The sequence below is a fragment of the Theobroma cacao genome, chromosome 2 (assembly GCF_053813885.1).
Source record: "Theobroma cacao isolate CCN51 chromosome 2, ASM5381388v1, whole genome shotgun sequence".
NCBI classification, from domain to species: domain Eukaryota; kingdom Viridiplantae; phylum Streptophyta; class Magnoliopsida; order Malvales; family Malvaceae; genus Theobroma; species Theobroma cacao.
Genome location: NC_142640.1, coordinates 41532268 through 41584499, shown reverse-complemented (window position 1 = coordinate 41584499; position 52232 = coordinate 41532268). Strand labels below are relative to the sequence as shown.

The 52232-nt window shown below is 34.6% G+C and overlaps 2 protein-coding genes across 4 annotated transcripts; one reads left to right on the top strand and one right to left on the bottom strand.

Annotated features, from left to right (window-relative positions):
* Positions 1–16576: 16576 nt before the first annotated feature.
* Positions 16577–22483, bottom strand: LOC148764290 (uncharacterized). 3 transcript variants are annotated; one of them, XM_088803833.1, is made up of 3 exons: positions 22337–22483; positions 17556–17921; positions 16577–17463 (listed from the first exon to the last, which is right to left on the bottom strand). In XM_088803833.1, the coding sequence occupies exons 2-3, from the start codon at positions 17913–17915 to the stop codon at positions 16891–16893; spliced, it is 933 nt and encodes a 310-aa protein (XP_088659959.1). In that variant the 5' UTR covers positions 17916–17921; positions 22337–22483; the 3' UTR covers positions 16577–16890. The 3 variants fall into 3 exon arrangements, 2 of the variants coding, with proteins under 2 accessions (XP_088659959.1, XP_088659958.1); XM_088803832.1 differs by lacking the exon at positions 22337–22483 and adding an exon at positions 18745–18802; XR_016024687.1 differs by lacking the exons at positions 16577–17463; positions 17556–17921 and adding an exon at positions 21956–22182.
* A 13156-nt stretch (positions 22484–35639) lies between these two features.
* PG2 (polygalacturonase 2) lies at positions 35640–38033 on the top strand. The gene is made up of 2 exons (XM_018116390.2): positions 35640–35912; positions 36017–38033. Exons 1-2 carry the CDS (start codon positions 35691–35693, stop codon positions 37841–37843), a joined length of 2049 nt encoding a protein of 682 aa, XP_017971879.1. The 5' UTR covers positions 35640–35690; the 3' UTR covers positions 37844–38033.
* Positions 38034–52232: the final 14199 nt, after the last annotated feature.

Genomic DNA, 52232 nt, shown 5'->3' with positions numbered 1-52232 from the left:
TGACTTGTTTATTTTAAATGATGGAGTCGGTAATCTTTTATTGGAAAATTATTCGAAGACTATCCCAACGCTTTGGTGAAGTCTCGAAATTCTCCTCACCTAGAGATATCCCCGGAAGAACTCGTCTCTACGAGCTCCTCGGGGAAATCCCATCATCGGGATTCCCGCGCCATTTGCAAAATAAGAGTGACATGCAATGACATTATAAAAGGATGGTATGTGCATGTACGCGTTTATTGATTATTTAAAAATTTTGATTATTTGTTATTTTTTATTTTTTATTTATATATATACTTTATTTTTTGGTTTTCTATTTAAATCCCTATTTGTTGTTGGTCAATTTTTTACTTGATTTCAAAGCTTATCTAATAAATAATTAATTAATTTTTAAACGATTGGATTAACTTTATTTAGTAATATTTATTTAAATTAATTCGAATGAAACAAAATTTTTCTACATATATTATTTTTTAACAATGACTATTTGACTTAACGGGTATTGGAGTTTAGAGTTCGGACTTATCTCGACGCTTCGGTGAAAATCCGTCTCGAACTTTGCACCCAAAAAAAATTCACTTAAAAAAAAGCAACTCTTTGCCTTTCTTAAGTGAAATTTTTCCAATAATCATTTTATTTTTTCATTCATTTTATATATATATATATATATATATATATATATATATATTTTTATATTCGTATCATGTATTTTTGTATGTATATTATATTTACAACTATCTAAATATATTTATAATATAACTATTTCTTTCTCTTTTTTTTTATTTTATTTTTCGCATTTACTTACTCTTGTTATCGTTATTATTATTATTTAATTATTTATTTGATTTCTTAAATATATTTTTTCTTATTTATTATTTTATAAATACATTTATAATTTTTGTAAAAACTATATTGAATGTTAATAAAATTAATACTAATAATATAATAACTCAAATAATATAAAATACAAAACTTACCTAATTTTGAGTCCGACGAAATCCAGGTGAATTCAAGAGACCACACTTTTTTCTTGTCTTGTTTCTTGGTCAACTTGCATTATCTTCTTTTTTATTTTCCTTTTCTTTCTTTTTTTCCCTTTTTTTTCCTTTCTTTCCTTTCTTTCCTTTCTTTCTCTTTTTTTCTTTTTCTCTTTCTTTTCTTCTCCCTCCCCGCGGGTCCCCCTTCTCTTTTTTCTTTTTCTTCTTCCTTCCTTTCTTTCTCTTTCTCCTTCTTCTCCCGTTAGCTTCTTCTTCCCGTTAGCTTCTTCTTCCTTTCTTTCTTTCTCCTTCTCTTTCTCTCATTTCTCCCCGCGGGTCCCCCTTCTCTTTTTTCTTCTTCTTCTTTCTTCCTTTCTTTCTCCTTCTCCTTCTTCTCCCCGTTGGCTTCTTCTTTCTTTCTTTCTCCTTTGCCGACCTCTCACCTCTCTCTCTCTTCTTCTTCTCTTTTTTTTTTGCTTGCTTTTTTTGTTTTTTTGTTCTTTTTCTGTGGCTAACTGCTGGTGATTTTTTTTGGTCTTTTCGTCTCCTCTGGTCTGTGTCTTTTTAAAGAGCCGGGTTGTCCAAAAATTTGGACAACCCGGCGAGGGGGGGGTTCTGGCACCAGGGAGTTAGTGGCCAGAACCCCTGGTGCGTGGTGGTTGGGGACTTGATGGGAAAGGATGGTGAAGGGATGGTGAGGGGATGGTTTAGGGTGTCTACAAGTTGTTTGTGGATTCTTTACCTAGCTCACAACATTCATTAAGTCGCCCTCAATCATTAGACGATGTGTAACATTCCACCTAGAACCTACAAACCCAGAAAAAGCCTCCTTAACAGCCGTGAGTTCAGCTAAGTTAGATTCCATAATCCTAACAGCCATGAGTTAATCATCATTTCTAAGTGCTCCACCAATGCCTGCTTCACCCAGTTTTCCTTTTGAAACTCCGTCAACATTGAACTTTAAAGTGTCAAGGGGAAGTGTTATCCATTCTCAAACTTTTCTTGGCTGTTTGCTGAAGTTGACTAGTTTCCAAAATCCAAAAACGAATTGCTATGATCCTATCATTTTGTTTTAAACCACCACTCCACGTGTACCTAGACCATATCAAACACTTGTTCACTATCTCACACTTTTTTGTTAAAAACATGTCATTAACATGCAGTCATATTGACTATACAATAGCAAAGAAAGCTATTTTCCACATGCTACAATATTCTGCCTTAATGCTTGTGTTATTCCAAGCAATTAATACTCACATTACCTCTGGATGCCACCTATGTTATGTCGCAACTATTACACCACAACATCCAAATATTTCATACTTGATAACGTTAAAAAAATAGATCCTTGACCATTACATTTTCCTACACGCAAAGAAAAAGCATAATGCAGAATGGATTAACTAAGTCTTCATTAACAAATACATTGGCTTTGTCTTTTTAGTACCTACAAAAGTCTTGTAAACCATTTCACCGTATTCCATAAGTACTATACCCCAATACAAAATAGATTTTGCATTAAAAATATTCAAGTTGAAATTTTTAACTTTTAATTATATATTACAATATTTCCATGATGATAAAAATTAACTTTTTTTTGCAATAAAAGCTTCCTTTAAATGAGAGATTACCCTAAAAAAAGTATTATATAAACCATGATGTATAGATTTACAGTATTATCAAATAAACCACGACACTAATATAATGCTTTTTTTTTTTAAAGTCAGAGATGAAAACATTTCATTAGCTGTGCAAAAGGTACATCCCAGAGGAGGACGGTATGGCCTTCGACCACCAAACAAAGGAAACTGCAGAATACAAAAACACCATCTGCAGTAGCTAGATCACTTAAAGAACCCAGAAAAAACAAAATATAAAGCCACCTAACAAAACAAGAGATTTGGTAAATCTCAAAACCTGAGAGATGATCTAGCCGAACAAGAAAATCATAAACCACCCCTGTACAACTTGAAAAATAAACCAACCACCCTACAAGCATTAGGGGTTTGGTAAGACTCATAAATCAAAGAGGATCAAGCCAAACTAAAAAGACACAAATCACCCCTGTACAACATGACAATTCATTCACAAAAATAAAAAGTACAAAATCCCCTGTATTAAGAAAAAGAAGATATTGTGACCCTTGCAGAACAAACCAGTTTCGTATTCCATAATGAGAGAGCCTGCTCAACTAGAGAAGTACTTTAATGCTCCAACATCTCATGAGGGATCGTGCAATCCTCACCATTATCAGCCAGAACCCATAAGAACTCATTGTTTCTCTCAACACCCACCTTTGCCAAGTAGTCAACAGTCCCATTAACAGCTCTTGGAATTTTCAGAAAGTTGTAGCCTTTTAGTTGAGTTTTGAAAAATTCCAAAAACATCATGGTGGTTTTATGCTTCTAGGGGGCTATTGTTGGCTCCTTTGCCCATTTAACTGCATTTTTTGAGTCACTTTCCATGATAACACAATCGGCATTGGCCCACCTAGATGCCGCCACTATTTGGAGAGCTTTTTTAATTGCCAAGATCTCAGTTGTATTCGCATCAGTAATTCCAATCGAAAAGGAAAACTGGATTAAAGCTTTACCTTCCTCATCCCTTAGGATACCCCTTATACCTCCTTGGCCCAAATTCCCTCTTGACACACCATCAACATTAAATTTCACCATTCCCTTCAGAGGAGGCTACCAAATCCCATCCGGTTTAGCTATTTTAATTTTCTTGGGTTTGAGTCCTATATTAGGCTTCCTAGACAGTTCAAAGATTGAAACATTCATGTTTGGCCACTTCGCATTAGCCCACCAAGCAACTCGGAGTTTAACCATGTCATATGGTTTTTCGCAGTCCCAGAGTTTACCATTGCAAAGGATGTCATTCCTAGCTAGCCAAATAGACCAAACAATGGAAAAAAAAAGCCTTCCTCCATATATCCTCATTCTCTACACTCTTTGCAACCCCATTCCAGCTCTGAAAGACAACTATGAGATCCTTGTGATTCACCCATTTCAATCCTTAATTTTCAGCCCACCAACCCCAGACCATCCAAGTCTCTGTACACGTGAAAAAAAGGTGGCTAATAGATTCCAACTCCCTTTTACAAATAACGCAGCAAGCTATCGCACTGTTGAGAATTCCCCTGCTCAACAAGTTTTCTTTCACAACAACTCTTCCTCTTATCAACATCCTCCCGAAGACTTCAACTTTAAGTGGAGCTAAACCTTTCCACAAGTCACTCCACAGGCTATCTTTCTCATGGCTCATTTCCATCATGTGACGACAATATGACTTAATAGAGTACTTCCCTACTTGGGTTGAATTCCGTATTAATTTATCACCAAAACCCTTTTCCCAACACTTGACTCTTTAACAATGACATAAATGCAAACCACTGATCCACTTCCCACCCAAAGGTGTTTCTTCTCAAGCCCACACGCCAGTGTCATTGCCCTTTAATACACTCACCAAAATTATCGACAATGCCGTTCTTTTTAATTGCAAGAGCATAGACTCTAGGAAATTCATCCTTCAATTTGATGCCATCGATCCATTGTTCATTCCAGAAATCAATTTTTCTGCCATTGCCAATAAGGAAACCCATACCCTGCTCCATCATTTGGGCTGCCACATCCCTTATCACCAAGGGTTTCATAATATTCTTCCAAACCCCGAAACCATCCTTTTGATTTCTTGCCTTAGGTAAAAGGCCATCATTTTCCCTTCAAGTTTTCTCTACAATGACTCTCCTCCATAAGCTATCTGACTTGTTTCCAAACCACCATATCCATTTGTTAAGCAAAGCGCGATTTTTTAACACAAATCAACAACTCGTAGGCCTCTCATATCTTTAAATAAACCAATGGAATCCCAATTAACCCAATGAATCTTCTTTTTGTCTTCTGTGCCACTCCATAGGAATCTTCGTTGGATTTTATCTAACTTTTCCTTAACAATGACTAGAATTTGGAAGAGAGACATAAAAAAGATCGGGAGGCTTCCAAGCACAGTCTTAAAAATCGTAACTCTTCCACCCATCGAGAGAGACTTAGCTTTCCATGCCGATAATCTCTGCTCAAACTTTTCAACCACTAGTTGCCACATTTTAATAGAATTCATAGCACCTCCAAGAGGTAATCCCAAATAAGAGCATGGAAGTTTACCCATTTGGCACATGATAAAATCAGCCCATCCTGCAATAACATTCTGTTCGACCCCAATGCCCATCAACAGACTTTTCTGGAAGTTTATCTTAAGGCCCGAGACAACATAAAAGTTTCTAAAAATTCTCTTGATGTTAATCAAAGAGTTGAGGGAACGTTTACAGAAAAAGCACTATATCGTCCGCGTATTGAAGATGTGTGATTAAGAGACCGTTTCCTCTAATGTTGACCCCCTCAAGAAAACCTTTGTTTTTAGCATTGTGCAGCATCAAGTTAAGAGCCTTAGCCACTAGATTAAACAAAAAAGGTGACAAGGGATGGCTTTGTCGAAGGCCTCTTTTCATGCTAATTTGCTTAGTAGGTGACTTGTTGACAAGGATAGAGATAGAAGTAGTAGAAAGACATGTTTTAATCAAGGCTCTCTATTTATTTCTGAACCCCATACTTCTCATTATCAGCTTAAGAAACTCCATTCCATCGTGTCGTAAGCTTTTTCGAAATCCACTTTAAAAACAAGGCCACATTCTCTATTTTTCTTTAGGACATCAATAACTTCATTAGTAATAAGGCTACAGTCCAAGAGTTGTCTCCCTTTTATGAAAGAAAACTGATTTTCCCCTACGATTTCCTCAAGCACCATCTTTAATCTATTAGCAAGAGCTTGAGCATTGATTTTATACGGGCTTCCCATAAGACTAATGGGTCTGTACTCACCTATATTTGACGGATTAGCACGCTTTGAAACCAAGGTGATGAAGGAAGTATTGGCACACCCTTCCATACATTCAGATCTGTAAAAATCCTCCACCAGACACATGACATCATCTTTCACCACTTTCCATTGATTTTTGAAAAAATTCATATTGAAGCCATCCGGCCCCGAAGCCTTACTACCTTCACAACTTTGAATAGTTTCCCAAATCTCCTGTTCCATAAAAGGTCTTTCCAAAAAAGCAATAGATGCCTCTTTTAATTTTTTAAAACCACAATTCAATTCTTTTAAGCAAATCGTGGGTTTCTTCCCATAAATTTCAGCAAAATGTTTGGCAATTCCAAAGCGTAACTCTTCAAGTTTCGCAAGAGTCTGTCCCTTAAAATTTATACTTTGGCTAAAATTTGTTCGGCACTTCATAGATGCCACTCCATGGAAGAACTTTGTATTGTGATCTCCTTCAAAAAACTAGCGCACCCTTGACTTTTGCTACGAAGCTCTTTCTTCCATTCTAAAAGCTTTCCATAATTCACCCATTAGTTTACATATCTCCTTTCTCACCTCTTCATTTGACAAGTCAGCTTGTTGCTCTAATTCTAAGTCATGAATTAATATCTGTAAATTATGAATTTTTCCATCAAGGTTTCCATAGTTTGCCTTTTGCCAGGCTTTAATATTAGACTTTACCCCTCTTAACCGGTGCCAAACCCCAATTCTTTTACGACCTAGACTTCCTATCTCCTACCATGGTTTAGCAAACATCTCTTGGAAACTTGCATCTTCAAACTAGTGGTCAAAAAAATGAAATGGTTTGGGTCCCCAATTTACCTCCTCCTTATACAGCTTAACCAAATTATGATTGAAGATCGACTTAGGCAGGCATAACTGGTGAACATCTGGACATAATTCTAACAGATCTGTTCCAATAAGAAACCTATCCAGCTTGCTAAAAGCTAGACTAGCCCTATTGTTACTCCAAGTGAAGCTCCCTCAAGCCATTGGCAAATCCACAAGCCCTACTTCCTCAATAAACTCCATAAATTGGCTCATGGCCTTATCATTCACTGTCACTCCAATATTTTCTTCCCTGCATTTCACAATATTGAAATCTCCCCTAGAACTTAAGAAACCTCATACCTTTTCGTCAAATCGAGTAACTCTTCCTAAAGCAACTGTCTATCGTTATCACAATTTGGGGCATAAATATTGCCCCATCCCCAACCGTTACCATTCATTTTGATTTTGCCGATCATCAAGATATATCTTCTATTAACAACATATTCATCCATCACGAAGAAGTTCTCATCCCAACAGCATAATAATCCCACTACTGAATCCACCGCATCCACTATCAACCACTTTCCCGATTTGTTTCCCCATACTCGTTCAATTCACTTTGCCTTTGCCTCATTCATCTTCGTTTCTTGTAATAACAAAATCTTCGGTTTATGCTGAACAACAAGTTTTCTAATAGCTCTCCTTTTTTCTAGTCTACTTAGACCCCTAACATTCCAAGAAATGCAATTCATAACAACAAAAGAAACCCAAATAAAAGAAAGACTTACCTCAGGACAGGCGGACCTGTCATGTTTCTAACTCTATCTCCACAATTTTCTCGAACTCATAAAACACAAGCTGCTTGTCATTCTCAAAAACCATGCCAAGACGTTCCCCTAAGATAACACTTTCCATTACTTCCATTTTGGCCTCTAAATCATCTTAACCCATAACATCATTTGACAGCATCACCCAATCATTTTCACTAGAAGCCTCAAGCTTTTCTCTAATATTTTTCCTAATGTTCCACCTTATTTGACCTGCTAGACTTCTTTTCGGATTAGTTGGTCCCTCAGTCAGTTTTTTCACAGATAAGTCTTGTTTGGCCCAATCTGCTCTCGTACTTTGGGCTTTGTCAATTCTGAATAGAGTCAAGTCCTCTAGTCCCTCCACTCTTCTTCTATAGCCCACATAATTTGGTTTTGACCAATAACCTGGCCTAGTGTTTTTGGATCCCTTACTACTGGCTGAAAGACTCTTGGCCCTTTGTTTGCTATTAGCTAGGTTTTGTAGGTCCATTCTAGATCCTTCACTAACCGCCATACCATTGACAGACTTCAGGACCAATTTCTCCTTTAGCCTCTCAACTTGGCTCTTTTCATCTCCTTGCATTTTTGCTTCACTACACATGTCCTCCCTTGATTTATTGGTGTCACTTCCCATTGCAGACCCTTGTTGATTCAAAAATACTTAAGGAAAATATGCCTTTGCCCTCCATTGTGGGTTACCAAACTCTCTACCATCCCCCGTCCCACCTCAGTTCACCACCATACGTTTTTCTCGTTCTTGTTTGACTGACTCAACTTGTACCCGAAGGTTTACACAACGCCCATTAATTCTCAATGTAATTCTTTCAAGAATTTTCATGTTGCAGTCCGTCTCCACCAAGAATCGAGCCATATCCAACCTTTCCTTTTTTTTCATTACCTCATCCACCCTAACAAAATCTCCCCACAATCCACATACTGCCTTAAAAAACCCTGTGAGACCCTATCAAGCTCGATTAAAAGACGATATTGTACCGAGTGGTACAACTAAGTTAAATCGAGTCTTGAACTAATTCAAATAGAAATTCTAAGAGGAAATTGAAAATTTTGAAATCCACAAAATGGCTTAGAATAGTGATTCGGAGTTCAAGCCAGTTTGGAGTCTATCAGGAAAATTGACCGATTAGGGATAAAACGGTCATTTTACCATTTGATGATAAAATGGAGATTTTTAGCCAAGATTTGATCACATTTGACCAAGAGTAATTATATGAAATATAATTATGATTATTGGAGTATAAAATGATGTTTAGCAGTGAAAAAAATTATGATTTCCTAGTATTTTTTTAGCACAAGGGCAAAATGATAATTTTGCCACTAGAGGACTAAACGAAAATTTTTATAAAACAAGTTTTTTTGCTCCATTTGGTTAATATTGATCAATGTTAGTGTTATTTGAGGTTGAAAAGTAGAAATAATTTGATTTCGATACATTTCGGAGTATAAAGGCAAAATCGTAATTTATTCGCCTCGGGGGCAAATCGGTAAATTTTTCGCCCCAGCACTTGTCAAGGCCAAGGGATTTTATTCATCCTGTAAATGGATAAACATGAGAAATGTGTGGTGGAGAGAGATTGCTTAATGACTAAGTATGACACATGGACCAATGGAATGGTGACATGTGTCAAAATCTCATCCATTCATTATTTTCTTTATAAAAGGCATAAAAACTAGCCCATTTCTCCCATAGTGATCAGCCAAACCAGAAGAGAAGAGAAACCAAGGAAGAACAAGCCCTAGGTCGGAAAAATCAAAGAGAAAGTGTTGCAATTCAAGGAAACAAGCTAGGTAAGTTAAAATTTCTTTAATTCTCCTTGATACGTAACTTACCCATGCTTTTGCTCTTGATTTTCATGGTTGAATATTGAGTTATCATGATGAATTCAATTCTGAAAAATGGGTATGGAAGAGTAATTGTTGTTGGAATAATTTGATTTTAGACTATGTTAGTGTTTAGGGATAGTTAAGCATGGTTATGAACAAAAACACAAAAGAAATATTCAATTTCTCTAGTGTTCCTTGTTGGTCGAACCATGAGGGCTGAATATCAATGGGGGAATGTTTTTATTTCAAGGAAAATGGCTTGGAAAATGATGAATTAAGGTGAAACGGTTATGTAAAAAAATTTTCGATGCTAATGCACCAAATGACCGAATTTTTCTATAAGGAACTGTGAGGGTTCTAATGCTGAATTTGGCTTTATTTAAATGGTATGTGGTAAATTAAGGTATTATAGGAGAAATGGATTAATTTGGAGTGAAATTGGACGCATTGGCCAATTTATCGGATGAAAAATTGACTTAGGCCACTACCGGGTCTAGATGGCTACCCGTGCATTTTTCATTTCATATCATATATATATCGAGCCTGAAATAGCTTATGACTGTTAGACACAATTTAATTGGAATATGTGTCATGGATTATGGCTAGGTGGTGAGCCATTGCATACAGGTAAAGGACTGTACCCGCGGATTGAAAATAAGAGTATTTCTACTCCTAATACCAGTGAATGGACTTGCATTTCAAACTTGTTTTGGGGAATATGAAAGATTCTATCCAACTTGTCTTAGAAAATGTACATTGGGAATAAGCTTTTAGTAAAATGATTTTATATTGTGAAAATGTGTTATACGATGGTTTATGTGTTACCACAATATGATAAAATGCATGATATGCATTGGATGCTTCTTTACATGTTGATTTGAACCCGGCTATGTGCGAGTAGGAGTGCACATAAGCCGTTGCTGACTCGGTTATGTGCGAGTAGGAGTGCACATAAGTCGTTGCTGACTCGGCTATGTGTGAGTGGGAGTGCACATAAGCCGTTGCTGACTCGGTTATGTGCGAGTAGGAGTGCACATAAGTCGTTGCTGACTCGGCTATGTGTGAGTGGGAGTGCACATAAGCCGTTGTTGCCTCCGTAGCGAAGGGGGGGATGCTCCGTGATCTTCCACCCCTCCTCCCAGGAGCTTGGAAGAGGAGGGAAGGGACTGCTCCGTTGCTTCGTGATCCGGAGTGAAGTGCACCTCTTGCCGAGTGAAGGGGGGGATGCTTCGTGATCTCCCACCCCCTAGTGACAATAGCATAAGCCGTTGCATATGAGATGATGATGATGGGATGATGTGCATGATGATGATGATGGGATGGTGTGCATGTTGATGATGGGTATATGGTTGTACATGCAAATATGTAAGCATTTGTTTTGTTGAAATTTGGAAGTTTACATGTGTTACATGTTGCTATTGTTATTTTAGCAGGATGACTTGTTTTAAGGGAAAAATGAGACTTTTTCCTTGATGTTTTGGTTCTCGCTGCAGCGAGAATGAAGTTCGCTACAGCGAGAAACTTTCTGTCTATTTTGCTAACTTGTGGGTTTTTGCCATATTTCCCATTTTTTTGGTACCATAGTTGAGTATGGATTTTTGTAAAGTGATTTACTCATGTGGGGTTTACATGAGGGGTTTAAAGGAGCTAAAACAATTGTATGGTTTTAAGAAAACGAATGCATCATGATTTCGATAAACATTCCTTATTGTATGCTTGTTCCATCTTGTTCACTCACTGAGTATTGTACTCACGTTTTATAAATATTCATGTTTTCAGATCAGGTGACTATTGGACCCCAGATCGAGGAGTCCCCGTAGTGCATCGCTTGGGTATGTGTCTGGTATTCGATAGTAATCCCTTTTATTGTAAATGTCTCCGCTGGAAGTCATGGGTCCTTTTGTATTGTGAATACAATCTAACAATGTGAATATGTGTATGCAATGTAAATTGCTAAATACATTACTGGTATAGTACATGTATATTATTATCGATAATGCCATTGTGTTTTGGCTATGTTCACACCCGGAAAAAGGTGTGTGTATGCATAATATGATAAATTTGTTAAGCAAAGGTAAATAGATAGGCTTGCTTGGGTTTAGTGAGCTATGCTCATTGAGTTCATGCGTCGATCATGGCCCGGGAAATTGGGTCGTGACAAAACCCATGTGCCAGTGAATCACCGAAATATTGTTAATTTGAATCCATTGGAGAACTCAATTTTCCTTATCAATTCTGCCAAACGGCTTAATCCCATCGAACCACATTCCCCATATCACTGGATATCTATTAACTAGCCAATTTATCTCTCCGGCTTCTTCAAAAGTGATTAGCAGCTTTCGATCGTCCATTATTTGGACTCGCGCCGTAATCCCCCGGTTAACAAGTTCCTCTTGAACTTTACTCTGGGTAATTTGTGGTTTCATTGTCCCGACCATACTCTTGTTCAGCCATTCTGCGTTACCTTCTAGAATTGACAGCAGAAATTCAGTTTCTTTTTCCCCATCCGTCTGATCGGACTCTGAATCGTCATCTTCACATCTAGTCTCCACTTGCAGTCGATGGGTATCATATCTGCGGTATCCACTCAATTCCACCACCTCCTTATAGGATCTAAGATCTCTACCTCCATTTGCTATCCAGTTACTCTCCCTTTGTGCAGCGATTAGTGACCCATGAGCTCTTTTCCTGGCTTTCCATCCAAAAGCCACCCTTTTGACTCTGATTTTGTGACTGTCAACCAGCCTCATATTACCCATATTCACTACCCTTCTCAACTCCTCTTCAGAACAATAACGCACAAAAGCAAAAGTACTTCTCTTTCTAACTGAGTCGTTACGTCTCCTAGCAATGAAGAGATCCACGACCCTCCGGTAGTCCTTAAAGACATTTCTCACCTTAGACCAAGAAATTTGCAGGCTTACATTGTCCACAAAAGCCATGAACAGATGGTCTCTCCAATCCTCTCGCTTTTTTATCTCTCCAGCCACTCTTTTTTTACCAAGGATGCAATGATGATTGACACTAATATAATGCTAAAGTATATGCATGATAAACTTTTACTAATTGTATCAATTCAAACTATCCCATTTTAACCCAAATAAACCATAAGGGCTACATACATTTATTGCTAAATCTATAAGGACTACATACTATTTTAAAATTATCTTTTTATTAAATAAATCAAATGTTTTAATAATTAAATAATATCTTAATAACCAATGTCAATATCTATGAAGTCATCAGCATTCTCCATCAGCTAATTATCACAATAATTAAATAAATGAAATAATTAAGACTTTAATAATTTTAAACAATTCTCTAATTAAATTCTTCATTTTTCTTTACTATTTTCCTTTGCCTCTTCAAGTGATTAATTAACAATCATCATATTCAGGTCCCCAGGTGCCTTACGTACTAAACTCTTGTATAGGTAGCTCACTATTGCTTTTGCAATATTCTTTTTCACTTTCTTAATTAATCCTAAATTTTATTGTTCATCATTCGCAAGCAACAATCTCTTGATGCATGAGTGCATGCCTCGTTCAAAATTTTGTTGGACGTTTTTGTTTAATCATGATGTACACTACAACATATTGTTCAAAAGATTAACTGCATTTGGATTTTAATCGGGAAAGGTTATGATGAATTGAAATACTGAGAATCTAGAAAGTCTGCTTCATTGTATGAATATGAAAGGGTATACAATACCATAATAATGAATATTGGATACATGGAATCCTGTTTTGGTCATGAAAACGAACAGTAAGCATTTAATTCGGGTATTAACTTCCCCACATGTGTTGCGCAGGACATTGGTGAGCCTGCAAAAAGAAATTAGGTTACTCAGTCTCATGGTGACCACACAATATTCCTCTTCTTTTTTCTTTTATTGGTGCATGACCATACAATTTTCTATACTAGAAGAATTGTCTTCAGTTTTCTATCCATTGGTGTCACGCAATTTCATATTCTCATTTTTACTCCTAAGAATAGGAGGAAAGTGCTGAAAGAAAAAAACAAACAAGCTTAATACTCTAGAAACAAAGAAACAAGGATATGCTAATTAAATAGTCTAAATTCAAAAGTGAACAGATGAAAATAATAATATGGTAAAGTTCTCAATTTTAAAGATAACGATTTAATATATATATATATTCTTTTTTTTATAATTGAGGGAGGGGGGATTCGAATCCTACTTTTTAGGCAAAAGGATTATGTATCAACCAATGAGTCAGATGTTCGGGTGTTATATATACTCCCTTTTATTTTACCATTGTTGCATGTGTTTCTTATCTTTATATTTTCAAGTCATAATATTTAAAAAAAGTCCTAAATTTTTTTAAAAAATGCAAATAAATTGTTATTTTTTATTACATTTAATCAAATGTTTATACTTTTATTCTGAATTAAATAAGCTTTTATGATTAATAATTTACTACTTATCGTTAATCAAAATGTCACTTATTATTTTATATCATGGGACGTTGATGTGGTATTATGACATGTTATAGTTGATGGTGATATGTCATATTGATGTTAAATGATGACATAGTTATGTGGGATTTTTTTACCTTCACATCAAGGTTACACGGACATAAAATGATAAAAGAGGTTTTGACTAATAAATGTTAGTTATTACAACCTATTTGATCTAAAATAAAAATATAAAAATTTGATTGAATGTATTAAAAAAATAAAATTGATTTAAATTTTATTAAATATTTTTTAAAACATTATGCCTATTTCCAATTAGAGAACAATCGTACAACAATTTGTGATTGATAATTAAGGAAGCGGGCCTTGGGGATTTAATTTGATGTGAAGTCTATTCAAACAATAATGAAACCTCACCATCCAAAATCCCACAATTATTATAATTGATGAAATGATCCACTCTATCCTTTTCAAATTGGTGCATATATACCCTTTTATTGATGAATAATAATTAGCTAATATGATCAATCGCCTGCAAGAATTAAATTAGTAATTGGGTGGGAAAATAAATGGATTTGAGATGAGATTCAAATTCAGCTGCTTCCATATTTAATTTCCTAACTAAACATTAAACAAACAATTTGAGTTTAAGTCAACGAGCCTTTGTCTTGATGACCAAAAAGAGATTCGTGGAGTTTTTAAGTTTTAAGATCAAATTCTATTAAGTGTAAGTGTTTTTCGTTCATTGATTTGTTTGTTCATTAATTTTTTTTAATATAACAATTATATCATATATATGTTGAGTAATATTTTATATAATTTTTATTTATATGCATAATTATATAAAAAGAAAAGCAATCTAAGTTTAAATTGTATTTTCGCAGTGCAAAAATAATATTCATAGTTCATTTTACTTGAACTTATTTTCCGTTATCCTAATTATAAACACCATCTTAGGCCGGAACGTCACATCTTTTAAAATACGGGATTAATTAAGCAACCTGATATATCAAACATTGGATTTTATTAAAAAGAAAAAAGCAATGCCCTGGGTAATTTCAGTTTTGATAGTTGGATCGAAGACAAATTGCTCATTGCTTCCATGTTATGTTTATTAATCGTTATATCAACATCATGAAGAAGCTATGAAGGAACATTTGTCATGCGGAAAGGATGGGCTATCAAATCAAGATAAAACTCGTATGTTGTTGTGGCGAATTGTAAATTGGAGGTAAGGGTTAACGACAGGCACATGGTGAAATTTTGTCTGAGTAGTAAATCTAAATTTGACACGGGAGAGTACAGGGATTGCAAACAAAGCAGGCAATTCCCAACCACTAGTCTGCACAAGCAATGCTGTCTTATCGCATTGTCATAGATAATTAAATTCATCGAATTGAATGCTTGCATTGGGTCTTCCGTCTCTCAACTAGCTTTCAATTAATGTTTTCACTGAAAGGGGTACTCGTAAGATGTTCATGTTATTGCATCGGCATTAACTGGTTAAAACCGACCTTTTTTCTTCGAAAGGTGGTTAAAACCGACTTAACCAAATTAATTTATGAAATTTGATTAATTCAATTTAATAAGTTTGATTAAGTAAGCTAATTGGATTTTTTTAACCCAATTAATTAACTTAATTTATTGTTCACCCTAAATGAATTGGACTTTCTTTTTTCTATCTTTATAATCTTAACAATTGAGAAATCGAATCCCAACTTACTTCTTTTCTCTCTCACTTATAGTGTCTTAAAAGTATATATTAGTATCCTCAAATTTAAATTTGAATCTTAAATAACAATATGTCTAAGATTTTATAAGAAGAGGAAATCATTAAATATTTTCTCATTTTTTTTCCTTAAAAATTGAAGCCCTTCTAGTAAAAGGGAAACAATATATATATCGATCAACGATGGAACCATAACTGTCAACATTTATCACAAAGTTAATGCAGTGGACTAAAAAATGTCTTAATGAAGTGGTCCATATATATATAATCCCTCAAGATTTCTATTGGGAAAAACATTTAATTTTTTCTGATTAAAGAGTCAAAGGTGTTCATACTAAGGGATATGTTCACCTTTTCTTGCTTTTTGAGCCAGACAATAATCAAGATTAGTTAAATAAGCAAGAAACAGCACGTTTGGTTCGCGGAATAGGCAGGAATAGAATAGAATTGCTATTCTGTGGGAATAGAATAAAGTGGGAATAGAATAGAATAGTTATTATTTTGTTTGGTATTGTGAATGGAATAGAGCAGGAATTGCTATTATGACTTATCACAGTGTTTGGTTGGTAGAAATAAGATTGGAATAAGAAAGGAATAGGTGATAAAAAGACAAAAATACCCTTGACCATATTAACAATTATTTTCATAAAAAAATAAAATTATCCCTATTATCATTTAAATACACATTTATCTCAAAAGATAATTATCCATCATAATTATATTTTTCCCTAATTACTAAAAATAATTATAATTTAATCACATATTTTTATAAATAGATAATTATTTAAAAATATAATTTAATTATATTATATTTTATCTATCATAATCAATTAAATTTGTGTATAGATTTTTTTTAAGCCAATTCTTCATATATTATGAATCATTTTTTTCTAAAAAAAATTGTAAATTATGTCTTTTGATAGATTAAATGCAAATTCATAAACCCTTTTAAAAAAAGAAGAAAATCATTTTTTTGAACCCAACATTTGGTGCTGCGGAAACATAAATGGCAAATAGAGAAATACCGTGTCTTTCAATTTATTATTTGCATTCCATATCTGGCAAGAAAATGACAATTTACCATTTTAACTAAAGCATATTAGCATGGAGATGCTATAAATATTAAAAGAGCCTTGTAATACTAAATGCCTTTTAGATGAAAATATTAGTACATATAATCTACAAATCATGTCTAGTTCAGAAAAATACACTGACCTTGAAATTAATGGATGAATATTCATCCTATTACACTAACTTACAACATGCATAAAGCAAATAAAGTCGCTACAATAATATCACCCTTATACAACTACTAACATAACTATCAATTCAAAAGGATTTTGACTTGTTAATGAACCTCATAATTAATATCAACATCAAGCACAAGTGCCCAAAAGTTACAATCTCTGGAACTTACCTTTACAAAAAGTTTTAGATTCATCCAAGCTCAACGGTCAGCAAGAAATGTCCTCAGCCATTCAAGTCTTCGATCAGGATCAATACTAAAAAACACAAACATAAGAGTTGGAGATTCTGGAAGTTTAATTGAAGCTAAAACCCTTTCCATCGCTGTCAATCCCTCTACTTGACTTAAAATCCCATCCAACTCTTGAGCTTTTTGTTGGATGTTCACCTCTGCCCCAACACTTCTGCTAAACTCAATTCCAGCCTCTTTTATGTTTTCACCCAATATCGTTGCAGCAGCAATAATTGATTCAGATGTGATGGGATCACCCGTCTCATTTAGCCTTTTCCTCTTCCTTGTTGAAGTTGTGTCACTTCTGGGAGCTGAAGTTTGAGGTTGAATATTGGAAAAATCCTCATCCTCAAAATTATATCCAGCTAGGTTTTCACCTTCAATTTCCTCATTGATTGTATCATTACAGTCTTGCATTTCTTCAAGGATATCTGCTGCAGTTTGTGCATCTTTCCCTGTTGCACGATCTCTTGCATAAATTATACTTAGCTCATTGAAGAAGGGAAAACTCTTTCTTCTAAAAGGGGCAGCCTCCTTATGACTCTAATAACAAAAAAAAAAAAAAGACTATTAGTTATATTATTAGTAAGAAACTAATATGAAAATAATTAAATAACCCAAACTCAAAAACGTACCTGTATGTAAGCTTCCCATACTGAATCATCAGCAACAACCATGTTCCTTTGATCATCCCACCCAAATCCACTAGTATGTGTCCCTTGCACCATATCATATATAATAGCCCATTCTTTTTTCAAAGTCTTTATTCTAGACTCTATGTGGGGCTTCGCCTTCAAGTTTGCATCTGGTAATTTTGTTGCAAGCATATTTTCAAGTTCTATTAAATAACCCCCTCTAAACCCAGTGTCTGCATTGTATTTTCCTATATTGTGCAAATCAATCAAAGCTGTAACAAGTGCAACATCTTCATGAAAATTCCATTTTCTTTTGGTTCCCTTTGAACTTTGAGAAGCTAGTGCTGAAGATGTGGACATTGTTTTCTACCATACACCAAATATTTAATTATAAAAAATATTATTAGAATGCAAAAAAAATTAAAAATAAAGACATATATCCAATAATATATTAAAATTGGTCAAACTTTATTCACATGATAAAAAGTACAATATAAACAACACAATTAACAACAACAATTGATAAAATAATAAGACATTAAAAACAAATTAAAAAAAAGTACAACTTGAATTTAACTGAGGAAAGAAACCCGGCAACAGTCATTCAGTATCAATATGCCTAACAAATGTCAATCATCATTTTGCCTAGATGCTTGCCATTCATTGAACATCTGATTTGCTAATTCCATTCTGAAATTACCCCAAACATCAGTAGGATCAATAGTACTTATAAAATCCTCATCAACTGCTGTGTTGGTTTCAACATATTCTCCTAAATCCACTTCAATAGGGTCAAAACTCATCTCCCTCCTAATGAAATTATGAAGCAAACAACAAGCTATAATAATCCGATTATGTATCCTAATCGGATAAAATGATGGACTCCTAAGGATACCCCACCTCATTTTTAATAATCCAAAACATCTTTCTATAACATTGCGAGCAGCAGCATGTTTCATATTAAAAAATTCTTCAGGACTGCTTGGTTCATGGCCTTGACGCCATTCATTTAAATGATATCGTTGACCCCTAAAAGGTGCAAGAAAACCCTCACAATTTGTATAGCCCGCATCAACTAGATAGTAACAACCTATATAAAACAAACTAAATAAGTTATTTACTTATTTAAATTGAATAATCATATAGTACATAATTTGAAATACCTTTCCATTATTATAGGAAAGCTTACCATGAGGCACTTTAAGTCCATTTCTTCTCCTTAGTGCATCTCGAAGAACTCTGCTATCAGCTACAGACCCTTCCCAACCAGGAAGAACAAAGACAAATTGCATGTCAGGTGTACATACACCTAACATATTTGTTGCAATATCCCCTTTACGAGTGCGATATCTAGGTTTATCTGCACTTGGCACCTTAACTCTGATGTATGTCCCATCTAGAGCACCTAAACAATTCTACAAATCGGATGTAATGAATTACTAATAAGTAAACCTATTAATGTCTTGTATATATATAGTTACAAAAAGTTATAAGATCAATAATCTACCTTAAACCACTTCCACCGATTGTCTGTTGAGTTTGTTGGAATGGGCTCAGGTTTTCTAAACAAATGTTCTTGCAATTTCAGAACTGCATTTAAAACATTATGAAAGTGCCGACTAATTGACTCACCCGACCTTCTAAAATTTAAACTAATTACTCGATTCTTAACATGATGAGCAATAATATGTAAGAATATTGCTACTTGCTCATCTACAAGTATATTCTTTGTTGACTTCAACCCTCCAATACTTTCTAACATTTCACATAATTTAAAAAAGGCTTCTCTATTCATCCTAATTTGTGAAATACATGAAATATCATTATCATACACAAGTCGCCTCACATATTCTCGATTTGCAGCAAAATCTAATGTATAAGATCTTACTCTTGGCCTATAAGTACATAAAGTTGACGCTGCTGACAATAAAGTCAAGAATGAACTAACAGCACGACAAATCTCCATATAAAATTTAAACATAGCTAGTAGCCTTTTTCGTCGTTCAGCATCTCTTCTCAAACACAAACGAACCATAACTGCAAAAAATAAATATTCTAATCTATTTTATTATGTAGATAACATATTAAAGCCATATGGCAATAAAAACGTGTAAAATTAAAAGATTGACAATGATGAAGTGTGAAAGTACTATTCACTTGCCCCATAACGATAAAGAAGTTAGTTCTAAGAAGAGTGAAAACAAAAACAAAAAATTCAAAACAAAACTAACACCAAACACATCCTTATTTTGACTTTTGATTCTTATCTTTTATACGGGTGAGTCAAGAGGAAGAAGGTAAGATTCAATGATTTAATGCTATCTATATATTGAACTTTTATTAGAAGGAAAATTAAAAATATGGGTGTTGAACCTTGCTTGCTTTGTTTTTATAGTTGTATTATGAAATGAATTTAACTTTATATTGTATACAATATACGGGTTGAAAATATCTAGTTAATTTCGTCAAACATGGACTTGAACTTATAGTTGAGTTTTAAGCTTCTTACACATCTCATTTACCATTAACAATGTACATACCACATAAAATAAGCTTAATAAAATAATTTTTATGCGGGCATTAAAACACCTACACCCCTCAAAAGCCTAATAAACTTATAATTGTGTAGACGTATTTTTTCCTTTGTTTGAAAAAGTTTGCAATTAAGTCTTCTAAGGAATAGCACTAAGAAATTATTTTATTTGAAATTAAGTTTATTTTATTTTTCAAATAAAATAAAATTATTTTATTCAAATTTAGTTGTGAAATGTGAATGGGAATTAAATGTGAATGAGGATTTATTTTATTAAAATAAATTATTCTTTTTCAAATAAAATAATGTATTTTAATTATTTTAACTTATTAAAATTTCATATGATGTGTATATCTGGATACACGCTATCAGCCTGTCATATTCTGAAAGCCCTTCATTGTCAAGCTTTTAAATGAAAAATATTGACTTAGAATGCCTTTTCAAGCAGCAAATAAGTATAAAGGAACAAAATTTATTTAAAAGGAATAGAAATGTATATATGTATCTTTCATATTCAATTCGTACACCCATTTTATTAATTTATATATTCTAAAGAAATTATTGGAAGATTGAAATTCAACATTTAATCAACAATATATTGATTAATTGATAAAATTGTTCATCTTAATAATAAGTAGGTCTTTATCTTTCCAAAAAATAATAAGTGGTGTTGGTAAGAAAAGGTAAGAAATAAATAGATAAATAAAATAGGGAAAGTAAGATTCTTAACCCATAGACAGATCTGAAAAGAGTAAACTGCATTAAGCAAAGTCTTAATAACATGTTTCCATAAAAAGCCAAAGAAAAGCTTCCTCCCCACAGCTATAAGAAATAAGGTAAAAGCCTAAAAAGCAAGTCTCACCCAAAGTCCCCAAACCCAACTCATCAACAAGGCCAGCTTAACAGAACGTTTTTCACACAAAAAGATATGCAAATGCAATAGTACCGTTCCATGTGATGTTGGAAAAAAAAAAAAGGCCTTCCAACTCATTTTTCCTATCAAAGATTCAATGTTTTCAGATTAGTACATATGCATACACATTAAGTATGAGTTAAGGAAAACATTTGGTCTGTCATTAATCATCTTGGTGTGAACAATTAACCAACAGTCTAGTTCATCAGATAGGTTCTTTAGATTATTGAGGCTAACATTTTGCTAAAGCACTGTACCAATTATTTGCTGCTTCATGTCCCAGCATCTAGAATTGAGTCAGGAAAATGATAAAAGACATACGAAATTTTTGAAGTTGATATAAGAAAACAGAATTTAAGATAAAGGATAAGGAATAATTACAAATTTGCATTTTAACTGACAAAACTAGTCCATTTTCGCACTAAATTCTTTATTCTGAAATTAAGTTTCTTAAATGTGTAAAGGTCTATTCAACATTCAAATACAGAAGAACTGCTTCAAAGATTTTAACAACTCAAGACTAAACTCAACTAATCAAAAATTTATAAAGGTGCAATGCAGACGAAATTTGTATCCTATTTCCAGTACCAATCTCAAATTTGACTGTCACGGCTTCCCAATTGAACCCCAAAAATAATGACAAAACAACAAACAGGAAGCTGCCATTGTCCAAGTCAGGGAGAAACAGGTATTGTTCACAACCAACACAGGAGGAAATACCAAACAAACTTAAGGCAAACAGAAAGAATTTCACAAACCAAAATAAAAAATACTCATACGATCAGCATGCAAATACAGAAAACTTTTAACACAAAAGAAAAAAAAATGAAAAACACCCAGATGATCAACAAGTAGAAGCATTTTTACTAAACTATTACAGGTCATTAACAGATAAAAATAATAACTATTACAGGTCATTTAAAAAAAATGTATACAATTTGTCTTATATTCTTATTATTATTGTTCAAGTTGTTAATTGCTGCTTTCAAGTGATTTAACATCTATTATAATTCTATTGTGAAACCTCAGGTGTCAACACCACCAAACAGCTACTCACACCCAAATCCCAACAATTCAATTCGCAGCAAACCAGCAGAACCCTGTGTCGTTGACTCACACCCAAATCCCAGCAATTCAATTCGCAGCAAACCAGCAGAACCCTGTTTCGTTGACTCACACCCCTAACCCAACATCCACGCAGAAAGCCAAACCCAACAGCAACAAGGATTTTAACACATGAAACACTTACAGGAAAACACACAAATCCAAAATAGTTTCACAGCAAAACCAAATCACAACCAATCAACAGAAAATAAAAGCACAATAACTAAGTACCTGGACTATGGAAGAGACCAACGTAACTTGAAAGTTGGACGAGAGAGGCGGTGCTATTGTCAGAACCCAAACAGTGGAAGAGTGGCGGAGAGAAAGAAGAAGGGAAGAACGGCTGAGAGAAAGAGGGAAAGGAGGAAGAGAGAGAGAAAAAAATCTTTTATATGGATCAAATTGTAATTTTGTAAGTTTGGTAAGGGCATTTTAGTCATTACATGTTTGACAGCTATTCCTTGAGACATGGAATAGATATTACGGGGGGAGGGGGAGGGAATAGATAAAGCTGGCTAAAAGCCAGCCTTATGGAATTTTTATTCCTGCGGCACCCGTATTCCGTGTTTCAATTTGTAACCAAACGAAGGTGTAGAAAATGACCGGGAATAGAAGGGGAATAGCATAGCTATTCCCCATACCAAACGTGCTAAAAGTGTAAAGGAAATCAAGATTTTGTCTTACTCATCATTGACATTAAACAAATCAAGTTAATTATCAGCTAATTAACCGTACCTGCCCTCTCATTAGGAAATAAAGGCTTAAATTAAGCATTTAGTTTATTCCTTGATAAACCCCATGTCCTCCATGGAATTACAGCAGAAGCCCTTCTCACGAGCTTTATCATTTTCTCTCTCCCAAATGAAGATAACGTTAATCATTCTAATAATGCATGTTGGGAATACGAGTCACGAAAAAGAATCTGAATTAAGACAAAATAAATACTAACTTGACGTAAACATAAAAACAAAAACGAGAAACGATTAGCAGCAAAAACGCGTCGAGTATTAGAGTGACATCCAGCCAATTAGCACCGGCCACGACCACTCCCACGCGGCTTCCGGTGTTACACTTTCATGCTGTTTCACTTTCACTAGAGAGTCAGAGCTTCTTTGCTGCAGCCATGGGAATCCCACCAACTCATCTTACTCTTTTCCGCTTCATTATTTATCTACGAGCGTTTGACTAATGGATATCTATAATTACTTGTTAAGCATAATTAAAATATTATTTAATTAATGTATTATTTTACCAAATATAATATATTTATATATATAATTTATGTTAATGGAAGGATTTTTTAATTGCTCAGGTTACAAGGAATTGTCTATTTTGAAATTAAATTCCCACAATTTTATCTTTTAAAATGAGATGTCACGTTTGGGAAAATGCTAAACTTTTACTCATAAATTATAGTCAAATCATTACTTTTTAACCATGTATGATTTTTTTCCCTCAACACTTAAAACAAATAATACATTAATAAAATAATATTTTAATTATTATTAATTAAATAATAATACATTAATATTCAAGAGCTAGGTAGGATTAGTCGAACCTTAAAAGCCAATTCGATCCAAGGGGAGAGTAAGGGTTAACAAACCCGAAGGAGATAAGGGAAATTTATGAAGCTCTGAGTTTTAGGGAAAATCGATTTTAGGTAAGGTTTAACAAATTTTGATGGCCAAGGAGAAGAAAAAATTTATTCAGAATCGAAGTTGTGAAATTTGGGAAGAGAAGAAAGAGCTTTGAAAAGGAGATGACATCAATTAATGACTAAACCATATCACGGTTGAACATCTTAGTTCAAGATAGTATAAGCGTTGCAAACATGGAAACTACACACATTACGTGCCGTTGAGCATTACTAGTCTGAGTATACTTTGCTAGTACTGGATAATCGTGTATCTCACCTTGAGACGATTATCAACCACAAGGTATGAAGCAACTTTAAATATGTCAAAGACAACATCGATCAACTGAAGTCTAATAGCGATGAGCTTTACAAGAAATGGTATAACATAGTGAACAACTTAATTCACCGTGATGTGGCGCTAGATGAATTGATCACAACAATGCAATAGCAATAATGGCAATTGATGAAGGTTGTTAGATGTCTCGAACAAAGAATTGCTCATATAATTGACAAACACCAGGAAGCCGCATAACGTGACTTCCATACTAGGCAATGTGAACAACAGAGTTTTGGCATTGGATTGATGATCTAGGCGTCAAGTTCAAACCACTCGTATCCTATGTGTGCCGCAAATAGAGACATCTTGCACATGAGAGCTGTGTACTTGGATGTCACATGCCAACTATGATGAACACATCCAAACTTGGAGGTGTTTCGAAGACAATCAATAGGGGGCTGTCGAAATTGTGCCCACATCACTCGTGGGGAATGCACTAAAGACTTGTGGTGGAAAGAGACCATAAGGCAACAAGGGCGTTGCCTAGATAAAGTGGGGGAGTATGTCACAGTTCACAATCCTATGATTAGTCCAGTTCGATGGAGGGTTCGAACCAACAACACACACTTTTGCCTCAGTGCCCAAGGGCACAAATTGGGCTTAAGGCGACGTCACTTGTGGATCCATCGACAACCAACATCAAGTCACCTTCGATTAGGGGTTCCCAAATGCCACACACGTGTAACCCGAGAGCCATGAGCCATTAGGCCACACTTCATCAAGCCATAAATACACAAGGAGCCCAACTACAAGAAGATTGCTACTATAAAAAATGTTTGATTAGGGCTAGAATTCTTGTGTATAGATAACTATATTATTATTATTATTTTACTTGCACTAGTACTTTAAGCTTGGGGTGTTCTACTTAAAGATAGAATATTTATTTTATATAAATTTCTTGTTAACTACTCTAGTTGTATTAGACAATAGAAGTAGAGTTGCTTTAGGATTGGGAAAAATTATATTATAAATAGCACCTTTAGGCATTAGGGAAAGGTAATAGAGTCAAATTGCCCAAGTAGTTATATTCAGGCATTCAAAGAATTTAGTTTATTTGCTTAGAATCTTAGGTGTTTGTTTTTCTCTTGGAATAACACAATTATTTTTCCCCAAAGTCTTTTCTTCAAGTTTAGTTTTTTTTTCTTCCGTAGCATTTTTGCACAAATATTTAGGGTTAGGCTTGCTTAGGTAGCATTTCGTAGAAGGAAAGTAGGAGAACACTCCTTGTAATGTATCTAATTAAATTACATTGTAGTGTTGGTTTTACAACAAAGCACTGCAATGTAAGATTACAATGCAATTACATTACAACCAATGGATGTAATCTGATTGCAATCCAAACCAATGCAATCAGATTGAATTGCATTCTGTAATGTTTTTAAAGACATTTTTACTCTTCAACTTTGTTACTTTGTTGAAGACATTTTGCAATGGTATAATTCGTTTTTTTTATATAGATTTTGAAATGTCTCTTTGTTACTCTCAGTAGCTTTTCATTGTTAATAAAATTTATATTGTCTTTTAAAGGAAAAAAATTAAAATAAAATATATGGCATTAAAAATATGTTTAAGAGATAATATTATATAAAAATTAACAATAAAAAAATATAAGTATATTAAACTTGTATATTAATAAATATGGGTAATTTTGAAAATTGACATTACATTATTAACAAAGTACTTGTAAACCAAACATTACAATATTATCTTTTCTGCATTTTAATAATTACTTCGCTTATATACCAAACATTGCAATGTTATCTTCCTTGCAATCACATTGTTTGTAATCATATTACTTACAATCACATTACTTGTAGTCACATTGTATTGTAAGGTACCAAACGCCACCTAAATATTTCTATGCACAAGTTTAAAAGCTATATAGAGTTTGGCTAAAGTTTCAAGCCCGTGATAAGTGATATCATAGCAAGGTTCAATTCAAGAGATTGGTATGGTTAGTCGAACTTAGTTTGATCAATAGGGAGAGTAGGGGTTGACAAACCCCAAGGAGACAAAGGAAATTTGGGAAGCCTTGAGTTTTAGGGAAAATTGATTTTGGGTAAGGTTCAACAACTTTGAGGGCAAAGGAGAAGAAGAAATTTATTTAGAATCAAAGTTGTGAAATTTGGGAAAAGAAGAAAGAGCTTTGAAAAGGAGATGACATCAATTGGTGACCAAACCACATTACGCTTGAATGCCTTGGTTCAACATAGTGTGAGCATTGCAAACATGGAAATTGTGCACACACATGCCATAGAGCATTATGAGTCTGAGGATATTTTGCAAGCACTGGATGTTCGTGTATCTCACCTTGAGACAATTATCAACCACGAGGCATGTAGCAACTTTGAATACTTCGAAGATAGCAATCATCAGTTGGAGTCCAATAGCGATAAACTTCCCAAAAAATGACGTAACACAGTGAACAACTTAATTCACCACGATATGGGGAAAGATGAATTGATGGCAACTATACAACAACAACAGTGGAAATTAACGAAGGTTGTTAGAGGTCTCAAACACAAAATTGTGCATATAGCTGACAAATACTAGGAAGCTGCATAACGTGGCTGTGGCATTGAATTGACGATCTAGGATCAAGTTTAAACCCCTCGTATCTTATGTGCGTCGCAAACAAAGACACCGTGCACATGGGAGCCATGTCCTTAGACATCATAGACAAATTGCAAGCCAAACATCCACAAGGTAGAACACATACGAACTTGGAGGTGTTTCGCAAACAGCCAATGGAAGGCTGCCTCAATTATGCCCATGACACTTGTGAAGAACCTGTTGAAGACTTATGGTGGAAAGAGACTACAGGCAATGAGGGTGTTGCCTAGATCAAGTAGGGAAAATGTCATGGTCTGTGATCCTGTGATTGGTCCAGCTTGATGGCGGACTCGAACCAGTAGCACACATTTGTGACACAGTGCCCAAAGTCACCAATTGGGCCTGAGACGACATCACTTGAGGGTCCATCAACAACCAGCATTGGGCCACCATCGATTGGGGGTTTCCAAACGCCCACACATGTGCATACTCGAGAGCCATGAGCCATTGGATCGCACTTCATCAAGCCATAGATACATAGGGAGCCCAACTAAAAAAGGATTATTCACATAAAGGAGTTTGATAAGGGCTAGAATTCTTATGTACAGATATCTACATATTATTATTATTATTATTATTATTTTTACTTGCACTAGGACTTTAGGCTAATGGTGTTCTACTTAGGAATAGAACATTTATTGTATTTAAATATCTTGTTAACTATTTTAGTTGTACTAGACAACAGAAGTAGAATTACTTTAGAATTGGGAAAAGTTATATTATAAATAGCACCCTTAGGCATTAGGGAAAGGCAATATAGTCAAATTGCCCAAATAATCATATTCAAGCATTCAAGTAATTTAGGTATTTATTCTTATCTTAAGAATTCCCAAAGTCTTTTTTTCAAGGTTTTTTTTTTTTTGCTTCCACAACATTATTGCTCAAATATTTAAAGTTAAGCTTCCTTAGTCTTTTTATATGCAAGTTTAAGCGATGCATGGATCTTGGTTAAAATTGCATGGATCTTGATTAAAGTTCTAAGTCATGACACATGGGAATCCAGCCAACTAATCTTACTCTTTTCGGCTTCATTATTTCTTTATAAGTTTGACTAATGGATATCTATAATTACTTGTTAAGCATAATTAAAATATTATTTAATTAAATGTATTATTTTAACAAATAATATAATATATATCTATATATATTTATTATGTTAATGAAAAGATTTTTGAATTGCTCTAGTTACAAGGAATTGTCTATTTTGAAATTAAATTTTCACAATTTTATCTTTTAAAAAGAGATGTCATGTTTGAGAAAATGCTAAACTTTTACTCATAAATCATAGTTAAATCATTAGTTTTTAACCATGTATGATTTTTATCCCTCGTCACTTAAAACAAATAATACGTCTTTGTAGGCATAATTACATTAATCAAATATGTACCACCACTATTCCACTTTACACTACGCAAACAGTATCTATTCCTCTAGATGTTTATAACAAAATCGAGGCCTTATACATAAATTTTATATGGAATGGAGATACAAGGAGTAAGAAGGTTCATTTAATTAAATGGAGTAAAATATGTAGACCTAAAAAAAAAAGAGGTTTAGGCAATCCTAGATTGCATTTGATGAATAATGCATTCATGCTAAAACTATAGTGGCAGATGTTGACGAAGCCTGATGCATTATGGGTGAAAATTCTGACAAGTAAATATAATTTTCGGTCATCGAAACTTCCAGTTAACACATGTAGAAATGGTAGCTCATCTTTATGGTCTTCAATGTGTCACCTTTGGTATGAATTAAAAAACATATAAAGTGGTTTATTAGGATGGATTGCACACAAAATTCTAGTTGGACACATTGGTAGGTGATTATCCATTGATGAATATAGCTTCAAGAATGGATACTAATATGTTGGCAAATCAATGCTTTAGGGAGTGTACTACACTAGATGGTGGATGGGACAGGGATCGTTTAACAAATGTCTTTCCTGAGGAGACTGTATAGCAAATAGTTAGACTAGTGCCTATTGAATAAATCAAGTTTTCTGGAAAAAATGGATGAACCAAAAATAGATAAGGAAAAAAGAAAACTCGAGAGAGAGAGTGGTGAGACAAAATTGTCAGACGCAATACAACACCCAACTCATTACTTCATTTAATTATATGCCTTTTTGTATATGTACACAGAGGAGAGAAAGAGAAAAATGACAGCTAATAAGGAAAACCATTGGCTATATGAAAACAACCGTGGAATATTTTGCATTTGTGACTGTAAAAAAATTCCTTTCTGACAACTCACTAAAACAAAGGAGCAATAGCCAAATGATACGACATAGTTTTTGCTAAGTTAAGAAAACAACTGAATAATATAAAAACGACACCAGCAATAGACTAAACGACATAACATTTTAATTGAAGCATAAGCAGACCACGTGCTCTTCTTCTTCAGCAGATTTGACTTTTCCATGAACCTCCATTACAAAATCAGTTAAGCTCTCACCTTTTAGAAACAAAAACTGATACTTCAACACACCCCCTTGGTTTTTGTTTTGTAGACTCCGATTTCTTTCCTCAACCACAAGAATCTTTCTTTGTTTAAATTTTTAGTGAATATGTCTACAAGTTGAGCATCAAATCCACAGTGTTTAAGTTGAATCTCCTCATCCTTTATAACTTCACGAATTGAATGAAACTTCACTTTGATGTGCTTGGTTCTCCCATGATTCACTAGATTTTGGCTATTGAAATTGCTGACTAATTATCTATGAACAATGTAGTCCCCTTTTCTTGCTTGAATCCCAAATCACACAAAATTTTTCTAAGCTAAATGGCTTGATATGCTACTACTGCAGATATATATTCAGCCTCCGCAGAGGACTGAGCAACTCCCTCTTACTTCTTGGAGATCCATGAAAAAATTCCACTTCCAACAAAAAACAGTAGCCTCTAGTACTCTTTGAATCACCGATGCTCCCTGCCTAATCACTATCACAATAACCAACAAGTTCATTGTGATTTGCCTTGTCAAACTTCAATCCATAATCTTTTGTACCCTTGACATATCTGAGTACTCGTTTGGCAGTTGTGTAGTGAATCTAAGATGGCTTATGCATAAAGCGTGACAACAAGCTTACTGAGAACATGATATCTGGTCTTGAGGCTGCCAAGTATAGCAGACTTCTAATCATGCTACTGTAAGTATTGCTGACAGCATCCGGTGCCTGATCATCCTTACTCAATTTACAATTTGTAGCCAAAGGAGTTTCAACTGCTTTACTACTTTCCATATGAAACTTCTTTAATAACTTTGCTGCATACTTGCTCTGATGAATGCAGATATATTCAAGACACTATATGAATTGCAAACCCAGAAAGTAATGCATTTCACCCAGATTTGACATTTTAAATTCTTTCTTCAACCTGTCTCTATAGTCCTTTAAAACTAAATCATTTGATCCTATAATTAAGAGATCATCAACATACAATGAAATAACTACCTTGACTGATTCTGTTGTGCAGTGAACATACAGAGTAGGCTCGTTTGCACTTTTGTGAAAACCTTCTAATGTAAGGAAATTGTCAATTCGATCATACCAGGCTTTGGGAGCTTGTTTTAGACCATACAGAGCCTTGATTAACTTGCAAACTTTTCCTTCATTTCTAGGTTTGATAAAACCTTCAAGTTGGTGAACATAAATATCTTTTTTGAGATACCCATTAAGGAAGGCAGACTTAACATCCAGATGCCAAATTTTCCAACCTTCTTTGGTAGCTAGTGCAGTGATAAGTCGAATTGTGTCATGTCTAGCTACTGGGGCAAATGTTTCCCAATAGTCAACACCATGAATTTGTGAGTAACCCGTAACTACCAGTCTTGCTTTGTATTTATTGACAATACCATCAACATTAAGCTTTGTTTTATAAATCCATTTCTCCCTAATAATATGTTGATCTGTCGGCTTATCAATCAATATCGAGGTACCATTCTTTTCTATCATTTCCATCTCCTGATTCATTGCCTGCACCCATCTGTTATCTTTCACTGCTTCATCAAAACTTACAAGTTCCACTATAGCCACATTGCATCTATCATAAATTTTCTGCAATAATCTGGTTCCTCTCACTGTCAGACTTTCAGCTTCTATATCAGTTTCTTCATCAATTTCTTCTGGTACTACATCATGTAACAGATTGTAATTCCCAGTGTTTTCTACCACAGATTTCTCTTAATCCCATACTACCTATTCATCAAACCTTATTTCTCTACTGATGAAAATTCTTTTGGTTTCAACATTATACTGTTTGTAACCTTTGATAAGTTCACTATAACTAATCAAAATACCAATAACACTCTTCTCATCAAGTTTTGATCTCTTCTCATCAGGTACTTTTGCATAATAGATAGATCTAAAGATCCTTAAGTGTTCTACAGATGGTTTTCTTCCAAACCAACTCTCATAGGGAGTTGTTTGTATTAAGACTCTTGTCTGAGATATATTCAAAATATAGTTGGCAGTGTTAACTACCTTTGCCCAAAAAGTTTTAGGTAACTTCTTCTGAAATAAAAGGCATCTAGCCATTTCCAACAGTGTTCTATTCTTCCTTTCAGAAATCTCATTTTGCTGTGGGCTGTATGGCACAGTCAATTGGTGAGTAATGCCAAAATGTTGCAAATATTTCTCAAATTCTGCACCAGTAAACTATGTTCCATTATCACTCTTTAGTATCTTGATAGTTTCAGTTGCCTGATTCTCTACTAAATTCTTAAATTTCACAAAGTTGCTCAAGACTTCAGACTTGGCCTTCAAAAAATAAACCCAACAATACCTAGTCAGATCATTAATAAAAACAGATAGTACTTATTGCCCCCAGGAGAAGGAGTCTTCATAGGACCCTCTAAATCTGTGTGAATAAGCTCCAACTTAGCAGTAGCTTTCCAACTTCTCTACTTTGGAAAAGGTACCCTGCATTGCTTCCCATATTGACAGATCTTGCACACTGTATCCGGTTTAGCTATCTTAGGTAATCTAGTGACCAGTTCTTTAGCTGCCATGGTTTGAAGATAATTAAAGTTCAAGTGTCCAAACCTGTTATGCCACAACTCAGAATCATTAACATAGCTTAAGAAAGCATGATCAGATTGCTGCCAATCTATAGGATAACACTTGTTCCTTATTTCCACAGTTAGTACTTCTTCTCCATTAGGATCAAAGATAGTGCAAAATTTATCTTTGAACAAAATAGCATAATTATTTTGAGTCAACTATCCAACACTCAATAAATTTTGATTAGCATCAGGTACAAAGTAGACATTTAAAATAAACTTCCTGCCTTGTTGAGTCTCAACTGTTACAATCCCCTTGCCAAGAATCCTTAGAAAAAAGCCATCATCAATCTCAACCTTTGACCTATAGCTCCTATACAAGGTAGTGAATTGACTCTCATCACCAATTAAGAGATTAGAACAAGCACTATCAATCAACCACAAGTCTTTCTTCATTGATTTACCAACCTCTCTAACCATAAACAAAACTTCTTCTGAAACTTCTATTTGTTCTTTAGCAACTGCAGCTTTGCCTTCAGCTTGAGTGGCTTTGTTCTTACAAACTCTCTCAACATGTCCTAGGTGGTTACAAGACCTGCACTTCACATTAGGCCTGTACCAGCAAAATTTTGCTGAGTGAGTTGTCTTCTTGCAGTGTGGACAGAGAGGATACTTAGTTTTTTGTTTACCAGGCTTATCATCAATAGCTTGTTTTCCCTTCTCCTTTCTTTCCAAATCATTTTTCTTAGAATTGCTACCTATTTTCAAGTGCTTAGTTTTAGCTATTAAAGCACTATCTACTGAGGTCTTTTACCTATATGCCCTCTTTTACTTTAAGCCTTCTAGAGAGTTTACCAACTCCTTCAAAGTAACTTGTGACATATCCCTTAAATCTTCCAAAGAATAAATCTTGGATTCATACCTCTCGGGTTGGCTCACCAACATTTTGTTAACCAAACGTTCTTCAGTCACATTCTTCCCTAACAACCTCAGTTGATTCACCAAACTCATCATTTTACCAGAAAAACTCTCTAATATTCTCATCATATTCTATCCTCAGCATCTCAAACTGCCTAGACAAGTTTAAAATCTAAACATGCCTAGTCCTATCACTGCCAAAAAATTCATCCTTCAAGTGATCCCACACCTCTTTAGGACTATCTAGATGCATAATCCTAAAGAAAATTTCAACAGAAACAGCTGATTGCAAGCAGGACAGAGCCTTGTACCTTTCTGCTTTGTCTTCCTCAAACTGATGAATCTGAGCTAAGGTAGGATTGGCATGTCTTTGAACTGGATCTTCTCCTATCTCCATAACACCCCAGAGGCAAAAGGCTTTAAGGTAGGATTTCATCTTCACAGACCAGAAAACATAGTTCTCCCTTGTAAAAATCGGTGGAGCTGAAGTATTAAATCCTGAAGTAGCCATTGAGTATAAAAGAAAACCAAAAGATGATTTTCCAGCAAGTAAAACGTTGAAGAATGAAGGAAAACGGTCCCTTCAGATCAAGCAAAACGTTTTGATACCATGTTGAATAAATCAAGTTTTCTGGAAAAAATGGATGAACCAAAAACAAAGAAGGAAAAAAGAAAAATCGAGAGAGAGAGTGGTGAGACAAAATTGTCAGACACAATACAGCACCCAGCTCACTACTTCATTTAATTATATACTTTTTTGTATATGTACACAGAGGAGAGAGAGAGAGAGAGAGAGAGAGAGAGAGAGAGAGAAATGACAGCTAACAAGGAAAACCATTGGCTATACGAAAACAACTGTGGAATATTTTGCATTTGTGACTGCAAAAAAATTCTTTTTTGACAGCTCACTAAAACAAAGGAGCAATAGCCAAATGATACGACATAGTTTTTGCTAAGTTAAGAAAACAACTGAAAAATATAAAAACGACACCAGCAATAAACTAAACAACATAACATTTTAATTGAAGCATAAGCAAACCACGTGCTCTTCTTCTTCTTCAGTAGATTTGACTTTTTCATGAACCTCTACTATAAAACTAGTGAAGCTCTCACCTTTTAGAAACAAAAATCGATACTTCAACACACCCTCGGATTCTTATTGTACAGATGTGCCATATTGGGCACACTCCTCATCTGGTTATTTTACAATGAGCTTGGCGTATGACCAACTACGAAAGGCTTTTAGCTTGAGTAACGCAGTTGAGGAAAGTGAATGGAATTTAGCTTGGGGCTAGCCTAGACCTCAACGTATATGTGTGTTTTTGTTTCAATGTCTTCATAATAAAATCCTCACAGATCATGAAAAGGTACATCGATAATTGTCGACTATTGCAACTTGTTCTCGATGCAATTTGGATGAGGAAACAACTCTACATTTGTTTCAAGATTGCCTAATTGCAAGTTCCCTATGGCTTCGACTGTTACCTTAAAATGAAGTCGATAACTTCTTTTCTACAACTATGGGTGAGTGGCTTTCCTTTAATCTCAGAAATTATATGATGCAAGTTTATGGTGCTCCTAGGAAAACTATGTTTAGAGTAAGTTGTTGGTATTTATGGAAGTGGAGGAATTTAGAAGTATTTGAGAATCGTGTAATTCCTATTGAAAGCTGTATTAACATAGTAAAAAGCATGGTTGCTGCACTAAATCTTGCCATGATTATACTGAATGTGCTAGGTGGGAATCTACTTAACAAACAAAAGATCTTAGTGGGGTGGTCACCCCCACCATTGGATTGGGTTGCAGTTAATACATATGGTGCCTACTGAGACTTTGTCCAAGGAGCTGCAGCTGAGGAGTGCTTAGAGACTCAGAGGGTGTATGGATTGAGGGTTATGCCTACAACTTGGGAAAGTCCAATGCATATCAAGTAGAATTATGGGGAGTGTATCATGGTCTTTCTCAAGCTTGGGAGAGAGGATTCCGCAAGATCGTATTGCAAGTTGATAATAAAATGGTAGTGCAAGCAATCACTTCTTCATCCACATCCTTGTGTTAACTTAGACCTCATTCGAGCAATTAGGGAGATCCTACATCGACAATGGGAAGTCAAAGTAAATCATGTTTATTTGGAAGGTAATAGAATTGCTGACTTCATGGCAAATAGAGATTTTGAGATAGAGAGTAATGTTTAGTTTTATGATTGTCAACCAATAAAGGCTACTTGTTTGCTTATGAACGATATGTGGGGCATCTGCTTTCCCCATATGGTTAGATAAATAAAGTATTCTTCTCTAAAAAAAAATTATCATATTTACTTTTACTTTAAATTTTAGATTTAATCATATAATTTTCACCATGTATATTGTAGGTTACAATTATCGGAAAAATAAAATATACTAGTACAGTTTATTCTATAAAATTGCATTGAGAAATTAATATATAATTACCTATACATATTATGGGCAGATTGTTTAACACATCATCAATAATTAATTATACTTCTTTAAAATTTATAATATAGGAAAATTGCTACTAATCAAACGGAAAGTATATAGTATACTTTTTCTGTCAACAATAAAATGGAGAAATCTAATGGAAAGAATATGGCTTCATCATAATTTTAAAAGGATAATTGGCAATTTCTTTTGAGAAGAAAAAGAAAACGAAAAGCATGTGAAGATTTTGTTTGGTTCCTTCTTTTTCTTATTGCACAATCCATAATCGCATTTCTCCTTTTTAGTGGGGTTCTCTACTTCTCTTCTCTTTATTCATTTCATAATAACCGTATATCCTTTATATTCGCCCATTTGTTTTGAAAAAATAAAACCCCTTTAATTAATTAATAAAAACTAATAACAATTAGAATAATCTTTATTAATATTTATTTAGAATGAATCCTTTAATTCGTAAAATTATACAAAAATTCATAAATATATAAAATAAAATTATACTAATAATTGAATGTATTTATTTTACTTGAAAAAAATCTATCTTATTACTTAAAAAGTTGTTTTCCCACTTCTCTTTCTCTGTCATACAGGGTGGGTGTGCCCAAATTCTAGTTTAGAATAAAGCAGATAATGAGCAAATCCTCCGTCGTCAAACTCTCATCACTGTCTTCACTAACCACAATTCTCCCCTTTCTTTCTTTTCCCTCTATAAATTCCTGTCTTCCAACACAACCAAACAAACTCACCTACATTCTCTCTCTCTCTGGGAAAATAGAGAAAAGAAAGAAAAAATACACCCCGAAAATGCTTAAGCTCTGGACTTTTCTCGTCCTCTCCTTCTCATCCTTCAGTGTGAGCAAAATGTTTTCTGTTTACAATCTTTACTTATTTTTATCTGTTTATTGAAATTTATATAAGACCTATTTTTTTTTAAAGTTTATTTTCGGACAATGCAGGTTATTTTCGGCGGTGTCGGTGCTTCCTCAGTGTCGGAAAACCCATTTACTCCAAAAGCCTCGTTGATTCGTTACTGGAACAAGGAGATCCGTAACCAAATCCCCAAAACCCATTTTTTACTCTCCAAAGTATCCCCATTGACTGCCGTCGATTCTGCCAGTTTTTCCAAACTCGCCGCCCAAAACGACCTCGCTTCCCGTCTTCCTTCCTTCTGTTCCTCCGCTAAACTCTTTTGCTTCCCCGATTTATCCCCGAGTCTCGAGAAACACCCCAAAGACGCAAACTTCGCCTTCTACGCCAACAAGAACTTTACCAATTACGGCACGGATCGACTCGCCGGAGTCGACTCTTTTAAGAACTACTCCGAAGGCGACAACGTCATCGTGGACTCGTTCCGCCGATACAGCCGGGACTCGGCTGGTCACAAGGACCTATTCTCCAATTACGCCAGCGAATCTAACGTCGTCGACCAGAGCTTCAACACCTACGGCGCCGCCGCCACTGGCGGTGGCGGCAACTTCAACAACTACAACCGTGAAGTGAACAACCCCAATCTCCGATTCACTTCATATTCCGACGACTCCAACGGCCGTGGGCAGACATTCACGCGCTACACGGAGAACGCCAACGCCGGGAACGGGCAGTCGTTTTCAAGTTACGGCAAAAACGGTAACGGCGTTCCTAACGACTTCAGCAGTTACGGGAAAGGAGCCAATGTTGTGGGGTCAGGTTTTTCTGGTTATGGAGAATCAGCGAATGGGGCAAATGACACTTTCACTTCGTACGGGTTTGATTCCAATGTGCCGCTAAATACTTTTAAGAGTTATGGAGATGGAGGCAATGCGGCGGTTGACAGTTTCTCAAGTTACCGAGACCAATCCAATGTAGGTGACGATTCCTTCCAATCTTATGCCAAGAATTCTAATGCGGCGAAAGTTGATTTCAATAATTACGGCCAATCTTTTAACGAAGGTACGGATAAATTCACTGGATATGGCCAAGGAGCCGAAGGTCAGTCCATTGGGTTCAAGATCTATGGAAGAAACACCACTTTTAAGGATTATACTAAAAAGGGTGTTAGTTTCGGTAGATACAACAATGAGAGTTCGGCTGAAACCGCTCAAGTTAAGGCCAGTGTTAGTGCTGTGAATAAATGGGTGGAGCCGGGCAAATTCTTCCGGGAAAAGATGTTGAAGAGAGGAACGGTGCTGCCAATGCCGGACATTAGGGATAAAATGCCCGAAAGGTCGTTTTTGCCCCGGACTATTGTCTCCAAATTACCGTTCTCGTCCTCTAAGATTGGTGAACTGAAACGGATTTTCCACGCGGGGGATAACTCCACCCTGGAAACCGTAATGCTGGACGCTTTGAAAGAGTGCGAGCGAGCACCGAGCGCGGGAGAGACGAAGCGGTGCGTTGGATCGGCCGAGGACATGATCGATTTCGCCACCTCTGTCCTGGGGCGTAACGTGGAGGTTCGTACGACGGAAAACGTGAAGGGCTCAAAGCAAAATATTAAGATTGGAACGGTCAGAGGAATCAACAGTGGGAAAGTAACGAAATCAGTTTCTTGTCACCAGAGTTTGTACCCGTATTTACTTTACTATTGCCACTCGGTTCCCAAGGTCCGGGTTTATGAAGCGGATATACTGGACCCGAATTCAAGGGAGAAGATAAATCATGGCGTTGCCATCTGTCATTTGGATACATCTGCTTGGAGTTCGGGGCATGGAGCTTTCTTGGCTTTGGGTTCAGGTCCGGGTCGGATCGAGGTTTGTCACTGGATTTTTGAGAACGATATGACTTGGACGATAGCCGATTCCTGAATAGAAAGTTTGGGGAGGGTAAATTACTAATTATGGTTAAGAGCCATTGGTTAAGAAAACTTAGCCAGTGGTGGAAATTAAGAATTTTCCATTTTGTTTCCTATTTTTCTCCTTTAATTTAAGAAGTGGAATACGCAAATATGAATATTTATTTTTTGCGATGCTTAATTAATGTGGTTAATTGTTTTTACTGTTACTGTTTATGCTTATAGTAATAGTAATAGCTAACTTTTGACTCTTGGATTGTATTTGTAACTTTAACAAAAGCTTGTTGTTTTTATAGCCACCGACATGTAAAGGTAAGGAGCCAATTTAATCCTCAACAAACTGAAACTGTCCATTTTCTACCAAACTGATCGAGATTAGAGAAGAGTCATTTAACTTAATACAAAAAGTTAACACAGCATAAAACAAAAAGATTATCTACCAAACGCAGATAACAATAATCTAAGGCACTCGTGACTTTCCTATTTTACACAGCTTCAGGAGTCGCCAGATCAATCAAATGGGTCTTCCATTTTCATTTTAAAGAATATGGAGTCAGAGCTAGCTTAATTTTGGTTTCAAATTTAAACTTCGTGGTAGCAAGTCATTTTCCATTCAAAAACACTCCCACAGTGATAATGGTAGCCGGGATGGTCAACCGACGTTGTATGATTTATTCAAATAATGAAATGGGAGTCCACACCGCAAATAAGACTGCAACGGAACAAAAGCAGTGAGCTGCCTTAATAACATAATACATATATCAATTCTATAATAATAAATTTAAGTTATTAATATAATATTGAAAAAAAAAAAACAAATCTTAAATTTTGTGAAAATCAAGCAAGATGAAAGGAGAATATAAACTCTACGGTGTAATTCATCCTCATATTGTATGGAGGCCGATTATGTAATATGATGGGCAGAGGTTTCCAGTCTTTTCTCTTCTTTGGAGTTAAATTGATTAGACAAAAATTTAACATTTTCTTCACCTAATTAGAATATATATATATATATATATCATCAGCAGTAAAATTAGAAATATTTACTTCAAGAAATTCTGTGAATTGAAAGATTATTATCATAGACCTGACTGCATGAGTTGTAGTAATTTTTATTGAACTAATATATAATGTATGCTTCACATTTTTTGAATAATTAAAACTTTTGACTTTAAGAACATTTTTAAAATAATACAATGAATAAACTATGTGCTTATATAATTGATCTCCAAATTTCATTCTCTCCGAGAAGCTGTATCCATATATTTAAAGTGATTATGTCTCGTGTGGGAACAACCGGTACTTTTTCCCCAGTTTTTCTTTGTTTAAATAAGGTAATTTTTTTTCCCTCAATTCCTGAATATTAATTTTTTTTTATTTTGTTTCAGCTAGAGCTAGCTCCCTTTTGGTAATTTTCTTCTTCTTAATTTTTATTTCTTTTTCTTCTTCTCTTTTATCATCATTTTTTCTATATTAATTTAATTATAATAAAAAATAATAATTATGTACTTTACAAGTTTTCAAAATATCTAGAGCAGACTCTATCTTGTTGTTGATCGAACTTCAATTATTAGATTTATCCAACCCATAATGTAGGGTAGGATGACTGAAGCACCCCAATCTGCAGATCTATTCAGAATTTGTAAACATAAACAAACCAAAAATTCTCAAAGAAAAAGAATGTAATGTGTAGATTTAATGGGGAACAATCGGGAGGTATTTGTGAGGTACAGGGAGAAGCGTGAAATGGAGAAAGCCATCAAATGGGGAAATTGTTATCGGTTTAATACACGCAAGTGTACGAAGTTGTACAAGTTATCTAAAGATAAGTCTAGTATTGTTTTTTACAAAAATTTGTATCTGTTTTTACTAAGTATTAAATTTATAACAAAGTGATCTTATCCAAGAATTCGATTTTAAATGATTAATTAAACTAAAATTAATTAATTAACTAAATAATTAACAAAACACAAAATGTCACTAAAAGGAATATCTACTCAAAACCTAAGATTATGGTACCTTTCAAAACTTCGTTTGAATTTAATCATTCTCTTTAACTTAGATTAATGGAATACATGACTAATCTAAAATTCATATTATATATACTTCTTTGCTGAGATCATGCACACATACCTCTTCAAAATTAATCCCATATGTCTGCAAATTAATTAGAAAAAGTTCAGTAGGTTCGTGTTTTAATTTGGCTACTTAAGGCATCTAGGTATATGTTTATTCTAAACACGAAACTATCACTTAACTTCGACATGAATCAAACAAAGGTTATTCAAAACTATGGTTTATTCTAAACTCTCTCTGTCGAGTTTCATTTAAAAAACCAAGACATTTCAATTGGTTGTCATGACCTGGTACTCTCCTCGAACCCGTGACAACCGCCGCAGTGTCCCGATTGACACTTATTATCCGGAATGTCAACCGGAACCCCGTAAGGCTTTAATATCAGTTTTTCATTTCTCCTGTGAGTAACTGTTGCCAAATATCATGTTTTAAAAGATTTTAAGCTATTTTCAAGTTAAATCAATAAAAAAAAATAATTTCTGTCTCACAGGGGCATTTTGGTCATTTTTCTTCAAAAATTTTGAAACTCGCTAAATATGTAGTATGTGAGTATAAAACACATAATTCATAATCAAAAATAAGTTTAAACGTCTAAAACTTTCATTTAAAATGAAATTATGACTATTTGAATATAATAAAAATATTCAATAAAATATTCTATTTTCTTATAAAACAATATTTATAGAGTTACCAGTAAATAATTTTTGCAGCGTAAAAACTAAATAAATTTATACATACTGTAATACAGATAACCAAAGTATAAAATTTAATTTATAGTGACACGTGGGCCCACGAACGACCAAAAGTATCAAAAGCGGTAAACCTACAATTTTTGAGGATGCAAGTCCAACTGTAGCCCTCAACAAAGTGAGCTATCTACCGACTATCCCGAGCCTGAAATGGGTGGAAAGGAGGGTGGTGAGATTATATAATCTCAGTGAGTAAACAAATACCATCTAAAATATCTAAAGCTGAGTAAATGGAGACAGATTAAAATAGATCATCATACTATAATTCATCACCTTTCAACTCATTTCAACCAAATAAAATCAATTCATATAAATCGAGTAATCAACATGGCTTATGAATTTCTTAAAACTTTGGCTCGTGCCAAGATTATTCTCATACTCAGTCATCAGGGATACCTTGGCCTGGGGCTATCCCAACCGAGTCCGCCAAGGTTGTTAAAAAGTCATGTACGCATAAATCATGTTTTTATTTTAAAAACATAGCCGTTCCTTGACGTTGGCTGAGTTCACCCTCACGTGGTGGTTTGGCGTGAAGTGAACTGTAAAGTTGTACCTCGGAAGTTACCCTACACGCCTCTCCGACCAAGGTAAGAATATAATGGGGTTACCGTGCCCCTCTAATAGGATGGTTCACGGAATCCGCCCATTGCAGCAAGCTAAACCCACCAATGTAATAAAATCTCAATCGCATGACATGGCAATTATATCACAATCCAGCCTCTCAAGGCTAAATACACAGTTCATATATTTCAACACAAATACCAATTCAGTCATTCATGCAAATATTGTCATAAGCCATTCGATTCAAACCATGAATTTACAACACATGAAAACAGTCTCCAATTACTCTATTTTCAAACAATCATTTCATTTCAAGACAATGTTATAAAATCATTTCATTAAATCACATTTTAATTACAAAACACAAAGATTTACCATTTAACTCATTTTCCATAAAATCACAAAATCGGATAAAAACCACTTTAGATAATTAAGATGATAGTAAGGTTACTCATGTAATGGAAATCGAGTTCCGAGTACTCCGATTCTTGATCCTTGGGTACTATCTCTTTACTTTTGCCAGAATGCTCACCATTTAGACATAATGCACAATAAGCCATTTACTACATTTGTGCTAAATCGTTGTAAAACAAATTTAGGCTTTATACTAATGCATGAAATGGGATGTGAAATACTCGAGTAACTATCTAAATAGGTGTTCAATATAAATTCAATTATGTACCTAAATAAAATGGTATTGGCCTAATTCGATCTATCACCGATTAATTGGCCCATACGTCCAATTCAACTCCAAATAATTTCATTTCTCTCCCAATACTTCAAATCACCAAACACAAGTCAAATAACATAAAATTTAGCAAAACCATCCTCACATTTCCTCTTGAGAATTTCGGCCATGGTGAGTGCATCACCACTATGATTTTTCCTACTTGATTTTCTCACCATAATTCATCATTTCCTAACCAATTCACTTGAAATAAAATCAAATCCACCATCAACACTCTACAAGGAAGATTCGGCCAATGATGAACTCATGAGGAATATGTGAATTTCAAGCTTAATTCTTACACTTAACATCATAAACAACTAAAAACATCCATATATCTTAAAAATCTATCTAAATCATCATCAAATTCTCTCTCCTAGGGTTTGATAAGCACACTATCCTTCATGATATCTTGTGATTCAAACATGGAAAATGCAAAATAATGCATAGGAAAGATAGATCACAAGCTAGAGTTAAGAAATTTCACCTTTAATGGCTTGATTACTTGAAATCCACCAATTTTCTCTTGAATTTTCACTTTAAGGTTTTTGTTCTTCTTTCCTTCCTTTGCTCTTGCTTTCGCCGGCCATAATAAAGAGAAATGGGCTGGCTTTGTGCTAATTTATAAGGAAAATAATAAAGAAATAAAAGCTTGACACTTGTCACCTTACCATTGGGCCATTTTTAAATTCTTAACTATTAAGCTTTCTTTCTCCACCACATAAAATCTTTCAATTATCCATGATAATAATGGGTGAAATTCATGTGCTGGACAAGATGTTGGGTGGTGTAAAATTATAATTTTGCTCCTAGGGTGGCAAAATGACTATTTTACCCCTATGCTAGAAAAAATGTCGAAATTAAAATTCTTCACTTCTCAAACTCAAATTATACTCCAAATGATCAATCTTAGTCAAAAATTTCATCCAACACTCACATCTTAACCTTTGATAGCAAAATGACCATTTTACCCCTAGGTCATGAAAATTCCAATTTGACTTCAAATCGGTCCTCGAACTCCGAATCACCATTTTAAGTCATTCTGGGGTTTTAAAATTCTCAATTTCATCTTAAAATCTCTATTTGGACTAGTTTGAGACTTAATTCAACTTAATTGTACCATTTGGTACAATACTGTCCTTTAATGATTTTCGAGGTACCCAAGTAAGCAAACATACATTCTTATGTAGGAATGGCATAAACATATTGTAGAGCCGGGCTTGACATTGGTGATCAAGTAGTGAAAAGTAATACATACAAAATTGAATAAATTATGCAATTTCCATTAATACCAAGCAAGGAAAAATCAAACATTCAAACTATATAATGAAATAACCCATAATCCTAGAAAACAAAATTAGTTCATTATTGTTTTTATAGCAGACATAATTGAATAAAGAGAAAAGATCATTTCTACAAGAAAAATAACAAGAAAGAAACGAAGAGTAAGGAAATATCAAATTCTCTTTTGATTCTTGATCATCAATTTCTTCTCATTTCTTTTGTTGAAGAGCCTTTTCTTTTCTCTCAAAAATTGCTATTCGTTGCCTTTTTGAACCTTCTTTCTCAGCTATTGAAAAAGACCTATTTATAGTCTCCAAAAAGACCTAAAAACTCATTTCCCAATTGGTTGTAAGTTATTAATTCACATCAGAGCGCTGCGGTCTTGCTTTAGGGCACTGCGGCACTCTTGACTTATAAAATTTTTTTGCTAGTTTTCCATCCGATGCTGTGGCACTCCTCCTTAGGCGCTGCAGTGCTAAACTCTCGGATTTTTGAATGGATTCCATGACACTTCTCTTGGGTGCTTCGGCGTTGGGCTCTACATGGTCGCGACGCTACCTGTTCTTGTACTACCTTGGTGCAGTTTGCTGAATTGCCTTATCTTGCAACATAATTTTCTTCTACCTCGAGGCTAATTTAGGTGAAATGGTAAAGTTGTAGGTCTGCCTCTTAGCTTTCCTATGGTCTAAGAATCATGTTGATTGGATCTCTATAGCTCAAGTTATGTTTGAATTACTACAACATGTTCAATGACAATTTGCACTTAGTCTCCATTGCAAAATTCATCCTCATTCAACTTTATACATTTCAAAACCTGCAAGCACAAAAACTAAATCACCATTGGCCTAAAATAGGACTTTCATCATGAAAATAAACTAAAATTACTTCCATTAAACTAAGTTAACATGCTTTAAACTATTCAACTAAAAACATGAAAACTGTCTAAAATCTACTTAAAACACAAGGACTTGGCTACATTTATATCCCAAAATGTGGTTACTTAACTCTATATAATAGAATTATCACACCCCCGAAACTTAATATTTTGCTAGTCATTGAGAAAAAACTAAAATGAAACAAAGTAGTTGAAGACATCAACTATGAGATTGCACTAATTCATTGATCACCTCTAATTTCCTCATAAATTGTTGTGTCTTCCAGGCTCAAAATCAAACATGAATATTATCAAAGTTCATGTTTAATCCAAGTGCATGCTCATTTTTCGAATGGGTTTTCGTGTGTGTGTGTGTGTGAAGTTTCTTATAATGAACATTATGCACTTCGGAAAAGATTATGATCATGCAAATCTCAAAAAGCTTAGAATTTCATATGTTTGTTTTTTACCTCCTTCTCCACTAATGTAGGCCATCACTTAGCTAAGGATCCTTAAGACTTTATTTAGCTTATAATGTTCAGCTAGGGTTAAGGTATGATGAGAGATACATTAAGGTTAAAATCACACTGCGCATATAATTATTCTAGGATCTCCATAGCTTTATCTTCCTTCACCAAGTACACTTTTTTCTTTCTTTTTCAATTTTCATTCATCAAACATAATTTTTTTTATTCACAATTCAATACCCCCTAAACTTGTTTTCTTCAATGTTAGTAAAATGAGTGCTTCACATCATGGTTGGAAATTTTTGTCAACTCATCCTTACTACTTTTTCAACACTTTATTTATATATAAATTCTAAAATAATGTACATGCTTAGGAATGAAGATAATGGAATTGAAAATTTATTTACAAGATAGGATAATTTATTTCTGGTTGACAAAGAAAAAGATAAATTTAGGCTCAAAAAGGTGTACTAAGGATAGAATTTGACTATGGTAGTTGGAAAAGGCCCAATTGATCCAAATATGACCTAAGTTATTTCCTAGCCAAGTATAACTTAAGATTTCATCCCAAGGAAAGATTAAACAAATTCTAAGATTCTGAACGTAGTTTAAAGATTCACACTCACATATTCATTTTCTAAATGTACATATGAAATAATATAAGAAAAATAGTGCTCAAATATGAAAATCACTTTCTAAAATGATGCTATTCATAAGAATTCCACATAATACTACAACAATATTCATGCTTGTTAAGAGTAAAAAGAATAACAAGGCAATTAGTTTTCATCATTGGATAGATAAATCAATTGTTATTGGTGCACAACTTTAGCTTAATATTTCAACATGTTCCTAATACTAACATGCAAATGAACTAGTTTAAACAAAAACATGATAAATAAAAGAAAGCATAACAATTCCCCCTAAACTTAAAGTGAACATTGTCCTCAATGTTCCTAAAAGTAAAAAAAGAAAGTACTCCCCCAAACTGGCAGACTCAGCCAATCCTTATCCTCCTCCGCAGCAGCATCATCATCAGCATCCAAGGTGTGATCCTCAAGTAGCGTGGGGAAGGTAGCCATGTCCATGTTAACATGTTCAGCTCATGCTCACATTATTTCTTTAATGGCTTTGAAACACCCAACTTGGTGGTCCTTACGATGTTTAAGCCGCTCCATATGTTGACAAATGGAGAGATTCTGTATAAACTGTTGTGGTTGAGGTGCAACCAATGAACTTCCTCCAATAGCAGTTTACTCACACATGTAGAACCTGTTGATGATCTTACCATCCAATGGACTTGTTGGATGCAACAATTCTTCAATGGGTAACCAAACAACACCAACTTGACGACATAAGGTAGTGTTTGGTTAGGCACCCGTAGGGATAAAATTAAAGCATAACACTCCACATATAAGACACTGCTCTAGGTAGTATTTACGCAACTGACACAAGAGTAGTGTTGCATAGGCATTGGAGTGTATCACCAAATGCACTTCTCATGGCAGGTCTTGTTCAGTAAACTTGCTCTCCTAAGCAAACACTTATATTCTTGTTCCAAGTATCTCTATACTTTAATTTATGAGATCGATTACTTACTTTCAAAGTAAAGAACATAGAATATACCAGTCTCTAACCATCACTGATGTCTAGTCTCAATTATACATTGACCAAGAACATTTTAAGATTATGGTTTAATGCATAGGGATCTTATAATTGCAACCTATTACAGCTCCCTTGCAAGGCATATTAATATCACGGACTTCATCCAATTAGACTTATAACTCATTATAATTGATGTCTTATTGATGAAGGAAAACCTATAATCATTCAACATGAATGATATTGTTACATGATTGGAATCAAGCCTTAACCAATTCTAATTGGATGCATGGCTTATCCCAACATCTCCCACTAGCACAAAGCCAATTGCTACCTTATCGTATATGGATTCAATCCATTTCTCTATGCAAAATCTTAAGATTTAGATTCCAATGTAACCATGTAATACTAAACAAACTTCTTGCTTAGTGTCATCATGCTCTCACTAAATCCAAGATCCTTTATGAGAGTAATATTCAAACTTTTTTGAATATTTTATGATGCTACATACATACATCTCAATGTATACTTGGAATCGTATTGGTTTAGAATAATATAATTGGCTACATATATATTGGAGAGATATGGACCAAATCATATCATTAGATGAATTTGGTTTCTTATTTTGAACAAACATCTCTAAGTTCTGTAGACACTAAATTATAAACAAGGAAAAATTAAAAATATAATAAACAAAAAAAAATGAAAAATGATGAAAAAAGAAAGGAGAGAGGTACGACTGGCAGGGTGCGGACGCACCCTGCCAGGCACCTCTCTCACCTGCCAGACGCAAACAATTCGCGTCTGGCAGGATAGTGGAACTTGCCCCCGGGTGCCCAAGGACAAGGCAATGGAGTGTGCCCCCTCCAGAACCCGGGGAATCGGGTATAAAGGAGAGGGGGCACTGTAGCATCCGGGGGGGAAGAACCTGCAACAAAAAAACTACCAGCTTTCTAAGCAATGGAGAGCAACCAAGGAGCCAAAAAATAGAGAACAAAAAAACAGAGAACCTGCAACAAGAAAAATCCCAGCAGCCACACCAAAAAAATCCACAATGAGCACTGAAAAATCAATCAAAAAAAGAGAAATAGGAATTGATTATTGAGAGTGGGGGTTTTCGGGATTTTGAGCAGAGGAATAGAGAAGGTGGGAGAGGCGGAGCCGCGATCTACTGCCGACGCAAGAGGAAGGAGAGCTGAGCAGAGGAATAGAGAAGGAGGGAGAGGCGGAGCCGCGATCTGCTGCCGGCGCAAGGGGAAGGAGAGCTGAGCAGAGGAATAGAGAAGGAGGGAGAGGCGGAGCCGCGATCTGCTGCCGGCGCAAGGGGAAGGAGAGCTGAGCAGAGGAATAGAGAAGGAGGGAGAGGCGGAGCCGCGATCTGCTGCCGGCGCAAGAGGAAGGAGAGATGAGCAGAGGAATAGAGAATGAGGGAGAGGCGGAGCCGCGATCTGCTGCCGGCGCAAGAGGAAGGAGAGCTGAGAAGAGGAATAGAGAAGGAGGGAGAGGCGGAGCCGCGATCTGCTGCCGGCGCAAGAGGAAGGAAAGCTGAGTGAGGCGGAGCTGCAGTACCAACCGACGGAAAGGAAGAGAGTCAGGTTTGGGTATTTGACGAGAAGAAAGAAAAGTAAGTAAAAAAAAAAGAGAGAGAGCTTGTCTCCTCAGGGCCGAACGACGCCATTTGGTGTCCCATGGAAGGTTGTGCAAAGCTAAACAGTGTGTCTAGCAACAGCCGTGGTTAGCTTAGTTGTGTTGAGGCTCATTCGACTTAATCAGGTAAGGAAAATTTAATTTCTTTGCATAATGGATTTGTGATTATTTAATTGTTTGGGTATTATGGTTTGATTCGTTTGAGTTCAACTCGCAGCATTTAATCTAAGCTTCATAACTTGATGCTAAAAGGTTGATTCGGAAATATCTTTTTTACAAAGTCCTAAAAAGGAAATTTTCTAGAGAATGTCTTTAAGATTAAGATTAAATTACTTTATCACAATGCTCTAAAAGTTTTAGATATGATGTGCAAGTTTAAAGAGATAATATAGTTAGAGGATTATAAATATGTATAAATAAGAATATAAATAGAGGCATGAGAAATATTTATGTACGCTAAAATATATATATATACATACATATATATGTAGTGAATAAAAATAATATTATATCAAGTATGAAAATAATTATAATATGGTAGGTAAGAGAACCAACCTTAGAGAATTAACGCCTAAGAAAAATATCATGACATTAAGGACAAGCAAACAATGCCGATGATGGGATAATCGATCGGGATGCGAGAAGTTGCAATCCCGAGCTTATGTTCCCTAGGCTCCGAATCCGAATCAAGGTCCCACCAGTATGATGGGAGGATCTCGTTTTTAAGATTCCGAAATCCTTAATAAGTAAAGAGCTTGATTATACAACAAAAATTATTACTTGATGAAATTACTTGATAAAAATAAATAATAAGTAATAAAATAATGATAAAATGATAACAATTCAAATGTATAATAAATAATTAATTTGTGAAAATACAATATATATGACATTAAAAAAGTAAATAAATAAATAAATAATAATAAAAAATAATTAATTTAAAAGTAAGCATTGAGTATTAAGTGGCATAAAGAAATGTAAAGATAAAGATAAAAAAATAATAAATAAGATCTTAGGCATTAGGTTTGAATAAAAGATTGCTTATGTAAAATATGTAATAATAAAAATATAAAAAAAATATATAAAACAAAAAAATAGTATGATAAAAATATATAATTTTTGTTTACTATAATAATATAGAATTATAAGCAATTTGTCTAAGTATAAACGGAAAACATAAGAACTTAGAACAAAAAAATAAAGATAAAAATAAATAAATAAAATAAATAAAATAAATAATAATAATAAGAAATAAGAATAGAAAATATGACAATAAAATATATAATAAAATAAAAGTAATTAATAATAACAAAAAAACATAGATAATTGCATTATCATGGCATATATGTATTGCATCATACATATCATTGCATATAAATATTTCTATTTCCGAGTTTAAGCCCCGATGATGGGATCTTTCGGGGATCCTGCGAAGGCGGGTATTTCTCGAAAAGTTCCTTAAGTGAAAAGATATCCTCAGGTCTCACAAGTATGATGGGAGGGCTCGAGAACCATCTTTAATAAAAGGCTTTTGCCCGAATTAGGTTCATTATGCACAAAATATTATTTTAAAAAGAAAACGTACGATGACCCCGATGACGGGAATTATTCGTCGAATTTGCGAAGGCGAGTTTCTCGGATAATTCCCTAGGTGAGAGAATATCCCGAGTCCCACCAGTATGATGGGCGGATTCGAAAAATATCCTCGATAAAAGGTTATTTGTCCGGCATTTTTATCTCACGCCATGCATTTCATCTCACCACCCATTTGCATTCCATTTTAGGTTAAATAGGAGATAAAATAAAAAATAATAATTAAGGAAATCTAGTGAAATTAAAAATTAAAGCCCAATAGGATAATCTAAAAATGGTACCGTTCATGGAACGGGCGTCCGAGGGGTGCTAATCCTTCCCCGGGCGTAACCGTACTCCCGAACCTAGATCCAGAAAATTATAGACCGGTTTAAGGTTCTTTTCGGTGGGTTTAAAATTAATTTAAGTTTGCATCGATTAGAATCGAGTCAATAGGTGGCCAATCGCACCTAGTAAAAAAAAGATTGGTGGCGACTCCTAGTTTAATTTTTTAGTGAGTTTTCACATTCACGTCTAGCGGTCGGGTTCCCGGACCCGCACGTTACGACATGTTCTACTCATAAGAAAGTTCCATTCCTCTTGAATTTACATTCATCTTATGAATGATTAATTAATAAGTAAGAGTAATCTCCACTAAGATCATGTCTTAATAAAAGTACTTCATACTATATATCTCATATGATCTTATATTTGAATTCTTTGAACATATCAGGAATTCAAATTATATTTCTTTAAGTATACAAAACAAAATCTCAATTTAGTCTCGTGTAAACTTAATGAATTAGGAACATTTGCCATAACATTTTATGTTTAATGGTTCGTATACATCTATATGTATAAGACCTTTTAAACATACCAAGTCATTCACTTTTGCATGAAAAGTGATTTGATCATATAAGAATTACTAGCTCTTTTATGATTCCCAATCAAAAGGATCTAAGTATCTTTATACTCTAGTTCTTACTTCAATGACCAAGACTCAAATGCCATAATCTAGATCATATGCAATCAGTTTTCTTGACATTTATATTAAGCATTGACTTACTATTATTATTTTGCGCTTTATGTCAATACTCAAATGCATTCAACATCTGGTATTGAATACTTATGATGTTAATACAATAATAGTAACTTCTAGCTCAATCATAAACATTGGCAAAGTATAAACTTCTATAAGCTCCTTCTTCTTTAACTTTGTTAAGGAAATAGTTTTAGTCCCCCATTTGTCCATCTTTATCATAAAGATGTTTGAGAACATTTCCAAGTTAGTTCTTTTATTGTGGTTGTCATCCCAATTCATAATTAAGGCAATGTAAATTCCATCTCATAGAAGCTGACTCTTAATTATGAATTTTATTTGGTAGAGATTATGGAACAAAGTCGATACTTAGTTCATGATAAACACATTGCTCTAGCTTTACCATAAAGCCTCGCAACCTTAAATCTTTCTTTTGAATAGAACTGTCTTCTATCTTCTTACATAGAAACAATTTCTATGTTATCTCATACCTTTATGTATGACCTTGTTTATAGAACAATTCTTTTGATTGCAAAGTCATTCATGTTGTTTTTGAAGCTTTGTAGACATAGTAGCCAACATCACATATGTGGCTTAATGAGTCTAATGAGCATCCCATGCTTTACCACCATTTGCCTTAACATGGGTTTATGGCAAAGCTTCCTATAGCTAGACAACTCTCTGCTTGAAAACATTTCTCAAGTTTTGGTACCTTTCAAAAAGGTTTGGTCTAGTGAGTTTTGTTTGCATCCAAGATGCACCATAGTGATAAATTTGCACGATTGGTGTATAAAGTATAGGGAATATTTACACGATTGGCACATGAAAAGTGTTGCATAGACACTAGAGTGTATTACCAAATGCACTTCTCATAGCAGGTCATATTCAGTGAACTTGCTTTCCTAAGCAAGCACCTATATTCTAGTTTCAAGTATCTCTATACCTCAATCTATGAGATCGATTGCTTACTTTTAAAGTAAGGAACATAGAATATACTAGTCTCTAAGCATCATTGACGTCCAATCTCAATAATTCATTGACTATGAACATTTTGAGTTTATGCTTTGATGCATAGACATATCATAACTGCAACCTATTACAGTTCCCTTGCAAGACATATTAACCTCATGACTTCATCCAATTAGACTTATAACTCATTATAACTGATGTCTTATTGATGAATGAAAATCACTAATTATTCAACATGAATGATATTTTTGCCTGATTGGAATCAAGCTTTAACTAATCCTAATTGGCTGTAGGGCTCATCCCAACATTAATGATGTTTGGAATTGGAAAATTCGCGTAAGGCATGAGCTTTTTTATTGGGAAAAAGATTAGTGGCAATTATTGTTGAAGGTTATTGATAATATCTCTATTGATAAGAATGAACCAAATAGAGTCATCTGGGAAAAAAAACTCCAGTGGTATTTATTCTACAGTTCCTTTGCTATTAGTATTTCTGATGGTGAAAAAAAATTTTGAAATATGATTTGGTTAAACCTTGCACACCCCAACCTCTCAAAGTTGAAGTTTTCTGTTGGCAAGTCATGAAAGGTAAGATTGTATTGAAGGGTGAGCTTTTTCGAAAAAGTTTAATTGATAGGAATGTTACCCTGTGCGCTATTTGCAATTCTAATATCGAATCAATGGAACATATCTTTCGTGAATGCCATGAAGTTTGGAGGACATGGGTGCTATGGAGAGGCAGGAGGGAACTTTTTTGTTGGGGGGTCAAAGGAGATTATAGCAAAATGGTAAATTTATAAACTATATTTAAATAATACATGTTTAATGTATCTAT

Excerpts from the sequence above, each read along its gene's own strand:
- LOC148764290 (XM_088803832.1), bottom strand. The coding sequence starts at position 18,765 with ATGGACTTAAAGTGCCTCATG. Across the intron at positions 17,922-18,744 it reads TGGACTTAAAGTGCCTCATG|AAAACAATGTCCACATCTTC; the intron begins GTAAGCTTTCCT and ends GGTGTATGGTAG. Across the intron at positions 17,464-17,555 it reads TATGGGAAGCTTACATACAG|AGTCATAAGGAGGCTGCCCC; the intron begins GTACGTTTTTGA and ends TTTTGTTATTAG.
- PG2 (XM_018116390.2), top strand. The coding sequence starts at position 35,691 with ATGAGCAAATCCTCCGTCGTCAAACTCTCATCACTGTCTTCACTAACC. Across the intron at positions 35,913-36,016 it reads TCTCCTTCTCATCCTTCAGT|GTTATTTTCGGCGGTGTCGG; the intron begins GTGAGCAAAATG and ends CGGACAATGCAG.